Genomic DNA, 69,646 nt, shown 5'->3' on the forward strand with positions numbered 1-69,646 from the left:
GCTTTGAACATTTCACTACAGACGTGGTCAGAGGATATGGAGTGATTCACGCATACTCTCTCTGATGCACACACACACCCCCACACACAGAGGCCCGTAGATTCTGAAAAAATATTCAGCCTAATTTGTAGTCAAAGAAATAGTAATTCAAACAGCCATGGGATATTAGGAGTTTTTTACTTCTTGAATTTACAGATTTCTTTTTCATACGATAAAACCTTCATATTGACAAAAACGTGGGGACTCGGCCCCCCATGACACGCTGCTGGGAGCCCAGACTGGTAGCAGCTTTCTAGAGGGCAGTTTAGCAACGCTTGTCCAAAACATCCCAAGAGCGCAGAACCCTTGAAAACGCGAACAAAAATACGGCTGTGAGAACTTGGCCGTGAACAGCAGAAATCTGAGAACAATCTTAAGGCCTGTGCCATCCTTCTGCCTCTCCTTAACCCCTAACCTCTGGGAGCCCCGGGGGAGGGGGTGGAGACCTGTCTTGGGCCACCCAGGAGCCAGGGCAGAGGCGGGAGCCCCACACCACTCCCAGCCCTTGCTGAGCTTCCAGCCTCCCCTCACTGTCTGCCCCGTGCCCTCTGCCATCTCCCCAGCCCACTTTCAGAAGGGACCCAGACAGTACTGAGCCCCTCGGTGACCTGTGGGCCTACGGGCCTCCTGCTGTGCCGCCCCGTCATCCTCACGGTACCCCACTGTGCTGAAGTCAGCAATGGTGACTGGATCTTCCAGCTCAAGACCCAGGCCCACCAGGGCCACTGGGAGGTGAGGAGCCGAGGCTGGGAGGCCGGGCCCGCTATCTGAACCTGCTCTGGGAAGCCTCCAAAGCTGAGAGAAAGCCCCTTTTCTCTTGGCCCCGCCTGGGTGGACCTCTCCACGGCCGTGACCTGTGTGCTTCACCCTGCAGGAGGTGGTGACTCTGGACGAGGAGACCCTGAACACCCCCTGCTACTGTCAGCTGGAGGCCAGGTCCTGCCACATCCTGTTGGACCAGCTGGGCACCTACGCGTTCACGGGTGAGTCCTACTCCCGCTCGGCTGTCAAGCGGCTCCAGCTGGCCATCTTCGTCCCCGCCCTCTGCACCTCCCTGGAGTACAGCCTCAGGGTCTACTGCCTGGAGGACACGCCCGCGGCCCTGAAGGTAAGGCCGCGCCATCGGTTCCGCGCAGCGCCCCCGGCGCACCAGCTGCCGTGCCTTCCCGTGTCCCCCACCCCAGAATTGTGGTACCCCTCTTCCACCATCAGCCTCATGAATCGGTCATTCATTGCTCCAACACTGAAATGGCATCAGACCCCCAAGATACAGAGAGGAATCAGGCACAGTTCTGCCCTCACCAAGCTCCAGGCTAGAGGAGGGGCAGACAGATAGGGGGCTCCGTGACGGAGGGTGAGGAGCACCCGACTGGGAGGGGGAGGGCCTGAGAAGGCTTCACAGCACAGTTAGCCTTAGACCTAGCTCCGAAAGCCAAGTAGGGGTGCCAGGCCGAGGAGGCCGAAGGGCCTTCCGGTAGGCAGAGCCGCTAACGCAGAGGCAGGTGTGTCGTTCCTGCAGGGAACGAAGCCTGCAGGGGCTGTGTGTATGTGACAGAGGGAGAGAGATGGGGCTGGGGAGGTGGGCAGGGCTCAGCTCCCAGCAGCCTTGGGAGCCATGAGCAGGAATTTGGGATCCATCCAGTGGGCGGCGGCATAGACGCGGTGGACCCCTGTTCACAGGCGCTCTTTTGGAAAGCCCCTGTGCTATGCTGGGGAATGGCTGGACAAGAGGCAGAGAGGCCAGCTGAAAGCTGCAACTGGGCCCTGGACACCAGGCAGGGACAGCCGCGAGGACGGGGGGTTGGCCGTTGTGTTAGCAGAATGGACAGAACCCAGTGCCCGATGGGAGGGGGAGGGGAGGGACGGGGAGGGGAGGCGGGGGGGCTGACGGCCAGGTTCTGAGTATATGCAAAAGGACAGACCGTGCCCCTGCATGAGGGAGGGGTTGTGGCAGGTGCCAGTGGTTTGGGCAGGGAGGGCAGAAAGGTGAAGGTGTCAGATTTGGGCACGTAGAGCCTGATGGTGGCAGTGTGGACCTGTGTTAGCACCCTGCCCGCCCCCGCCCCCACCCCCACCCCCCACCCCCGCCTCCAAGTCCCACCCATTGCCTCCCCAGCCCTCCACTGCATTCCTAGGACCTCAGGCTCATCCTAACACCGGAAGAGCATGGCCCCTTGGCCCCATGTAAACCTCTTCCTTCCTTCCATCCCCCTGTGAAGCCTCTGGTCCCTTTCCTGTAGCTCTAGGCCTCCCCCCACCCATGGTCTGTGGTCTCCTCCAGTTCCTGTCTCCTAGTAGCATGTGACTTGTCCCAAACTCCAAGTCACGGACTGAGGCAGCACAGGTGGAAAGGCCTCATGGGAGAGTGAGTGTCTTCTGCTGGGCTAAGCTGGCCTGAAATTCCAGAAGGCCCAGAATGCGTTGGAGGCTCTGGGAAATGCTCTTGCGGCCTGCATCCCTCGGCACTGGTGCATTGACTAGGGTCCAGCTTTGGTCAGAGAATGGAGTAGAGGTCAGGAGGGGAGCTGCCACATTTTGGCTTGATGGCATTCCTTCCTTATCTCTTCAGTCCCCATCTGTCCGTCCATCCGCTCGTCCATCTATCCATCATCCATCCAGCTTGCTGCCCATCTATTTGTATACTCATTCACTCAGCAGTCCATCTGTCTTTCCAGCCATCACCAAGCATTCATTCATCTTTCCTTCCATCTGTCTTTCTATTTATTACCCATCCATTTGTATATCTGTCTGCACGTCCATCTATCTGTCTATATTTATGCATCCATTTTTCTATCTATCTATCTGTCCAGTCATCTGTAAATCCAGTCATCTATCCATCTGTCCCATTATCTGTCCATTCATCCATCTATTCGCACGGTGTGTCTTCTCTGAGCACTTACCAAATGCCTGGCCCCATGCTCCGATGGATGCCTGCCCTCAGTCCTACAGCCTGGCTGCCACTGCCCGCATGTGTCCCCAGACCCCCAGCTTGCAGCAAGAAGAACCCATTGGCCAAGTGTGATGGGCTCCCCCTCCCCATTGCCTCCTGGCCCTCAGGACGTGCTGGAGCTGGAGCGGACGCTGGGGGGGCTATCTAGTGGAGGAGCCCAAACCCCTGCTGTTTAAAGACAGTTACCACAACCTGCGCCTCTCTCTGCACGACATCCCCCATGCCCACTGGAGAAGCAAGCTGCTGGCCAAGTACCAGGTGAGGGCTGGGGGAGGGGAATGAAGCTGGGGAGGGGGGAACATTTGAGGGGCTGCCCAGGGAAGACCAATGCCCCTGCCCAGGCCTTGGCCCTGCCTCCTTCCTCTAGGCTTGCCCCCGCCCCAGTTTCTGTCTCCCTCCCACCCCACTCTTCACACTCCCAGTCATCCTGAGGCACAGCCCCACGCTCGGTGCCCACCGCATGGCACACTCCCCCACACAAATGTCTATACACATCACCTTCAGAGAGGCCTTACCATCTCTAAGAGTGTTCATGCCTGGCAGACCGTGCAGAGGACTCTCCAGTGGTCACGTTCCTGTGCCTGCACCTATCCGCACAACACCATTGAGTCTGCAAGGCTTCCAGCCCAGACATACATGCACACACACACGCGTACACGCATGCACACCCTTGCACACACACTCACGCATCCAGACTTGTGCCTTCTCCCCCATATGCTCCCTTTCTCAGCTGAAGGGCCCTTGACCAGCTCCTCTTCCTCTGCCTGTCCGGATGGAGAGGCCTGCACTGCCCACTGAGAAGTCCCCGCGCTCCCCGAGGCTGGCCTCATCACCAGCCTCTGAGGGCAGGGCAGGCTCGCCTCCGGTCCTTGACCCTGCCGCCCCTCCCTCAGGAGATCCCCTTCTGTCACATCTGGAGTGGCAGCCAGAAGGCCCTGCACTGCACCTTCACCCTGGAGAGGCACAGCCTGGCCTCCACAGAGCTCACCTGCAAGATCTGTGTGCGGCAGGTAGAAGGGGAAGGCCAGATCTTCCAGCTGCATGCCACGCTGGCAGAGGTGAGGCCAGAGGCCAGACCCTCTGTGGGGCCGGGGGGGACAGCGTTCAGGCCCCCATGCTCCCCCCTCAGCTGGGGGGGAGTGCTGTCTCCTGTAAAGATGTGTTCCCTTCACCTCCCAAGTCTGAGCTGGGACCTGCGCGGTTCTGCTCAGAGCCACCACTTGCTGTGCCTGGCCTGTAGCAACATCTAAGTCAGAGAGTGGGTTTTAGGGAGGACAGAGACCATCACCCTTGGATCCGGTCAGCACTTGGCCCAGGCCTGCGGTTCTCCCCCGCTATGAATCCAGACTGAGGTTTACACACCCAGGCCACGCAGGACAACAGTGCTAGAACCTCCTTGCAGCATGGTGTCAAGAACACTGTCCATGGGCCTAGGCCCCGCTCTGCCCCGACCTTGGCATGCGACCCTGGGCACGTAACCTCCCCTTTCTGACTTCATTTCCACACGTGTAAAAGTGGTCCTGTGTGGACTAGACCGTGGCTGAGGCTCCCTGTGGCTTTGTAATCACGAGAGGGCATCAGCATTAGCCTGGGCCAGTGCGTAAGCATGGTGCGCCCCGAGGGCTGGGGGTTGGGCATGCAGCCCTGGCCCTTGGAAGCTTCCAGGCGAGGAGGTCTTTGACTGGGCAGCTGGAGCCTGCCCAGAGCGTGGGGAATGACCGGAACCTCCGTGAGCTCACAGTCCCCGGGCGGGAAGGCTGGAGGGACAGATGCCAGTGCTGTGCAGGGCGGGGGGGGGGGGGGGGGGGGGCGGGGCGCTTTTCCCCTCTCACCTTGCCCCTGCTTTTCCAGACGCCTGCCAGCTCCCTGGACGCCTTCTGCTCTGCCCCTGGCAACACAGTCACCACCCAGCTGGGGCCCTATGCCTTCAAGATTCCACTGTCCATCCGCCAAAAGATATGCAACAGCCTGGACGCCCCCAACTCGCGGGGCAATGACTGGCGGCTCTTGGCACAGAAGCTCTCCATGGACCGGTGGGTGTTGGGCCGGGCCCGTCCCACCCCAGCCTCCCTTTGTCCCCAAGGGGCAGGTGGGGCAGGCAGCCCGACAGTCCAGGCAGGTCCTTCCATCTGTGGTCGATCAGGAGCTCAGGCTCCGGTGTGCTAAATCCGAGAAGCCCATTCCTTGAGGAGCGCCGTGTTCAGGGTGCTGGCCTGTGAGAATGAGGGGAAGCCAGGACACCAGGTGTGATCACCATCTGCACCCCCATGCCCAGGACAGAGCAGGTGTTCTGGAAACGTTTGTGGGGTGACAGAGTATATTTGCATGTCAAAACCCTTCTGGAGAACTTAAAAAGCTCTTCTGGATAAATATAATGGCAACAATAGTCCTTATTATTACATACTTACTGAGAAACCCTTTAATAAACCTGTGTTGAGCAGATGCCACATACAAGACACCTTACTAGAAACGGATGGGCTTTGCAGAGTGTCTAAGGCTTAGTTCCTGCTCTCGGGGGAGCGTGGGGGCTGAGGCCAAGCAGGGAATGGATGTGGGAGGAGGAGAGAATGAAAGGCTAGGTTTGGACAGTCTCTCCTGGGGCCAGTGTCTTTCAATGGTAGTACTAACAGGGATGATGGATGATGACGAGCAAGACAGTTTCCATTTTAGAGAGGAGGAGACCAAGGCTCAGAGAGGAGCAGGGGCCACACAGCCCCCCAGCAGAGGAGCTAGGGTTCAGAACCAGGATTGTGGGACCGCAGAGTCTTCTCACCTCCCAGTGCTCTCTCCATTTCCAAGCTCCCAGGAGGTGCTGGGTGTTTGGGGAGCCCAATGGCCTTCTCCTTCCCTCTGCCAGGTACCTGAACTACTTTGCCACCAAAGCGAGCCCCACGGGTGTGATCCTGGACCTCTGGGAAGCTCTGCAGCAGGACGACGGGGACCTCAACAGCCTGGCGAGTGCCTTGGAGGAGATGGGCAAGAGTGAGATGCTGGTGGCCATGGCCACTGATGGGGACTGCTGAGCAGCCCCGGAACCGTGGGCTGGGAGGGTGGGCAGGAGGCGGGCACAGGGAGGCCCGGGCAGCCTCATGAGAGGCGGTGCAGCCTCTGCTGTCCCCCAGCTCACAGCCGGAGTCGCTCTCTCCTCCTCCCCTCGCCCCACTCCAGACCACGACCAGCCTTAGCAAATCCATGTACTCCGTTGTCCAGAGGACCCAGTGCTCCTTCTCTACCCCTTGCTGTCCCTCCTGCCATCAGATCTCTGTGGGGAACCACCATGAGGTCTCTGGAGGCAGCCCGGGGGACCAGGAGGTGGCCCTCCCCACTCCTTCCGCACCACCTACCGCGGCCCCGGGAGCTCTGGGTTACGTTTGTCTAAGTTTCGTCCTTCAGTTTCTCCCTCGGTCCTGGTTTCTCCCTCCCCCCCAGCCCCCTTCTCCTTTCACACCATTTTCCTCTTTGAAGAGTCAAGTACAATTCACACAAACTGCTTTCTCCTGTCCAAAGCAAAAAGGAAAAGGAAAGGAAGAAAGAAACTTCAGACCGCTCGTCAGGCTCCAAGAAGAAAAAGAGCAACACCAAAACCACAAGGGAAAAGAAAAACCCAGTTTCTTAGGAAACGCACATGATTTATTATCCAGATATTTGGATAAGTCCTTTTTAAGAAAAAAAAAAAAAAAAAAATGAAAAACAACACACAAAAAAATAGAAAACTCTTTTCTTGAGTGTGGATGAGTGTGGGCTTGCTCATGGCTCTGGCCAGGAGTGAGCGTGTGTGCATGTGTGTGCGTGTGTGAGAGAGAGATTATCAGGGGGAGAGAGAGACAGAACAGAGAACACCTTGCTGCTAAGGATTCCGTCTTAGACTAACTCCTATAAGGCCTCAGTTTTCCCAGTTGTACAGGGTCAAATGGGGTTTTAGCCATGGTACCGTATTTCCTTCTAAAATCATAAGCAGATGCTGAATCTATAAACCCAAGGAGCCCTGAGGTCTGGAGTGGGGTGGGCTCCTCCCACCCACCCGCCTCCCCAGGCAGATGCCCCACAGGCTCCCTGGGCTCCTGGGGAGTCCTGATTAAGAGGCCTTGGGGTAGAAAGTGTGGGCAAGCTGGGCCAGCTGTGAGCCAGGGACAGTGTTTCCAGTGTCCCAGTCTGGTGGCTCTTGGAGAAGGGGGTGGGGCCCAAGCAGAGAAAGAAGTGGGGCGGAGGGAGATAGAGTCTCCTATGGACGTTTCTCTCCTTCACCCCAGGATGGGACCAGCCAGGTCATCCCTCCACCTAGCAACCCGTAGACTAGGTGGGCTGCAGCATATTGGCATTCTGTTAATGCCCAGGAATCCAGAAACTGGTCTTCCCCAGCCTCAGTTCATCTATAAAACAGAAGCGATGGATAAGAGGGCCTCTAACTGCAGAAGCCTGAGCTTCTGGGCCTCGGTGTGCCTTTGAAGAACGTGTCAGCCGTCAGCCTTGCAGTCTGAGAGGTGGGTGCCCAGCTGGGCTCTACACGCCTCCCCCCGCCCCGCAGCAGAGGAGGACCTGGGGAGGGCTGTTTTCCCAGCTCTGACCCCCACCGGCACCTCCCTCAGCTCGGTTCTCAGCCTCCCTCTGCCGTCTGGGAGGTCTTGAAGCGAGCTTAGAACACGCAGGGCTGCCAGAGTGGAGGGGCCGGCACCCCCTTGCCAGCTTGCTCCAGGACGCTCCAAGGAGCCATCAAACAAGGTCCCTTTTTGACTGGCTAACAAGGGCTGGGACCCGGCTCTTAACAACTGGCACAGAGGCCTCTCTCTCCTCCTTGGCACCCAGGGCAAAGCCAGTGCCAGCCCCCCCACCCCCAACAGCTCTGGGCAGGCTCTGACCCCAGGGCTTGCCCCAGCAGGTCCATGAGCAGCTGCTGGGACCAGCCTGGGCATATCCTGGCCTTTGAAAGCCTGGTCTCCTGGAAGGAAAGCAGGTTTGGGAGCTCCAGTCCCAGGTGGTGTCCCCAGCTTACCCTTCCCTGCCATGGACTCTGGGGCTTATGGGGGTTCTCACCACCTACCGACCCCCCTGGGGGGTAGGTTAGCGGCGGGCAGATAGAGGTCTGCTCAGTTTGAGAGAGGATTTCTTCTATCAGGGCTGCTGAAGGGGCCAGGCCTGCATTCGGGGTGGGGCAGCAACAGCTCTTGACCTCAGTGCCTGTGTGGTGTTTTCTCAAAGGCAGCGAGCCTTCCCTGCCCAGGGTGCCCATCCACTGTGGGCTCCGCATCCCCGATGCCTCCTAGCCTGAGCCATGCAGGCCTCTGTGACAGCATGGCCTTGATAGCAGCCTGACCAGTGCCACAGGGGCTTTCCCAGTGCCCTTCCCATCCGTCTCTAAAAGGCCCCCGGGCAGCCTGGAGTCCAAACACCAGCACTCAAGCTCCAGCTGTGCCAGTAAACTGCTGTGTGGCCTCAGGCACAGGACTGCCCTCTCTGGGCCCCATCTCCTTTTCATACCTGCAGCTGTCTGACTCCCTTTGGGTTCTGACACATGGTCGTTCTAGGGTTCTAGTAGGAACCCTAGTGGGGGGAGGTTGGCCGCGGTCTGCCATGCCCAGCACCCAGGATGAGAGCTCCTGCTGGATGAGGACAGGCCAGCCACCCACGTGCCATTTCTCAGTTGATTTCCAGAAAGTGTGTACCAGGGCCTGGAGCACAGAACCAATTGGCTGGAGCCTCCTGGGAGGGTTCAAACTGTCCAGCTTTATAAGAAATGCCTGGAAAGGATTTGCTGGCTCCATCCATCAGTCCTCTGCTGAGGCTGCTGTGGCTGCAGCCCCACACCGCTCACCTTAGGCTAGTATCAGGATTTCTCCTCTTATTCAGGCCTAAGCGGCTGCCGCACATAACCCATGTGCCCCATGGGAGGCAGATCAGGGGCCCCCGAGGGGCTTGCAGGAGCCTCGAGTGGGTGTTTGTGTCTCTCTCATCGCTGGGATGTGCTCGCACGTGCATGCGTGTGTGCGTGCCCTGGGTGTGCGTGCTTTTGTCTGCAGGCACATCAGGTTGCCCCCCCCCCCCCCACCCCAGGAACATGTCCCCACCCGGATGTGCGTGTGTGACCTCCCTGAGTCCACAGGGTCAGTCGGTGTATCTTCTACGTGCCTCTCCTCTGCCTTCTCTCGCAGAGACCAGGGGTCCTCCTAAGGGTGTGGGGGTCTCTCCATCTCCTGGAAGACCCAGGACCCTCTGGTTCCCTTTTCCCAGCAACCAGGCAGCTGGGCCAGGTCCCTCAGTACACCTTCAGAGGGAAGGTGACCAGGAGTTTGGGTGCAGGGAGCAGCTCTGCTAGGGGCAAAGGGCTGGACCCCCTGCCTGGGCCGTGGACATGGTTATGTGTCCCAGGGATGTAGGGCTGCAGGGATGGCCCGATCCCACCGCTGTTTATTCTGTAAACTTCAACCTGTACATAATGTTTAGCATTCCTATTGTAACAAAATTAATTTTTACAAAATAAATTATATTTCCTAGTCTAATAAGAAAATTCCAGTTGTATTCTGTTGTCTTCTTGACTGTCTTTCTATCAGCACCTGGGATGATCTTCCTGCTTTTCTCAGAATTCTGTGGGTTTGGGATTGGATGGTCATTGTCACAGCTCTCTGAGCTCCTGGAAACAATTAAGCTCAACTGCTTCATTTTACAGAAAGGAAAACTGGCCCAGAGAGAGAGAAATACTTCTCTGTGGTCACATAGCAAGGTAGAGCCCGTGCTGGATCTGGATCCCAATCCCTGCTCCCCAGTCGACACCCTCAGGGCATAAAGCATTCATGGGATATGTTCAGGGGTCAGTCATTTGAGCCAGCTGTGAGCTAGGTGATAAGTGGACATGAAGCCCCCAGCATCCCTTTCTGCCTACAAGAAACGCAGAAGGGCGGAGGCCGAGAGGTCAGTTTAGAGCACTCACCTGGAACATAATGGTGCACGTAGAAAGGGATTGGTGGGTGGGCTGGGATCACGTGACTTTGGACTCAGGGCCACTATGCATGGTTGGGCAGGTGACACACTGGACATGAGTATCATTTCTAAATACCTGAAAGGGAGAATGGTGCCATTCTCACAGATTGTAGATTTGTGTATTTACTATGTTTCCAGCAGATGGCAGTAAAGGTCCTATTCTAATAAAATCAACCTATTGGTGTTAATTTTCCCACAGATAGAAGTATCTTGAAGGGGTGTTTTTTCCTACTTTGCACAAAGGGGCCCTATGGCTGGCAGAGGCCCTGTTAGCTGGTCGTCAGGCCTCCCTACGAGCTGAGTCTAGTCCCAGCATTTTCCCGCTCGCAGTGCCTGCTTCATGGTGGATGCTGTGATCTCCGAAGTTTGGAGTGAAAGTACCCTCTGGTCTCATAGAGAGAGACTCACAGTGTCCATCAGCACATGAAAGGCTCTGAGAAGTCCCGCGAGAAGCTGGTCTCTTCATATTAATACAGGGTGCCCCTGGTGTATTTGGCCGTGGACCCCTTTTTAACCTTCCCATGCCCTGAGGTATGAGGTACTTAGAGGCCCCGCCTGTTCTGACTTTCAGGGAGCTGTGGCTCTGGGGTGTGTGCCAGGTGTCGCCTGGCTGTCCCACGACGGGTAGGGAGCACCTGTGGGCTAGGTCCTCTGGGAGTTTATGGCGCAGCGGGGTGGGCCCGAGTGTTAGCGTGCACTCACACGCATGCGCATAGACACACTGCTCAGACTGTCCTCATTCCCCTGGAACCCAGGGTACCCGGAGCATTCACACTCATCTGTGGGGGGGCAGGGGGTAGGAAGAGAAGGGGGTACAGCCTGAGGTGGGGCAGCAGTGCAGGGAAGGGTGGGCAGAGTCAGGTGTGGGATGGTAATTTCCGAGTAGCCCCCATAAGGAGGCAGATTGTCAAGGGTCCCCCCAGAAATCAAGGGTACCCATTTAAAACCCTCACCCTCTGCCCACTACCTAAGCAGGAGGGCCTCTCCTTGCCACCTGCCCCTTGCTAGGTACAAAGAGTTCTGGCCTGGGGAGGAGGGACCTGGGTTCTAGTTCTGAGGCTGTGCGGGTCACTGTCCCTCCCTGGGCCTCTATCCATGAAATGTGGGCCTTAGACCTGCCAGGCTGTAAGTTCCCTCTGGCTGGTGTAGTTCTGTAATTTGGGGTCCTGTTTCTAGGCTGGGGTGTGACAGCCCCACCTGGTGGGCCCTCCTCCATCACATTTCCAGGGGTGGTTGAGGAAAAACCAGAAGCCGACAGAAGATGGGCTGGTTCCGACCCTATAACCAAGCGGCAGCCCGAGGAGGTGCCCTAGAGCAGGGCAGGGATATCACGAAGCTGGTGCAGCCCTCAGGCTTCAGACCACCAGCTGCCCCCTCCGCCACTGGGGGCCATAAGAAAACCCATTCCAACCCCAGCCTCGGGCTCGAGATCACACACAGGAAGACCTCATCCAGTTCCGCTTAGCAAATCTGTCAAAACTCTTGCCCATTTTAATTCAAAATAGGATACAAGCCTATGGCTAAAAAAAAAAAAAAAAAAAGTTTAAAGAACAAAAGAATAGTCTCACGCCCTATCTCACGCCCTCCCCCTACTCCCCTCCCTGTCCCCAGTCTTCCCCACCCAGAGGCAATTGGTTTATTTTTTTTATATATCCTCTCAGGAAGATCTTTGCAAATACAAACATATATTTGTACATGTAAATATTTAAATATAATGGATCTGATCCAAGAGTCTCAACCCCTTGAGGTATAAACATGAAATAGTTTTATTTTTCCAATAACTGCTCAGAAATTCATTTCACCAACACTGTGTTTCCCACAGGATAACAGGCTCCCTTAATGAAGTCCCCATGGAGCTCCCTAACTTTTCCCTCCCTCGCTGTCATTAAGATGGTCTCTATCTCATTTTGGTTGCTAAGGCTCAGCCCATTGATCTTGGAACTCCAGCATCCTGTTTAACTAGAGCCCTCAGAGGGCCTGCTATATAGGCCATTGGGGGCTGTGGGCCCCTGCTCTCCCTGCCCCTTCCTTCACCGCCTCCACCAGCCTCTCTACACTGCCTAGGGCACCATCCTCCCTCCCGGCCTCCTCCCTCCGCCCGACATGGGAAAACCTGCCATCCAACCTGTCACTCTGCACTGGGCACAGGCATCCCACACCAAGAGCCCAGCCTTCCTAGCCCTTGGTCCTGGAGAACTGGGTGACTGTCCTCAACAGGAAGCCGTTTCTACCACAATCCCTGCCCTGGATTCAGCCTTCCAGGGACAGGAGGAGCTCAAGATGAAGAGCTCCCCAGTCCCAACTTTTCCCCAAACACAAGCTGGTGGGGCGGAGGGTGGGGTTCCACGGCTCATCCGGCACACCGTGTCTGTCGGTCAGTCCCGGGCACAGGGTCCAGGAGGCACACACTGCCCTCAGAGCCTGTGGCCTAACCGGGAGACAGAGACACCAGTGGACAAAGTGGCCATGGAAGCTCAGAGAGGCCATTAACTGAGCTGAGCATCAAGAAAGGCTTTCTGGAATAGTGGTATTTTAAAGATTTTATTTATTTATTTGAGAGAGAGAGAGCACAAGCGGGGTGGAGGGCAGGGGGAGAGGGAAAAGCAGACTCCCCGCTGAGCAGGGAGCCCAATGCAGGACTCCATCCCAGGACCCCGGGATCATGACCTGAGCCGAAGGCAGATGCTTAACCTACTGAGCCACCCAGGTGCCCCCGTAGGGGCTAATTTTACCCTCAGCAATCACTAGGAATATGTCTAAGTCATATTCCCTGACAGCTTTTCAAAGATTTGGAAACCGATCTCATGTTCCACCCTAGAGCCATTCCTTCTCCATCCAAATGCTGCCAGGTCTTCAGGAGGCACAGCTCAGCGTCCACAAGCCCTTTTGTGCTCCCTCCGGTTCCTGGTGGCCTGCCTCCATCCCTTCGACTCCCACAGGGGAATTATGGTGGGATGACCTCACAGGATGGGGGAGGCATAGAGCCACCAACAATTGGGAGGTCTGATCCCCTCTGGCTCCAGATCCCATCCCCTTCCTAGGATGGAGACATGCTGCAGGCCTGCTGGAGTCTGGAGGCCCATCTCAGGTTGGTAACCGTGAATTCAGAGTGGAGTCGCTTGCCAGCTGGGGACTTTCTCCAGCGAGGCTCGTCTGCTCAGATGTAGGTGGGTGCATCCAGGGTCAGCCAGCGGGACCACTAGGAGACAGGGGCATGGGAATTTGGGGCATTGCTAAGATGCTACTGCAATAATGGGCCATGGGATCTAAGCTGAGTCAGGGTGGAGGGCAAGATGGCCGATGCATGGAGGGGAGACAGAGGGGTCAGGGGCTGGAATCTCCAGGAGGCACAGAACTTTCCCAAAGGGAGCCGTGGGACACAGAAGGAGAGGTGGTTAGAGTCGGAGGGTGGACTTGAACTGGTAATGTGAGAGCAGACAATTAGCTCAGCAGTTATGAATGAGTCCTTGTCTCCCCAGACCCACGTGCCCTGCTGGGGGGCCCGGTAAGCCCCAGACGGCAGGAGTGCAGCCTCACCCAGCCAGCCAGCCCACACCCGCTGCAGTGACAGAGCGTCGTCGCAAGATGGCCTGCCAACCCCGTGCCTTGGAGGCCTCGGCAGCCGCCTGGCTGACTTCTTCGGCAGCTAGCTGTGTGAATATGCAGGTTCTGCCTTTTGCTGAATTGCCTACAGGTCAGCAGGCTTTGGGTTAGGAGCTTGTGTGACTTGGATAATGTTCCCAGCTGGGCTCTGGAGGCAGAAAGGTGTCAACTTAAGTCTTGGCCACTTAGTAGCTGTGTGACTCTGAGCAAGATACCAACCTCTCTGAACCCCAGGGTCCTCATATGCAAAATGAAGCTAACTAGCGTACCTACCTCATGGAGTTGTACGTTGGACTCCAGTGGGTGTCCCTGTAGGAGAGAGGTGGGGGGAAGCCAGCGCAGAGCTCTTTGAAGACCCCCCTTCCTTGACAGGCAGCAGTCCTGCTTAATAGACACCTACTCTCTGCTGGAATTGCTCCACGTCGAGTTCTGGGTCCCTTGAAAACATCTGCCCAGCCCTGGGAGGCCAAGTGCAGCAAGAGGGACGCCTGACCGCCCCCCTCCCCATCAGGGACAGCATCTGGGAAGGTCTTCAGCCTTCTGGTTTTTGTCATTTCACCGTGGACAGTGCCTATTTTGTCGGCTGTAGTTAAAGCGTACAGGATCGGAGCGTCTAGGGGAAATCCGGCTGCTCGACCCGATCTGCACATCACCCAAGCTAAATGGAACAGAGAGCTTGCTGAGCAAACAGAGATTCAAGACAAGTCTTCTGCCTTCCCCCCAGTAACCACACAGGGGCTCACAATCCTCCAAAACAGTGTCCCAGGGCCCCCCCACAGCTCCCTCTTCCTGCCCGCCCCTTCCCCACCTTTCAGGTAGGGTCCAAGTGTCCTGGGCTGGATATTTCAAACTGCACTGACTTGGGTTAGGGAGGCAGGGATGGGAGCCAGGATGGTTCAAGGCCTGGAAGGCGTAAGAGGCCAAATTATTAAAACCTTGCAAATATGGATGTTTTTTTTAGGCTGGATAAATCAGTCAGATACTGAAGCCAAGGGGCCCCAGCCTGTAGTCCACTGCCCTGCCTGTGATCAGCGATCACCACGGTCACCTCTCTACCCCTGGTGGCACCTGTTCTCCTCTCCTGCAAAATCCTTATGGAATGCTGTGCCATGGAATGGAAGGCTGTGGCCAGCAGGGTGACGACCACACCCCAGGCTGGCTCTCAGGGCCATCCCAGTCCCGAACTTCCACAGCCTTGTATCCCTCCCTCCACCGACATGTCACAGCTCTCCCCTCTGCCTTCACTTTAGCCTTCTGCTCCTTCTGGAAGGTCCTCCCTGCTGTCCTCCATGGGCCACAAGCATGCTGAAGATTCAGCTCCAAGGTCACCTCTCCCCAGAGACCCTTTGTAGAGGCCACTTCTAGGTCACAGGCTTAAACAATGGAAACCTGAGTGGGATAAAAGGGCCTACAGTGACCCCCCCCAGCGGACTGCAAACAGGCTCATTAGGCGACCCACCTGGAAATAGCCAGAGGAGGGCGCCTGGGTGGCTCAGTTGGTTAAGCGACTGCCTTCGGCTCAGGTCATGATCCTGGAGTCCCGGGATCGAGTCCCGCATCGGGCTCCCTGCTCGGCGGGGAGTCTGCTTCTCCCTCTGACCCTCCCCCCTCTCATGTGCTCTCTCTCTCATTCTCTCTGTCTCAAATAAATAAATAAAATCTTAAAAAAAAAAAAAGAAAAAGAAATAGCCAGAGGCCCTGGCTGACCCATGGGCTACTTAAAATCGGGCACAGGTACCATAAAGGGGAAAACTCCATACGTTCCACACCTCCTCATTTGCCCCCTTAACTGCAGCTCCTCACCACTGCCTCCTAGCAGACAGTCTCTTCTCTACTGTCCCGCCTGCTTCTTCCTGGCAGTGTAGTCAATAAACTTCTACCTCCTTCGTTCTGCCTTGCTGAGTTCTTTTACCACCCATGCCTCTGGCCTCCACCAGATCGGGAAGCCCCATACCCTTTTCCTTCCATCCCACTTCTTACCCTACCCACCCCCAGGCCCTTAGGAGGGGCACGTGGTAGAGCAGAAAACAGGTGCCCCCTTCAGAATCAGACACACCTGCCAGGGCGGTGCCAAATACAGGCTCCACCGTCCTGTGACCTTGGGCCAGCTACTTAATTTTACGAGCCTGGGACTTGCGCCCTGTGAAATAGGGTGGGGTGCCCAGTCCTTGCTGACTCCCGGCACCTGCCCACCGATGTCCCCACCGCACCTTGCACACCCCTGCAGGGCTTCCAATGCTGGCCTGCCTCCCCGGGGAGGGTGCAAGCTCCTCCAAAGCAAGACCCCAGCCCTCCCTACCTTTGGGCCTCTGCACAGTTTTCACTCTCAACACTTCTGACACCAAACATGTGGGGTTTTTCCCCACCAGCAACCAATCCTCCCTCTCTCCAGTGTCCTGCAATTCGGTTCAGTTCTGACACAACCACTGGGAGCTGGCATCAGTCCCATAAGACTGTCACCACCTCAGACACCAGTCGAACATATGGGCTGCCCAGGGTATCCAGACTTCTGTCCGACTTGGCTACGAAGTCGGGGGTTCCTACAACACCCCACCTTCAGTTTCAATAGTTTGCTAGAAGGGCTTACAGAACTCAGAAAAACACTTAACTTACTATCCTCGGTTCATTATAAAGGATACAGATGAACAGGGTCCAAGGTCCCCAGCAAAGGAGCTTCTGTCCCCATGGAGTTGCCAAGCCCCACCCTCCCAACAAGTGGATGTGTTCCCCAACTCAGAAGCTCTCTGAACCCCATCATTTAGGGGTTTCTATGGAGGCACATAGGCATGATTAATGAACTCCGTGGTCATTGTGATTAAATCAGTCTCCAGCTCCTCTTCTCCCCTGGGGTCGGGGGTGGTATGGTACAGAAAATCCCAACCCCTAAATTTGTGGTTGCTTCCTCTGGCACAACCCTCCCCCATCCTGAAGCTATCTAGGGGCCCAGCAAGAGTCACCTGATTAGCATAAACCCTGGCGTGGTCAAAAGGGGCTTATTATAAACAAACAAAGAAAACTCTCCTAGTGATGAGGGAGCAGAAGGCTAGCTGAAGACAGAGCATAAGCTGACACCCTGCAACCCATGTGTGTGACATTCTTCCAGGGATCTCCCAACTATCTTAATGTTAATACCGTGCTAGAAGGGAAAACAACCTTAACTTGACCGTGGCCTGACCTCTGGTATCTTGTAGGTATCCTGTAGGTTGGTCCTCTTTAGCATATGAAAGTTCTTTTGAAACCTCCCTTTTCCTTATGTCCCCCAGCTCCGGAGTATATAATCAGCCACTCCTCAAGACCCAGGTGCAGCAGCTCTTTCTGCCCATGGGTCCTGTCCCTGCGCTTTAATAAACCACCATTTTGCACCAAAGATGTCTCAAGAATTCTTTCTTGGTCGTCGGCTCCAGACCTCACCCCACCGAACCTCACCTGAATTCCAAAACCACATCACTATCAACTCTATTACCCAGAAAATTCCAAGGGTTTCAGAAGCTCTCATGTCCAGAACTGGACATAGACCGATGTTAATAACAAAATCCAACCAAGTGAATTTGAGGATCTAATTGACTATTAAATGACTCATGGACCAGACGGCACCCCATCTAGCAAGCAGAGAGGCACTCGAGGCATTGTACAAAATGGGAGGTTTTTATAAAGGGAGGGTGGGGGCAAAAAGTTTTTAGGAAAAAAAAAAGATCTCTCCCGTGGAGGTTGTTTGCTAGGGGGAAAAGCAAGATATCTTATCATGCGGATTGCCTTATCTTCCGTTGGGGGTGGGGTGGGATAGAGAGGACCCCCCAGGTGACAGATTCGTTGGTGCTGCTGGAAAGAAATATTTCCTGACTGACCAGTTAAGGCCACATTTCTGGGGGAGGTTGAAACTGCATTTAGTTTGGGTATTAAGCCCCGGTTTGGGAACTCAGTCATTTGGGGCCTGCAGTTTTCTTTCTTTAACACCAAATATATATACGTGTGTATATATATATATCTTTTAAATATTCTTATTTGTTTTAGAGAGAGCGAGCATGCGGGAAGCAGGGGAGGAGGAGAGGGAGGGGACAAGAATCTCAAGCAGACTTCCCGCGGTGTGCAGAGGCTGGGGCCTGCCTGGGCCCCAGGACCCTGAGATCACACCTGAGCTGAAACCAAGAGTCCCACGCTTAACCAACTGAGGCACCCGGGCGCCCCCCCCAAATATATATTTATATCACGGTATCACAGGTCCTCATTGCAGTAGGTCTGTCGAATGAAGGCAACTGTCCTGAGCCTCACCTTGCCCCAAGAGCACCCAGCACTGGGCGCACCCTTGTGGCGGAGGCCATCACAGGCGGGCGGGGGTTTTAGAACCCCATCTCCATCTCGGCTTCCCCTAAGCGCAGCCTTCTCCTGTCGGTGAAAGGGGCATACTTGCACCCCTGGCCCTCAGGCTTGCGAGGGGTAAAGGGCATGGCAGAGAGAGGAAGAGGGGCGGGTAAAGGTGGCCCCCTTGGCCTGCCGTTGGGACACGAACACGAATGTGCGGGGGCTGGTGGGAGGGCCTGGAGGGATGGTCCTGAGGACCGGTAGCCGCCGCACCCCCCCCACCCCCTGCGCCCCCGGCCCAGCTTCCCCTCCGCCTCAGCCAGACAATGGGCCTCCGGAAGGCGGTGACAAGGAAAAGCGTCATGGCGCTGGCCTGGCACACAGGAGGCCTGACACTAGGCGCCAAAGCTGGGTGGCTGGGCCAGCAGGGGCATGGGCGCTGCAGTTAGAGGGGGCTCTCTGCAGGAGTCTGGGGGCGAGCGGGAGCTCTTCCGGGTCCCGGACGCAGGCTCTGGGGACCGCAGGGGCCGGCTCCCGGGGAGCGGGGGGAAGGAGCGCGCGCAGCAGCCGGGAGGCCGAGTGGCGCGCGCTCCAGGGCCCGCGCGGGCGGTGCACGGGGCTGCCGGCGCCTCGCTCGCTCCGCCCGTGCAATGGGCGCGGGGACGCCGGGCCGCCGCGCCGGGGAAGGGTTTGCAAACCGGGAAGGGCGGGCGTCGGCGGCCCGGCCGAGGTGGGGCGGGGCCGGGAGGCGGAGCTCGGCCTGCGGCCCCTCGGAGCCCCGACTCGCAGTGGCCGCGGCGGCCGGGGAGGCGGCGGCGGCGGCGGCGGCGCGGCGGCGCGGCGGCGACAGTAAGTGCGGGCCGGAGGTCGGGCGTGGACCTGACCCCCGGCCGGCTCTTCAGGCTCCCGGCCGCCCCCTGGGCTCGCGCTTCGGCGGCCTCCCCCGAGGAGCCCTCCTGGGGGCTGCTCCGCGGGAACCTCGGGAGGGGGGGCCCACCCAGCCCCAGCCCCAGCCCCCCCGCTGCGGCGCCTCTCACCTCTCGCTGTATCCCTCCCCGTCGTGCCCCCTCTGACTCCTGCCCCCTCCCCCCACGCCCTGCTAATTTTTCCCTTTCTGGGTCGCTATGCTCTTTCTCCCCTGGATTCTCTCCCCTCCTCTTCCTCCTCCTCATGGATTTCCTGACACGGGACCTCACCGCCTGGTTGTGGGGGGCCTGGGTATGGATGAGTCAGCCCAAAGTATCCAGAAGGTGGCTGACTCTTAGTTCAAACTAGGGGAGTCTGAGGCTGGGGGTGCCTCCAACCCCAAAGCCGATTCTACCATGGTGTCTAGGTGGCACCCTGTGTTCCCCAGTAGTGCTTTCCCATGGGTTAGCATCACCAGCTCCCCTACCCTCATTTCACAGATGAGGAAATCGAGGCACAGTGGGGAGATTGACTGAGCCAGAGTCAGAAACCTCCTGGGAACCAGGCCCCCAGTTCCAGATGGTGGTCTGCAGCAGCCTGGGCACCACACACTTCTGCTTCTTTGTGGGGGTGCTGACCCATCCCCCAAGTCACCCAGGAAAGGAGCCCCACCAAGCCTGGCCAACTCCTGCAGGTGACTTGAGTACAGGGCAGGCCACAGCCAGCCCATGCTGGGGACACCAGGGCTCTTTCTTAGCTTTCTTTTTCCTTTCTTTCTTTTTAATCCAAAAGCCAGCAGCTAGCTTTTATAAAGAGTAATAAGACTTTGCTCACTTCAGTGCCCTGGCCTGTGACCCAGGTTAGAGAAAATTTCTGGTTCCTTCTTCAGGAGCTCAGTCAAGGCTGAATGGCCCTGGACAAATAGATGGGTGGAGATGAGAGTGGGCCGGAGTAAGCCGGGCGCGGGCCCCTGCCCCCACCCCGTAGCTGGAGCATCTGGAAAGAACCACTTGTCCTTCGTCTGTTGTCCTACATGGGTCATAGTTTTTACATTTCTAAACACTAATTGAGAAATGCGTGTGTGTCTGCACCTGGGCACGCACACTGCATGTGTGCTCACACTGGTTAGTTTGTCAGAGCAGGGCTTCCTGTGGAACAAGGCTAGGGAAGGGTGCTGCTCAGCCAGGGGAGTGGAAAATAGACTTGCTGGCTTGCATGCTCGGGCATCTGGCAGCCTCTTGCCTGCCCGCTCCAGGGTACATGCTGCCCCCGTAGGAGGGAATATTCTGACCACCCAGACAGAGCCCATTCATTCAGCAAACACTGGTGAGGGTGCCCTGCATCCTCTTCACCTCCGCTCACAGCTCACTGCCCGTGAGGCCTTCTAGAAGGAGGTCTGTGCTTGGAGCCAGCAGACATGGGTTCACATTGCCAGCCAGCCTCCTCTCCCGGGTGGGCCTCGGACTGCTTGGCTATGTAACCTCGTCCTTGCCATTTGGCAGCTGTGTGACCATGGCCAAATGACTGAACCTTCTGGAGCCTCACTCTGCATCTGTGAAATGAGCCTTAGAGTGGTACCTGTCATGTTGTGCTGTTGTCAGGCTCAGGTGCGAGGTGCAGACCTTGACATTGCATGAGCACCGGATTTCATTTTAGCTACTGGGAATTCTTACTATTTGAATGGGGGGCAAATCAACTGCCTTCAAGGCTTCATTCTTTGCCTCTGAAAAAAGGGAGGCACGAATTCCTGTCCTGCTTAATTCCAAGGAATGTTGTGAGGCTCTCCTGAGATACCAGAGAAGGCTGTGTGCCCGTGTGACAGGGCATTCCCGTCTCCCCAGGGCAGGAGGGCCCGGCTGGATGCTGTGAGTCTAAGGTTCAGCCTCCGAGGGGGCTGAGCCGAGTTCATTTCTTGATGTACTGGGGTGAGTGGGGGGAGCTACTGCAGGAGAGACTACAATGTCCCATCCTCAGCTCTGTGGAAGTACTGCCCATTTATCAAGCTGCCGCCATGTGCTAGGTGCTATATAGAGCATGGAAGCAGGCAGACTACTTTGCAGCCATTCAGCAGCCAGCCAGCCAGGGGACAAGCCCAGGATGGCGGGGAAGATGCTCACGTTCCTGCAGCAGCTGCTACCACGGGCCAGGCACTGGCAGCCAGTTGCAGTTATATAAGCATCGTAAAAAAGGCCTCCCTCGGTTTACAGATAGGGAAATTGAGGCTCAGAAGCATGGTGACTTGCCCAAGGTCATGTAGGCATCCCAGAATTTCAGTTAAGTTTTAGGTGCTGTCACAGATTGGGAGTGGCTGTCTCCTGATGGGATGCGAGGGACAGAGGTGGGGACCTGGGCAGGAGCTACAAATCCAGGCTTGGCCATGGACCTGGTCTGTGACCTTCTGCTCTTCAGACCTTGGTTTCCCAAAAATTAAATGAGGGAGTGGACTATTAGATCTCTCAAACTGGCTTCTCCAGGCAGCTCTAGACACCATGGTTTTAGTTTTTTGTTTTAAATGTTATTTTATTTGAATGCCTCTATTTTTATTTATAATTTTATTTCTGAATACATAATCCCTTCACATAGTTCAGAATTCCAAAGGCACAAAAGAGGAGGCAGTGAAGACCCCTCCCTCCCCAGGGGCAACCACTCTGAAATTTCCCGTGGGTTCTTCCACAGGATATTCTCCTCCCCACCCAGCCCAGCCCTGTCTGCTTTTTTGCACAAATAATAACATATTCTATGCACTTTCCTGCTCCTTACTTTTCTCACATAAAGTTGAAAAGAGTTTGGAGAACATGCCTTGCCTATCAAGGGTCCTAATCCCTTTTTTTAAATGGCTGCATAGACAGTTGAAGGCCTTGAGCTCAGGTTTGCCCTTCTGGATCGATTGCCGTAGGTCCCACTGCATCACATGGCCTTACTCCCGGCCAGCCCACAGCTTGTTGGCTACCTATGTTGTCCTGCACGGGGACGGGGGTGATGCTTTGGTCACTTATAGTTCAAGCATCTTGTCGTTCTCCCCGATCCTTAAACCTGAAGCTCTCTAACCATGCTGTGGTGACCCAGGGTCCGGGCAGAGTCAGCTTTGCGGGACGGGTGAGTCCCTAGCCGGACCCAGCCTAAGCTTCTGATCTCCTGCCCTGTCTCTGTGTCTCTGCTCCAGCCGTGGCCATGGCCTCCGAGGATGACTTTCATCACAGTTCAAACTCCACCTACAGAACGGCAAGCAGCTCCCTCTGCACTGACCAGGAAACACTGCTTGAGAAGCTGCTCGACCACCCACCGCCTGGCCTGCAGAGGCCCGAGGACCGCTTCCATGGGACCTACATCATCTTCTTCAGCTTGGGCATTGGCGGCCTACTGCCGTGGAACTTCTTTATCACTGCCAAGGAGTACTGGGTATTCAAACTCCGCAACTGCTCCAAGCCAGCCTCGGGGGAGGAACCCGTGGGTTCGGACATCCTGGTAAGGGAGCGTTCGTCCTGGGAGCCGGGGAGCGGGCGGGGGCCGTGGGAGCAAGCAGCCTGGATGGGGCGAGTATACTTGGGTGTACCGTTCCAGGAAGGTTTGCAGCCTGCTGAGAATATGGATGCAAACCAGTGTGTTGTGTGGAGCACGGTAGAAAGACCTCAGTCCTCAGACATGCTTTGTGTGGTGGGTGAAGCCTCATGCTTCATGTGGTGGGGAAGACACGATTGCAGCCTCCAGCCTGCTTACTATCTAACTTGGGCAGAAGATGCAAGTGGTGATTCTCTGCACTGTCCTGTGGTGAGCCCAAGAACCCAGAGGTCATGACTCCAGGGATTTGAAAAGGTGGCTCTGATAGCAGTAAGTTCAGCTATTACAGAAAATTCCAAAAAAAAAGCAGTGGTAAAACGAGATGGAAGCGAATTTTTCTCTCCTGTTCAAGTCTGGAGGGGCCAGCCCAACGCTGGTACGATGTCCCATGTGGTCAGGAACCTCGTTGCTCCACCATGTAGAGCTTCCATGGTCAAGGTCATTTTGCAGTCCAAGATGGCTGTTGGAGCTCCAGCGATCACGGCAAGAGGAGAAGGAGAGGCATAAGAACATTCCTGGAAGTAACACACATTGCTTCTGCTTCCATGCCATTGGGCAGAACTCAGTCACATGACCACATGAGCTGCAAAGGAGGCTGCAAAATGTAGCCTTTATTTATTTATTTTTTTAAAGATTTTATTTATTTATTTGAGAGAGAGAGAATGAGAGCGAGCACATGCGAGGGGGGAGGGTCAGAGGGAGAAGCAGACTCCCCGCCGAGCAGGGAGCCCGATGCGGGACTCGATCCCGGGACTCCAGGATCATGACCCGAGCCGAAGGCAGTCGCTCAACCAACTGAGCCACCCAGGCGCCCAAAATGTAGCCTTTAGATGTAGTCGTTATCCCAGAGAACTGTGTGCCCAGCTAAAATGGGAGGTTGTACAGCTGTGGGAGACAGGGGAAATGAAGACTGGGGGATCAGTAGTCTTGTCACCAGGGGAGGGATCACTGTGACTCAGAGCATGTGGACTAGAAGGGAGGGGATCTTCCAGGTGGGAGGGAAAGCCTGAGCAGAGGCAGGATGGGGGGGACGCTCAGGTGTGTGAGGGGCAGTAAGGCACTGAGTTTTCCTGTATGGGGGGTACACGTAAGGGGAAAATAAGGCTTGAGATCATTGCCTGGGCCCTGAAGTCATTGCTTGGGCCTTGAATGCCAAGGTGAGGCGTGGACATTTTAGTGTTTAGTGACAACAAGCCCCCTCCCGCCACCGGGGCTGCTCACTCTGTGGCGTGACTTCTCCCTTGGTCAGCGGCAGTGTTAAAGACGGGAATTACTCTGCCGCTTGTTAAAACGTAAGGAAGGCTTAACTCAAGATTGTTGCAATAAGAAAGAGAGATCGGGCTCAACCCCAGATACCACAAGACATGTGGGAATTTATAGCCAAGGAGCAGGGTGAGAGCTCAGTGGATGGAAAATTAGAGGAATTAGTGGATGGAAAAAAGAGGAGCCATCAAGGGCAGGGGGATTCTTTTTTTTTTTTTTTTCCTAAAGACTTTACCTATCTACCTGAGAGAGGGAACACAAGCAGGGGAAGTGGGAGAGGGAGAAGCAGGCCCCCCGCCGAGCAGGGAGCCCGATGTGGGGCTCGATCCCAGGACCCCGGGACCATGACCCGAGCCGAAGGCAGATGCTTAACGACTGAGCCACCCAGGCGCCCCGGGCAGGGGGATTCTTGCTAAAGGCAGGCCAAGGGCATTGCACACCAGGGGTGGGGGATGAGGAGCTTGCTCAGATATCGAGGGTGGCTGGATATCAAGGGTGGGGGGGCTTCTCCATAAATGGACTTAGCAGGATTCTTGCTAGGACTGGGCTGGGCAGGTAGAAGACAGGATGGAGGCCAAGGGCAAGGCCGAGTGGAGAAGAGAGCTCAGAGGTTTGGGTAATCTCTATCAGGAGCCTCAGAGTCCACAGCTGATCTAGGCTGGTGTCTGCTCTCTTGGAAGCTCATGGATGGGGATACTGTGGGCATCTCTGAAAGCATGCCAGGCTGGAGGGTTGCCAGCTGCCCCCTCCTCTAGGGGACAAGAAGAGGGAACCCTAGCACACCCTAGCCATAGCCAGGCTATGAAATCCCTGACCTAACCCCAAAGAACTTTCCCCAGTTCTGTAGGGATAAATCTAACACAATGACTGGAGCAGCCCTGTTGTCTGTCTCTGAGACTGCATATGGCCACACATTGAAATCACACAGGGAGTTTAAAAAAATCCCAGTCTGAGCCCCACCGCAGTGCCTGGGATTGAATTAGCCTGAGGTGTGGAAGGGACAGAGGTATTCTAAGACTTCACACCCCCTCCCCTGGCCTCAGTCCCTTGGTTCTGACACCCTGCCAAGGCCTGTTTGTGTCAACTGAGGGACTCATAGACGCCCCCAGGGCCAGAGCAGCGCGGAGTAAACCCATTTCCACAGCTGAAGAGGTGTCCTGGGAAGGTGGTCCGGGACTTGAGAGCCTCCCACTCAAGGTGTGGTCCCTGGCCCAGGCGTCACCTGGGAGCTTGTTAATGATGCAGGCCCCACCCCAGGCCAGCTGAGTCAGGAGCTGCAGGCTACCAAGCTCCCAAGGTGACTGACCGGCCCCTTCGAGTTTGAGAAACACTCCCTAGGGCGTGGCTTCCAGAAGCCTACCGCTCAGGCTCAAACCCTGCCTTTGCTCTGGTGCCTGGCTCTCTGGCCTCTGGGCTGCGTCGGCTTCCTGGCCCAGAGCAGGAAGATGCTACTAACCACCGGCTCGGCTCTGTAAGGTTGTGAGGGTTTGGTAAATTAATATGCACACAAAGCACTGAGCACAGGCTCTGGCGCCCCCACTCCTAAGTGCTGTGCGAACATTATTATCATTATCATCACTTGGGGGGATGGGGCACCCAGTGCCGAGCTGCATGTGGCCCTGGTGTATTTCCAGACGTCTGGCTTAGCTGGGGTGCTTCATGATCCACTTTTATATACCCGTGACTCAAGCATCCCAGTTCCTGCCAGCCTCGGTAAATTACCCAGCCCACTTGGGCTTCTTCCAGAAGATCTCTGTCTGTCTCGGCCAGCACCCGGCCATGGCGGCCCCCAGGGCTAGACTGAGTGTGCACCTGTCCTGTCCCCTCCTCCGTCCATTTCCTCGGCCCCTGGGGCCGGAGAGGAAGCCGCGGCTGGTGCCTGGGAGCGGGGCCTCGAGCAGTGGATGTCTGCTGCAAGGCAGCCCCTTCCCAGCTGCAGGCACTTAGTATTCCAGGCCCTGCTAGGATGCTTTATTGCCTCTTTCCAAGTGCTGGCAGGTGCGGCTGCCCGGAGCTCCTGGCTCTTGGCATCAGAGATGAGAGACCTGTCACCCCTCGATTCATGGGCTGGGTCTGGGAAGCAAGCATGCTGGGGCATCTCTGCATTTTGCAGGCCATTTTTCTTTGCCTAATTCCTCATTCCTGCCACCCACCTCCCCAGTTCGTTCCCACTCTCTTCCTGATTTCCCTGCAAGAGGTGGCTGGTCTGCTCTGTCACCTGAGGGCCACTTTGGGGAAAGGAGGGGGAAGAGTCAAATGGGTCTGTCTCCAGCCACCACCTGCAGCTCAATTAGCTCTGGATGTTGGGTTTTTTTTCTGTACTTGCCTTTTAATATTTCCCGGGGACGGATACCATTGACTGGGGAGTTTGGCTGCGTAGGAGTGTTGGTACAGACCCCCTTCCCTCCAATTTAGGTGACTTTCAAGGTCACCTCCCTTCCCAGGCTCATTCCCTTCTGCCTAGGACGGTTTTGGGGATGGTTTAGAAAGCATCCTGCTCACCTGCCCCCTCGTCTCTAGTCCCTGGAATCAAAACTTTTGAATAACTCCCCCACAGGCCTTTGGGCCCAGAGTCCAGAAAATTCGAGGATAAACAAGGAAGAATTTCTCTGAAGAGGTGGCGCCGTGGGGCGTCATGGTGGCCACCATCTTCTGAGCCTGACTCTGGGCCCACCATGCTGGCAGGGATGTTAAACTCGCCTCTCATTAACTGTTTAGTCAAAAAGCCACGCTCAGAGATTTTCAGTAACCTGCCTCCAGTCACATAGTGAGCAAGGGTGGTAGAGAATGTCACAGAGAATTCAGATGGACAGATGATTGCAAAATTGGTCAAGCTCAGAGAGTGGAATAGAGGGGACTGCCCTGGAGACGGGACGGCCCCACGCCCTGTCTCCGCCAAATGGAGAGTCTGCCCTTGGTCTGGCCTCCTTTTCCACCCTGGGAGAACAGGTGCCTCCGCTCTACCCCTGGATTCTGGACCCAACTTCCAAGCTGTCAGTGTCCCTGATCCCTTCCCTACCCCTGCCCCCAGGTCCTCCTTTGGCTCTGGGCTCTGTAAGCTGTCCCTGATCCTATGGGGCACTTCTCGCCCTCCACTTGGCCTCTCCTGCAAGCCGGTCTGGGCTGCCCCTGGGCCAGGGAGTATAAGCCAGACCCGCCCCTCTTTCTACCTCTGAGAGGAGAGGGAGCACGCCTTCTCTTAGTCATTCCCTGCCACGAGCCCTCCGTGGCCCCCTCCTCACACATTCTTCTGATGCATCTTGGCCTGTCCAGGGCTCCTCTCTGAGGGGACTGCAGGACATGACCAGGTCATGGGTGGGACCTACAGTCTGACTCGGTATCAACAGGGCCAGGACCCAGGCCTGGAGATCTGCTGCTGCCCCATCCATCCGCCAACCGGAGGGAGCCCCACTAGCCCAGTCTGAGGGAGTGGAATCTCTCCTGCTGCCACCCTTCTGAGTTAGGGGGATCCTCGTCTGGGTCCCCAGAGCCCACTTCCCCCTCTGGCACTTGCCACACAATTCATGGTATTGAGTGTCTGTCATGAGGGGGTCACTGCTCAGGACTCTGCCGGCCTTAGCTCATTTAACCGCACGGCACCTGTGTGAGGCAGGGGTACTAATATCCGTGATGAGAGTACCCAGTTCCCAGATGGGCCTGCCTCCCCCGCTAAACTGTGACCTCTTTGCAGTAGAGAATGCAGCTCTCCTGCTGTACATCCCTGTGCCCTGGGTACAGCTGACACAGTGCCCAGCACATAATAGCAACAAGAAAAATCTGTTGCATTAGTTCCTGTATGGCTGGGCAGGAAACCCCATCACCTCAATCCAAGATAGGGATGGCATGGGTCTGCAAAGGAGCAGAAGAAGATCTGGGGGTCATAGTGGCCACCACCGTAGTGGCCACTTTCATGTGGGTTGGCATAGACATGAAGTGAGATCTCTTTTTTTTTAATTTTTAATTTTAATTCAATTAATTGACATATAAAGTATTATTGGTTTCAGAGGTACAGGTCTGTGATTCATCAGTCTTGTATAACACCCAGTGCTCATTACATCACATGCCCTCCTTAATGTCCATCCCCTGGTTACCCCATCCCTCCACCCCCCTCCCTGAGGTGAGATTTCTTCTATAGGGAAGGGACCCAGGCTGGCCTGGTTCAGCGTGGCTTTGGGGGGGGGGGGTCCTAGGACATCCCCTCATTATAGCACCTTAGTCCTGGCCCAACCCCTCAGCACCCCCCAAAAAGGCAGGAGAGCATGAGTTATGAAGTCTATCCTTACTAACAAGGGCAGACATCCCAATTCAGAGAGGTGGGGTTAAGAGGAACCAGGATGAACTAGTTCGGAGAAGAGGAAACTGGAAGACAGATTATCAGAGGTCTTGGCAATGACCTGCTGACTTCACAAAGTCCCTGCCATGAAGCCCATGCCTACCCGCCTTTGGACCTACCATCTTTATCTGCAGGATAACCTGGTGAGTTAGGGACTATCTTCCCCAGTTTCCTGATGGAGAAACTGAGGCTCACTGACCCATGGCCATTTGCTAGCAAGCGACAGAACTGGGCTCGGGAGCAGTCTGGAGGTGAGCAGAGCCTGTGTTGCTAACCAGCATGCTCTCTGGCCTCTCCAGCTACCCTGGTGGAATAGACTAGAATCCTCTGGGGAGCTTTTAAAGCCCACCCGCCTGCCCCAACCACCCACCCGCTTCTGGTGCAGTTGAAGGAGGGGCCTGGGCACAAGCACTTTTAAGTTCCCAGGTGAGGCCAACATGCAGCCACGTGATCCAAGGGAAATGTTACCTCATGGGGGTAATGAGGAGCTGTTCTCTGCCCCTCACCAGAGCACCCACCCTATGGACTTACATGATGAGAGTTCTCTGGAAGAACTTCCTCCAGGGCAGGTTGTCAAAGCTCCCCTCCAGACCCAGATATCACTGGGAGGGAAGCTCTCACCATGTGCTAAGGGCGCTGGTTCGTTCAGGATTTATTCAACAACCGGCCGTGTGCCAGAGGCTTTATTTTCATTATCCCTTTCCTTACTATAGCCGCAAGGGATAGGTATTATACCCATTTTACAGAGAAGGAAACCAAGGCTCAAAAAATGTAATTTGTTCCCAAGCAGAAAGGAAGTGATAGCTGGGACTCAAACTGGGCTGTCTGAACCCAGACTGTCACATGCTCTCAACCCTGTGCTCCAGGCCAGTGCTTTCGAATGTTTCCAGACTGGTTTTGCCCCGTGCGTACCTCACCGGCAAGACTTCCACGTCTGTAACAGAAATGGCAGCATCCACATGCAAGAACAGTCTCTGGCTGGAGTTTTCAAGGAGGAGCCAGTGATCATCCGTGATGACCTTATAAGTGGCTAAAGCCAGCTGGGCTGAGGATGGAGAGCTGCCTTTGGATTTAACCTCTAACCTTGTGTAGGTCTGCGGTGGCCCTGGGGAGCAGTGCTGAGGGGGAGGGGCAGACGCTGGACCTTGCTGGGGGATGGGGGAGGGACCTGGAGGCAGCTTTCTAACTCATGTGAGAGGAACAAGACGGGAGTTCCAGGGAAGTGTGGTCAAGATACGGGATGGATTTTCTGGTTTGGTTTTCTTTTTCCTTCAGGAGAAGTGGCAGCCAGCTTGTGTGCTCGGCGAGTGAGGTCCGTGAGCAGAGGGCATGGGCTCCGGGGCACAGGGAGGGGGGCCCAGAAAAGAATGCAGGTGAGGGGCGCCTGGGTGGCTCAGTCGGTTAAGCATCTGCCTTCGGCTCAGGTCCCGATCTCAGGTCCTTGGGATGGAGCGCTGCATCGGCGGGGAGTCTGCTTCTCCCTCTGCAAACCCCCCACTTGTGCTCGTTCACTCTCTCTCAAATAAATAGAATCTTTAAAGAAAAAAAGAATGCAGGTGATTCATCCTTAGGAACAGGAGAGAAGGCAGCCAAAGATAAAAGGAAACAAAGCTGTAGTCATGACCCATTAGGTGGATTTCATATTCTTTAGCAACTGTAATTTGAAAAACCCTGCTCTGCCTGTTTGCCTCCAGCCGGCCACGGGGATGCATTTTTGCCCGCATTTGACAGGGGAGGAGAGCAGAAGCAATAAGTAACTTGCTGATGGCCCGGGGCTGTGAAGCCGAGAGCGGGGCTGTGACCCAGGGGTATCTGAGTCTGCATCATGTTTCCTGGCACACTTGGCAGATGCCCAGATTCCCAGATCCCGCCGTGCTGCCTCCTGCCCCCCACAGTGGGCCTGGGCTACTGTTGCCAGGTGCTCCTGGTCCTTCGGGGAACCACTCCTCCGTTCTACCTGCTGTTCCTTGAGAAGCTTGCACCATTGTGGAACGTGATGCTCCTGCAGACCAATCCCAGAGCCATTCAGGTCCCTCCAAATGGAAAAACATGCACGGTGGACTCCACTTGGCAATCCACTTTTTAAGAGCAGAATTCCAAAGCATGGTGCTAAACCCAAATCAAGGTAGGATTTGGTCTGAGCCCTGTCATCCAAGAAGAGGAGATGGCAGAGACAGTCCAGGGCTCAGCAGGAGGGGCCAGGGCTCCAGGCTTCCTGCCCAGGGCACGGGTGCTACCATGGGGCAGAGAGGGTGGGCCCCTCCCCCGCAGCTGCGCAGTGGCTTGGGCTAGCGGGATGGCTGCTCTCAAACCATTTTTAAAAATTAGAACCAAAACGGACTCATTTTTTTTATTCCCTTGTCCACCCTCTGATTCTAACTGCAGACCCAGCCAGCATGCTGTTCCCAATAAATATACCTGTGATGGCTTTTTCTTCTGTGTTTAACTCTTGCTGCATCCTGCAGAGGGAGAGAAAAAGCCCGACTTGAAATGCTGTCAGTCATGCCTTCGGTGGCCTCGACTTCTCAAATTCTCTTTGTATTTTCTCTCTGCATGCTCACGGCCTCAGCTCCCTACCTGCACCTTGCTCCCTGGCCCCCCCCAGGCTATCAGTCGCTCCCCAACCACACATCCCCCCGCCCCGCCTTCGATTTTATTTTCTCCCACACTTGTCCTTGGAATCCAGAGGCGATTTCCTCGACAAATTAGAACATGGCCTGGGCCTTAAGTGCTCAAGTGTCTCCTTAACGTGATTGATCGTCAAGTGTATTCAGAGAGCAGAGCCAGATCAGTCTTTGCCCGGTGCCTTCCTTATCGGGATCATCCTCTGGGAGGGGTCTGCGGTGGTGGCGGGGGCTGGGGAGGGGTCCTAGCAGGCCTCTTGGGGGTCCTCTCTGTGCACACATGCACTCACCTGAGGCCTGTAGCAGCCTGTGAGCCTGGGGCTTTGGCCTCCCTGCAGGCATGTTGGGTAAGCAAGTCCTGTCTGGGTCTTCTCAGGACTTCCCCCTCTTCCTGGTGGTTCTCCTGGGTTTCCTTCTATGGAGACTAGCTGGAGCACCCCCAGACCACCTCCTCTTTACCCACATGCCATATCCCTGGGCCCTGTCCCCCGCTCTCAACCCTGGGACACCAAAGCATGTCGGCCCTCTGGGGGGTGCAGAAGCCACCCCTTCTGGCGAGGGCTGTGTGGGTAAGCGGGGAGTCTCCTTGGAAGGCCTCCTCTTCCTCCTCGCCCTGGCCACATGGTCAGGCTGCAGAAGAGGAAGGACAGCCTGGCCTGAGCATCAGCAGTGACCAAGCCCCGAATCAGCAGTCACGCCTCAGAGGTCGGGATCACTTGCGTGTGGACTGACTAGGCTCCCTGTTGCTCTGACCCCTGCCTCGAACTGGTTCTGAGCCATTTCTCTGCCTGCTGAGGTTTCGGCCTGAAGAGTGGGTAGGGGAACAAAAAGGCTGAAAATCAAAGAGCAGCTTGCCTTGTCGGGGAGGGGTTTGGTGGAGGGGTGGGGCGGAAGGGTTGGCAGGAGTCATGTTTCCAATTTCTGTGCTCACCTCCAGTGGTAGAAAGACCTGAGGTTCGGGAGAGCTGGTTCTGTTTCTCACTGTGTTTCAAATTTGCTGGGTGACTGAGGGCTCTATTTCCTTATCTAAGAAACTAGGTGGAGGTTGGCAGACTTTTTCTGCAAACGGCCAGATGGCACGTGATCTCTTTCACAGCTTCTCTGCTCTGCACCACAGATAATCCATCAGCAAATGGGCCTGACCAGTTTCTAGTATTTACAAACATGGAGGCGGGCAGATTTGGCCCCAGGGGCAGTCGGCTGCCCACCCCTGGACCAGACACTCCCTTTCAGGTCTTTCCGCACTAGTGTTCTGAGATCTGTTATAGAGGGACCTACCGTGCTGAATTTCTGTTTGGAACTCGGATCGCTGCCTGACATGTCGTTCATTTATTTGTGTATGCATTTGCCGACGGTCTCCTTGACCAGACCATCCATTCCATAAAAGCGGGAACTTGGGGCCTAGACTATCTATTGAGTTCAGCAAATACGTGCGGAATGGTGAATTAATCTGTAAGTGTTTGTGAAAGACCTGTCTGGTGCTGGACTGGCGAGGAGAGGGAACAGGAGGAGGACCCTGCTCCCGGGGTGGTGCGCCATGGTGCCACGCTCAGGGGTTTGGAATCCTGGTGGGGTTGTTGTTTGGGCACACTTAGGTGACACTGGAGCAGACGCCCTCCACTGCCCCGTTAGTTATACATGCTGCTGATAACAGGTCGGTCATGCCTGAAACTTTGGGGTCCCCTTTGTGTTGCTCTGTCCTCCACCCCCACGCTCAGTCTGTCAGCAAATTTTTTTTTTTTTTTTTGTTTTTTTTTTTTAAATATTTATTTATTTATTAGAGAGCAAGAATGAGAGAGAGTACATGAGAGGCGAAGGGTTAGAGGGAGAAGCAGGCTCCTTGCTGAGCTGGGAGCCCAATGCGGGACTCGATCCCGGGACTCCAGGATCATGACCTGAGCCGAAGGCAGTCGCTTAACCAACTGAGCCACCCAGGCGCCCCAGCAAGTTTTGTTAACCCCACCTTCGCAAACGTCTCAAGTGCCTCTGGTTCTCTTCTCCACGGCCAGCACCCCAGCCTCAGCCTTGCTGGCCGCTGGCTCCCAGGGCCCCCCCTGCAAACCATTCTCCATTAGCTACAGAGGTGGTCCTTTAAGATGTAAAATGAAGAGGCTATCTACTGCGCCAGGGAAAGGGACAAGCTCTGCAGACAGAGAGCTGGGTTTGAGCTGCGTGACTTTGGGCGAGTGCCTGACCTCTCTGAGCCTCAGTTTCCTCATCTGCAATAGGACTCATCCCTGGGAGGGGTGCTATAAGCATCAACGGAGTGAATACATGAAAAGCACTCAGAACAGCAGAGTGTGGGGAGGGCTCCATGACTGTGCACCAGCACCAAGTTTCCCAGCCACTTAGGATCCGGCAGTGGCTTCCCATTGTACTTAGAATAAGGTCCAAACTCTGACCCCAGCCTGTTCACCCCAGCCTGCCCCTGCCTCCAGCCTGGTCTCCCCACTCTCTCCCTTACTCCCTGAATCCAGGATCAGCCTGGTTTGCCAAGTGCTCAAACACACCAAACTCACTCCTGCCTTGGGGCCAACCACATGCTGTTCCCTCTGCCCAGAATGCTTTTCCCCTCACCCCTTGCATAGCTTATCCTCAGGTCCAAACATCAGCTCCTTTAAGAGGCAGTTGCTCACCACCCTCGCCAACATCAGCCCCCCCCTCCCCCCCCCACTGCCCTGGCTATATTATAGCTCCTTACTTGGTTTTCCTGTTCATTGCATTTAATGTGACATGCAGTCTTTTTGTTTCTGAACTTGCTATTTACTCCTTTTCCTGCCTCCCTCACTAGAGCCCCATGGCCTCCCAGGCTCTAGCACATGTCGGCACTTACAAGGTGCTCAGCTGTGACTGTTGAATAAGTGCGTGGCCTCTAGCAAATCAGCTGTCTTTACTGTGTCTTAAAGTGAAGAAATGAATGGATCCATCCGTGGCCACTACTACCTGCTCCTCCCCCTCGGTTCCTTCCACCCTCCCTGGCCAGGGGACCCCTCTGTGCCCAGCACTGAGCATGTCCGTGCTGTTCAGAAGCCTTCTTCCATGGATCCCCAGTTCCTTCTGAGACAAGCACCCCTCTTCAGCCTGCTACTTGACACCATCCGTAATCTCCCCTCCGGGCCTCTCTTACCTCACAGGCGCCCTCATTTAACCAAACTGGAGCCCCTGGGGTGTCCCGGAAGGGGGCCAAAGAAGGGGGACCATGCACCGAGGAGACTGAGGAGGGCCGAGGGGCGAGGCTGCGTAGAGAAGCAGGGGATGCAGCGGGACCCTGCGAGGCAGACAAGGACCAGACCCGTGTGCATGGCTTGGGGTCAGGGAGGCAGAGGGTGGCCAGGCCCGAGGAGACGCTTGAGTGGTGGGAACCTGGGGAGGGGCTAGAGCCCGGGGTGGGCAGGGGAGGCGTCCCGGGAGTGGGGGTGGGAGCACGAGCCACTCTCCTTTCCTAGGGATATGGGGACCGGCAAGTGACCGACCTGGGATGAGGGTGAAGGAAAGCAGAGAAACTTGGAGCAGGAGCACTGAGGAAAGGGAGGGCAGACCATGGAGCCTGGGGACAGGTGGCTGGGGGTACTCTCGAAGGCCTTTGATTAGGGAGCTTGGAGCTGGGGTTCAGCAGGCCACCTGGGTGGCAGGCGGTGAAAATTGTTCTGGAGGCAGGGACAGATTCAGGTACGGGGCTCATGGAAGCCAGGGGAGATGAGCCTCCCAAGGCAGGAGTATGGTGCAGGAACGGAGGAGACTCAGGGTGGGGCTCAGAGGCATCTCTGGTGGCAGAGTGCAGAGGTGGACCAAGCTGCCCTGGAGGAGGAGGAGGGGGAGAAGGGGGAGGAGGAGGAGGGGGAAGAAGAGGAGGGGTGGCGTGGGAGTTCAGGCGCGGAGCGCTGGAGGGCAGGTGTGGCCGGCTCCTGTGGCTGCCGTGTTGAGGCGCCCAGACCTGGGTGGTCATGTGAGAATAAAATGCTCACATTCTGGCGGCCAGAAGCCGCAAACAAAGAGGCCAGCAGGGCCATGCCTGCCCCGAAGGCTCTAGGAAAACTCTTGCTTGCCTCTTCCAGGTTCCTGGGGCTCCCATCAGTCCTTGGCATTCCTTGGCTCCTGGCGTGTAATTCCGGTCTCTGCCTCTGTTCGCATGGCTCTCTCCCGGCCTCCATCTGCGTGCCCTCTCCTGCTTCTGAGGACGCTAGTCCTTGCATTTGGGGCTCACCCTGATCCAGTATGACCTCATCTTAACTGGTGATATCGGCCAGGACTCTATTTCCAAATCAGGTTACATTCAGAGGTTCTGGGGAGACATGAATTTGGGGGAATACTGTTCAGCCCGCTACAACCGGGCGGCCGGGGGTGCAGTGGTGTCAGGAGCCTGACCAGGCCTTAGTAACGGCTGCAAAGAAGCCCCTTGGAAGGAGTCTTTCCCACAGCAACCCGGGAGGGGATAAGGTGTTAGCATTGAGGGCATGGGCTGCCTGTCTAGGGGGTTTGGGGCAAAGGGAAGGAGGGGCCTTGTGGCTGGAGGCCATGAAGTCAGAGAGGTTTTTCTTACCTTTCCGAGAAGGTAGGCCCAGCAGTGAAGGAGAGAGAAAATGCAGGCAGGGAGGGTGAGCATTCATGGTGCAAGTCTCCTGGAAGTCAGCATAGGCTGGGGGAGACAAGGTGTGCTCCAGAGGGCTCTACACAGAGGCAGGGGAAGGTAGGGAGGCTCATTCCAGAAAATCTCAGCAACTCTGCTTATCTTCTGGCAGGGATTCCAGGGAGATGTGAAAAAGGATTGCAGACTAAGGAGGGCCTCTGGGCCACTAAAGAGCAAGATTTTAGTGGCCTCAAGGAGCCGGGGCCTGGAGATGGCCCATGAGGCCGAGCATCAGTGGGCTACTGTTAGAGCCTGGAAGCCGTGCACACAGGTCTGAAGGGGGGCCCGTCCTTAGAGTGGCTGGGTCTATCTGGCCGGCATCCTTCAGGGCCTTACCTGTCTGACTCTGACCCGGCTTTGCTCTGCCCTTGGGCCCCTGGCCACCTATCACACCTGGGTGGATCGGGTCTCCTGTGTCCCTCACCTGTCTGGACCCTGGAACAGGTATTGTCCAGCTAGCCCTCCCAGCTCATCCATGACCCCCTTAGCTTTCCTGGGCCAGTGTCCCTGAACACGGGGCCTTGGAACCCACAGGCAGGACGCCAGCTGCACCCCTGGGGGCCACCTGCCCTCTGGTCCCTTCCTGGCCGATGCCAGGGCGAGGGTGCCTCTCCACCACATCCCAGGCTCAAGAGCTTGGCGATCAGAAGGCAGCAAGTTTGCAGCAGCAGACTATTCTTGGCTCCAGCCCGCTCGCTGCTGCTAATTTCATGCCCCTGTGATCCAGGTAACGCTTTGCTGCCTCGAGTTGCCACCCCCGGGCCTGAATAGCTTTTTCTCGCCCCGCAGGAGCCAGCTGCCTCTGCTGCCGTGCTCTTGAGGTGGGGGCTGCACGAGGCTGCCGCCGAGCCTCCCGGTGGCCGGGCTCCGGGTTAGCCTGCCGCAGCTCGTAGCTAATTGGCTGCACTTATTTCAAAGTGCCCAAATAGCATTCAGGGGAGAAGCAGCTTACCCGGGGCCTGCCAGAGATAAATGGGCTCATTTTGGGGCCTCCCTGCCCGAAGAAACCTCTTTACCTGGACGCTGAGCCTGGAATTAAATTCTTCCAGAAGAGACGCTTAGCACGGAGCCGCTCAGCGTGGCGGAGGAGGGGAAACGTTCCCCCTCGTAAAATGGGCCTCACATCTGGCCAGCTGGCTCTGGTGGGTTTTTAAATTTTGTTTGAAGAGCAGCTCTCCCCTTTGCTGGTGTTCGCAAGCGGGGCCAGAGTGTAACAGATGATCATGACTTTCCCATCTCCATCACCAGGGGATCAGGCGCCCCACACCCAGGCCAGAGCGGGGCTCCCCTACACCTGCCAGGCACCCCGGGTCTGGGTTTTGAGCCCTGCCTCCACTGGGCCTGGGAGGCGGGGCTCTGCGGGAGTCCACACAGGTCAGGGGGGAAGCTGGAAGCCTGCCCGGCTCTTCCCAATTCTCATGTCCTCTGGACCGTGCTCTGTGCTCGTCAGTGGGCCGTGTCCATCCATTTCGGGTGGCTGACAGAAATGAGGGCTCTTCTCCAAATCCTTTTTCCTTTAACTCTACTCAGAATCACCGCCCTGTGGAAATGCCCTGGGGAATGGACCGTGGGTTTTAAGGAGCAGAGAGTTAACTGCAAAGGGGAGAGAAATCAAACCCTGTTGTTTGCTGGCTTGGGCTGAGCCATGTGTAAGGGCTGGGGCAGAGAGAAGACGCTGCCCTGATGGGACCTCGGAGTCTGCAAGCCGATTCCTACTCACTGCTGGGAAAGCACATGGACTGCCAGTGCCGGCCACTGGGGCGTCCTGGTGACGTGGTACCATCCCAGGGACAGCGTTTGGGCCTGTGCATCTGTGAGGCAGGCCACCTCAGCTAGAGCCGCTAAATGTCCCCCCACCCCACCCCACCCCTGTCCTACATCAGAAGATCTGCCACCAGCATGTGCCAGGTAGGCGCCTCTGTGCAGCTCATCCACCTGTTAGCCTCAGGCTCCTTATCTATAAAATGGGAGCAAACTCAGCTCTGCCTTGGGCTGCATTAAGAGCAAAGGGACTGGGGTCTGTGCAAGCCACATGTGAGCGGTTTTCCTCACTGGCAGTTACCTGGTACTCGGCGGGGCTTCTGTGCCCCCATGTGGCTTACCTGCCCCATGCCAGGATTGACTCTGGTGTTACCACTTCCAGCGTGCTGAGCCCCCAGTGATTGCAGCAGGCAGGGAGAAGGTTGAGGGCAGGGAGCTTAGAGGAGAAACACGAGGAACAGAAGTTTTCCTCTTTCTTCCTCATCTGGGCCTCGCCTCCCATCGGGTTGGCGAATTCAGAACGGTGACCGATGGGGCTACTGTCTCCCATCAGCACCCTGAAAGAGAGGGGTGGGTGCCGTGGCTCCATGACCGCCTCTCCCGGGATGTCTGGGCGGGATGCACAGCACAGTGCAGTTGATTCCTGTCAATGCCGAGGAGGGCCTCAGGGAGTCTGTTCCAACAAAGGGACTTGGGTCCGAGCCATAAGTGGCAAAGAAGCATCCCCCGGGCCTTTGCATGTGCTGTTCCTGCCTCCTGGAGTGTGGTCTCTCTCCCTGCCAGCACCGCCACCTCCCCATATCCTTCTGGCAAACTTCCCCTGGCCTTTCGGGCTGCAGTCCAAGAGGGCCTCCTGCAGGAAGCCCCCCTGGGCCCCTCCTTCCCTCCTCCCACCATGCCTTGTGTCCCCTGTACTCCAGCTGCAGGACGGTGCCAGGCTACATGCTCCCAGAGGGTAAACACCAAGCCACCAGCACAGTGCAGGGCACACAGGGGTGGCCACAGCTTCAGGGAACAAAGGAGTGGGTTGCTGGTTGGATGGGCAGCGGCCGCCGGCCAGGCGGAGGGCCGTGGGATTACCAGCCTCTGGGGCTCCCGACCTCTGAGGCAGAGAACCCTGTTCCGAGAGGCCCTGTCATCCCATCATGTCCTGCCCTGCTGCTCCCAGCCGTCTTCCAGCCCTGCCTGCTTGCTGAGTCACACAGTCTCCTACCTACAGGAATGACTCCCCAAGACGTAGGTTTTCCGCGGACTGTATAAGCAGGCCTGCCATGTGGCACAGCCGTGAGGGGCTTCATTCATCTCGTCGCTTCAGGATTGGTGCTCCCTGTGGGTGTGCAAAGCACAGACTCTGCTGTCCCCCGAGGTGGCCCAGTGCCACTGCCCGGGGGCTCTCCTCCTCCCTCCACTCCTGCCTGGCCGGCGCTGGCCTTTGGGGTCTTTGGGTTCACCTCTGGAGGTGGAGGCCATGTTCATCAATCATGTTGTGGGGCACCTGGTGTGGTAAATAACAACGGAGCCTCTTGAGGGAGCTCCTAGGAACCAGACCCAAGCGCAGGTGAACTGTGGCATGAATCATCCCCACACATTGCATGACATAAGATCACCCTATGGGATGGAGAGGACGGATTGCTTTGGAGGGGGCAGGACAGTTGCCAATGTGCTTGAACCAATATTCAATTGTTCTTACATTGCCTGGACTAAAATGGGAGAAGGGGGCCCCAACATCCCTTGCAGGCAAATGAGACAAACCCAGGAAGGAAATGCCCGCTGCAGGTCTGCAAAGGGCGTAATCCAGGGTGGACAGTAGGGCCTTCACTGCTGGATGTTTCTTAGAAAGGAGCCCGAGGCCACCTGTTATGTGTGAACCCCATCTCAGGGTGCGCCGTCCTAGGGAAGCAAGAGTAGGGGAAAAGGGAAGTGAGGCGGGGGTGGGAGAGAGCAAACGCAGGCTGGCCCCAGCTTTGCAACCAAACATAGCTGCTGGCTGCTCAGGCACCCAGCATGAATCCAGAGAAGCCACATGGGGCCACCACATTTTAGACCAGGTGGTTGGGGGAGAAGAAAGTCAAGAAGTTTATCTCTTGTCTCCTTCCCACTTCCTGCCTCTCATTGGTCAAAGTCTATGTCATGGGGCTTTTCCTCTCCCTGACTTCAGAGAGTGTCACCTGACCCTTCCCACCGTCACCCAGGGAGCGAGAGCCTCGAGGGTGCGGTCTGGCAGTGTGCAGCACAGGGCTCTGTCCCTCGCAGTCGGCTCCTTCTCTGGGGGCAGTGGCTTTATGTCCGTGGGACTGAGTAGCAAGGCAAATGGCCCGCAGGGCGGGCAAGGTGAGCAGACTGGGGTGGCATGTAAGCTAAGTCCTGTTTCTTGGAATCGGCACAAAATGAACCTAATTTCAGCAAAGGAGTTGATGAGGAAAGGCTAAGGGGACTGATGTCAGCAAGCATAACCTTTGTTTCCCTCACGGGCAGATACATTGGTCTTCATGTCTAGCAAGATCAGGGTCAGCTGTCCCTGTTTTCATCGAGAAACTGAATGTAAACTACAAGAAGGCAGCAAGATGCAGAAAAACCCTGGATAGTAGGAACTCAGCTGTCCAAAGCCCTTGTTCATGAGGAATGTATTGCTGTGTAACAAAAAGCTGCACGCTTTAGCGGCTTAACACGACACACGTTTATTTTCTCACAGTGCCCGTGGGCCAGGAGTCGGGGCATGGCTTGACGGAGTCCTCAGCTCTGGGTCTTACACGGCCACAGTCAAGGGCTTAGCCAGGGCTGCGGTCTCCCTGGAGGCTCGACTGGAGAAGGATCACTTGCAGGCTATTTGGGTTGTTGGCAGAATCCAGGTCCTTGCAGTCGTAGGACTGAGAGCTTCAGTTTCTTGCTGGGTGTTGGCCAGAAACCTCTCTGAGCAACTAGGGGTCACCTGCAGTTCTTGCCACTTGGGGTTCCCCAGGATGCCGCTTGCATCCTCTAAGCCATCAAGGGAGGAAAAAAAAGAGTCCAGGAAGACAGGGTGCTACCATCTCACGTAACATTATCCCATACACATTATCCTGTATGTCTGCCCCTTTGCCGTATTCTCTTGGTTAGAAGCAAGTCACGGGTCCCACCCACACTTAGCAGAGGGTGTCACATACAAGGGCGTGAGCACAGGAGGCTGGGACTATGGGGGCCACCTAGAGAGTCTGCCCACCACGTTTTGCTAGAACTCTACTTACAGGCAAAAGCATCAAATAAGTAACCTCCCTCCCCCCCCCACCAATATGTTTATATCAGGAACTAAGTTAAAAAAAAAACAAAAAAAACTCCATGGGGTGTGCTGAGTCAGCCTACGCAACCTTCTACAGTCCCCAATATGTATCAGTAGGAAAATGGTCCAGGATCCAGTCCATTCCGCCCCTCCTGCCTGCTCTTTGAAAAGCCAAGAAAATGGGCTCCATCCACAGAAAGGGAGGCAGAGCCTTACTCCGTTGTCAATATTTTAAAACGCTTTCCAACATTAAAAGGACAATTTTCTGCTTAAATATCAACAAACCAGAACATGCAATTACCTAGGAAATCCCCATTCTTAAAATGTTCAGGGAACCTGAGCCTGCTTGAAAAACAAAGGCAGAGATTCTGCATCCCATGCAATGGTCGTTTGTAGACTTGCCATGGAATGAGCAGCCACTGAATGAAGGGAGCCCCGTTAGGGGGCTCGGATTTGGGGCCGTCTTGGTTGGCCCCCCACCTGCGGCTGTCTCTTCCTCGGGGCCTTTCTCCGTGGCTCCTGCCTGCCGCCTGCCTGGCCTCACGTAGGCTCAGCCACTGTGTCAAGACGTAATTGACTGAGTGCCTCGGACCAGTCCAGGCTCTACTGAGCCCATCAGGGCAGGAACAATGAGGTGGCACCTCAAAGGAGGAAGGCTATTTCTAAGGCTCATGGTTGATGGACCGCACTCACTGTGATTAGCATTTTAATTGCAAGGCCACCACCACCTTATATTCAGGGTGCAGATTTCAAAGACCACAAAGCACTCTGCAGGCTTTAAAAAGAGACCCTGGAACAATCGGTTTCAGACCAGAAGGAGTGCATTATGCTATCTTTCTCTTTTGGGCTCCACGTTGCAATCAGACTGTCCCAGAAAGAACAGCTCTGACCCTCTGTGTCAAGGTCTGACTCAGATCCCACCTCCTCTGGGACCTTTCCCCAAACCCATATTCACTCCCATTCTCTCCTGTGATCCTCCTCCCTGGTCCCACTCCCCCACCCAGAACCCCTTCTAGAACTCACCGCTCCTACCTCTGATTTGGCAAAAATAAAAAACAAAAAAACCCCACAGAATTCTGACATCTCTTCCCGTGGTGTTTTGAGATGAAAATACCTTCACACTCTATATTATACTCCCAGTGGGATGCTTCCTTCTTAGCGGGCAGGAAGCGTGTCTCGTTCTCTGTCGTGATCCCCACAACTGCCACCATGCTCTCACATTGGCGAAGTTTTTGCACGCATTGTCCCTTGCGCTTGGCACATTTGTAACTCAAAATATCGCCTCAGTTAAGTCCAATTTTGTGAGCTTTCCAGAGTAGAATGCTCACAGCTTCTCTTTTATTTTTCAGATTAAACAACATACTTAATATAAAGCTCTTGTATCGGGCACACAGGAAATGCTTCATACGTGTGATCTATTCTCACGGCTTAACACCCATGATCATTACCAACCTGGGGTTCATGGTTTGACATACAATGACCAAAGCCAAGATATGTCAGCCCTTTTTGATGTTTTTTTTTAAGACAGGTATATTGAGGAATAACGGATACGCAGTAAAATCTATCCTAATGAGTGGACAGTTCTCTGAGTTTGGAGAACCAGGTGCAATTGCCATACAGTTTCTTTAGCTGTAAATTCCGGCACGTTATAATCTGGTGCTCTTCCTCGTGTGGTCTCATGCACGCTTCATCTAGAATACCCTGCAACTGCTTCCAGAAAAATACCCTTTTCCCTCCTCTTGGCTAGTCTAGGAGCCATTTCCCAAAGTGGACTTGACCTTGGGTAGCATCTCTCCGAGGAAGCAAATCCAGAGTCAGAACAAAGTTTCCCCACAGTCATCAGGGTTGGTGTATTTCTAAGAGGCCCCACTTGGTTGCAAGAACACGAGAATGTGGTTGGGTTATAACAAAGCGCATTTGGATAATTGAAATTTGGCGGGAGGCAAAGCAGGCTGGTAGGGCACAGTTTCTCTGTGTGCACACGCTCACAGTTGAGTCCTGTCCCCATTGGCTCATCTGTGGGTGGGACAGGTAGAGTCGGGGGGAGCACGGGCTGCAGAGCATTCGGGGCCTCTCTGAGGGCAGGGATAATGTCTTATCCTAACTTATGTCCCCAGCAGTTCGCACAGCTCATATTGGTATCTGTTGAGTGACCTTGTAAGTGGTCGTAGGTCGCCATGGGGTGGGACCATGCCGTCTTGGAGCAGACCTGTCCATCACTCATTGGTTTCTGAAGACAGTGGGGAGAAGCCCCCCAGGAGGGGCCCTGTCTCCGCTCTCCAGGGGGCCCTCCCGTCCACCCCCGGTGACATCAGCAGCCCCCTCACTTCTGTGCTTGCAGAACTACTTTGAGAGCTACCTGACCGTCGCCTCCACCGTCTCCTCCGTGCTGTGCCTCATGGCGAACTTCCTGCTCGTCAACAGGTAGGCCACGTTCCTTCCTCCGCCAGCCCCCGCCCTTCGCCTCCAGCCATCTCCACGCGCCTCTTGCTCCCAGCTGCTGCTTTTCTGCCTGCTCCAGGGGCAGCCCCCCAAGTAGGAGGCCTACAGGGAAGACTGAGAGGTCAGCCCAGCGACCTGGGGCCCCGCCGAGGGAAGCCGGGGCAGGGAGCTGGACTTTCACTTCCCAGCCACACACTAGGACACTGGGTCAGCAGCCAGCGGGAGGCATGTGGGGACCCGGCTCTTCCTCCTTTCCCATCTGGGGTGCCTGTCTGTCACCAGCTGCCTGGGCTGCAGACGGGGTGGCCCAAGGCCAGCATGTGGATGGCGGGGTAGGCCCGGGGGGACAAGGCTTGTGGAAGCTGGTCTTCCAAGCATTTTTTTTTTTTAATTTTTAAAGTGTATTTATTTTAGAGATAGAGATGGGGAGAGCCGGTGAGGCGGGGAGGAGCAGAGGGAGAGGGACAAGCAGATTCTGCACTGAGTGCAGAGCCTGACGCAGGACTCGATCCCACGACCCTGAGATCATGACCTGAGCTGAAACCAATAGTCAGACACTTAACCGACTGAGCCACCCAGGCACCCCTCCAAGCATTCCTGAGAGTGTGGGAAGTTAAGAGCCTGGCACCCCACAATTCTGGCTCTCTCTCCATGGAATGGCTCGTGTTGACTGCTCACAGAGGCTCAGTGGGGACCTCCTGACACTGTGTTAGAGCAGGGGCTGGGAGAGAGCCCCAGGGCTGCGCTGTGGAAGAAGGAATGATGTAGGAGACAGCCGGGGAGGTTGGCATGGCCCTTAGAACCCACCGGGGAACTCTTGCCATCCATTCTCAATTTAGGTTTGCAGGAGCACCAGCCCTAGCTACTTTGCCCACATTTCCCCTAAGCTACCGCCAGGAACCTTCTCTGGGCACAGCTGCCTGAAACCTTAGATCCCTGATGGCAAATCAGTTCAACTCCACTAACTTCGCAGTGCCGGCCTGGATCTCTGGTGGAACAGAACTCCAAGGCAGGTCTGGCCTCAGGGAGTGTGCTGCGATTGAATGGTGGTGTCTGCTCTGAGCATAGGAGGAGAGAGGACAGCATGTGGGCTAAGCCTGGATAGACCGGTCCTTCCAAACATTATGCTATGGGGCTATTGCAATTATCTGTCGTGGCAGTCAATGATCCCCAAGCGTGGTCGTGGGTTAAAACACTAACAGTAATGAGTACGTCTCATGCTCTGGGCATCATCAGGCTCAGTTGGAAGCTCTGACTTGCTGTCTCTGATGTGGTTGCAGAAAGCTGGGCTGGGCTGGAGCTGCTGGCCCTTCTCCAGCACCCATCTCCTTCTCTTCTCTTCTACTCTCCCCTCCCCTCCCTGTGGTCTCTGGTACATTGGTCTCAGGTAGTAGGACTTTTCGTCTTGTGGCTGAAGAGCACGTGCTCAAGAGAGCAAGGCAGAAGCTACGTGGTTTTTGTAACCTAATCTCTGCAGCCACATGGCGTCACTTATGCCGGACTCAGCTGGGCAAGCACTCCCCAAGCCCACTTGGTTTCAAGGGGACATAGACCCACCTATCAATGGAAGGAGAGGCAAAGAATTTGCACCCATTTTAAAACCAAAGTGCAGGCCGTAAGGATGAAGAGCAGAATGGGGCCTAGATGGCCTGAGGGCCTTGTGACCCCAATCATAAACCAGCTGACCCTAAACCCGCCTCTTCGTGCCTTCCTCTGGCACACAGGACTACCCTCAGTGTCCTTGAAGGTGGGGCGCAGAGCAGGGCCAAGTGTTCTTTCAGCACTGCCGGTCCCTGGAGAGAAGAGCTGCAGGAAAGAAGGCAGGAAGAAGGGAAGGGGACACAAGGGGAGGAGGATGAGGAAGAGGCGGTGACAGCTGAGGTGGTGGAGGGCCCCTTGGTCTCTCACCACCCCCTCCTTTCCAGGACTCTCCCATGATCCTCTCTGTCCACTCACCTGGCTGGCCCTGGGGACACGGGTTTGTCCAGCAGGGACAGCCCAGCCTCGTATAAGTGAGAGCCCCCACCCCTTCTAGATCTGGCGTCATTGTCTGAGCTATAACAAGGGGTGATGCCTGGTGACACACAGTAACCTGAGAGGGAAGCCGTGAAAGTCAGGACTACACCCAAGACCACAGGACCAGTGAGGGGAGGCCCAGGCGACGTTGTACGTCCTCTGTGGTCCTGAGATCCTGCAGCTCAGAAGCCAGCCTGGGACAGTGGTCAGCAGGGGCAGGGAAGGTCGACCCTCAGGACACTGGAGTAGCGCTTCCGAGCGCTCGTACCCCTTAGAGCTTTGTTTCCTTTAATCCTCCCAACAGCCGGAGAGCAGGCGACTCGGTACCTGTTTTACGGATGGGGAGATAGGCTCACCGAGGTCACGTGGCCACTAACAGGGTGAAGCCAGATGGGAACTGGGACCCTTCTCACCCCACACTTGTACTTGGAAACTCTGGGTCCCCCAGCTGCTCCCTGCGTCCAGAGCCACATCTCAGAGCCTTCTGGTGAGGGCCTCTGCCCTGTCTTCAGGCAGCTGGAAGGAAGGAGGTAGTAAAGGAGGTCTAGGTCTGTGGACCGCCCAGGCAGCCACCCTCCCAAGGTCAGGCAGGCTGCTGGCTCTGAAGGCTCAGCATTATAGGGTATCTTCCAGAAGGTTCAGCCCACCCCAGGGCCTACCCTTGCCCTCTCCTGCCTATAGGAGAGGGGTGAAGGCAGTGTGGGGAACGCTTGTGGGCCTCCGTCTGTTTCTGGGTTGTGGGAAGATGGTTTGGGGCTAAGCTGTTTTTTATTTAATGTGCGAGATTGAAATGTCTCCCTTTTTCCCCTCCTGGAGAACCCTGGCTTTCTCTGACTGGCTCATCCATAATCTCCAAGTGTTTTATTATGTTAAATCTGTAGCATCATAAATACTTATGAGGAGGATTTACATTTGAGAGACTTATGAAGAAATCAGCCCCCTGGGGTCCTGAGCCCTCTCTAGGAAGGGGGTGGGGAGCCGGCAGCCCTCTCCCAGAATCTCACATTCGTGTGGCCTGCCCCAGGGTCCCAGGGGCTGAAGCAGAGTGAGGCCAGCATGCCCCCATTACTGCGTGTGGGGTGGGCTTCGTGTGGCATGTTTCATAAACCCTCGTGGGCATTGAAGAGAGCCCCACGCAAGATCCCTGAGGACCTGGGGCCCAGAGATGAGGCTCAGGCGCAGAATGGGTCACGTGGCAGGTAATTTGCGGGCAAGGAGGAGGCCTGAGCAGGCAAGGGACCTGTGGGGCCTGTGTTGCTCCTGTCCTGCCTTTGGCACTTACCTCCTCACCTCCCACCACCCTGGGGGTGCTGGGCGAGAAGTCCCCCAGCTCTCTCCAGAGCAACCTTCCTATAGGGACAACTAATTACCTTGTTGTGACAGGCCCCAGAGAGCTCCTGGGATGCCATCAGCATTCCTGGCGTGGACTTCGTCTTCACCAGGGCTGAGAGGAGGTAAGGTTAGAGGCAGAGGCTACTCCTAAGGCTGGCTGGAAAGAGCAAATGTTCCCAGTGGTCTCCCTGCCATGCTTGGGGGGGTCAAGAAGCAGAGAGTCTCCCTGCATTGCTAATAGCCCTTGCCTGTCAGTTTGTGCATCCAGCGGATACTCATCAGGTCCCTCCCAGGCCCTGTGTCCGCCCTGGGGCAGGGGGAGAACAAGACAGGAGAGCACTGTCCTGGCAGTACTCCTCATGTCTCCCAGTCTGCCCTGGGCTGCCTTCTTGCCCCAGGGGTCTGGTAAAGCTTTTTGGCCTTGGTCCCCACCCTCTCTCTCCACTTGATTGTCTTAATATTTATAATTGTAAATGGGAACGTTATGTTGACCCAGGCTCTGGGCCCTTGCTGGCTCTTATCTTTGGGGTATCGGGCAGCTCCAGCTGCTGGGAGAGGGTGGAGGGCACTGTGTGACACGGTTGAGTGTGTAGAACTACCCAGAACGTCAGAGGTAGGCCTGACCACCAGCCTCCAGGGCTCCTGGTGTGCATTTACACCGGATCCTCTGGGCCCCCAGGGGTCCAGGTGATCTACCTGGCTGCCCACCAGCTCCTGCCCAGGATGAGGCCCCTGCAGACCCTGGGAAGATGCATCGTAGTGTGGGGTTCCCCAGAAACAGCCCCTGGAACAGGGATTTTAAGTGCGAGCAGTTTATTTGGGAGGTGAGGGTAGGAGAACGGAGAGGGGGAAACGAGAGGGGAAGGCAGCCAATAAAGGATGGCTTACCAAACCAGCTCCCACAGAGAGAGACCCAGCTTGACCTGCCTGGGGTCTCTGGGACCCAGTGTGGAACACACACCTGAGAGGGAGGGAGCTGGAGTATTTATCCACCCACGCCCCCATCACTGGTTGAAGCCTGCTCTTGGGAGTGTTAATTACCTGTCACTTGCAGCCTGCTTCCTGGTAGAGGGAGGGTGCATGGAAGGGTCACCCACCAGCTAGAAACCTTGATGTGCCTCTTTGTGTTAACTTGCACTCTTGTAACAGACAATAGAGACACAAAAAGGATTTTCTCATTCTTTACGTGGAAAATTAAAGTCAGGGCTGCCTCCACACATTGCTGGATCTAAGGGATTACATATGTCCCCAGGGCTGTCCTTCTCTTGCACTGTCCCTGGGCTCCGTGTGTGTCTGCCTGGCTTCATCCCAAATGTGGTCTCTCTCCATGCAGCCGGCCAGGTGGCAACCAGCAGCCCCCAACACGGTCGTGGCAGAGAGGGCACTTCTCTCCACCTTTCAGCCCTGGAGAGCCCTCCCTGGCCCTGCCTGGCTCACATGCTAATCCCTGACCTAATCCAGCGACCCGCCGCATGGCATGGGACTCTCCAGTCACCCCAGACCCAGTCATCATGTGTCCATCATCTGTGGCTGGGTCAGGGGTGGACAATGTGGCCGGTCACCTCTCCAGAACAACTTGGCGTGGAAGAAAGAGTGTTCCTCAGGGAAGGGATGCTGGCAGGCGAAGCCCACACGCCCACCCTGGACCCTACTCTGAGGGTCAAGCCTTGGCACTTAGCAGGTGGACCAGGCCCTCCAGGGTAGGGCTCTGATTCCCTCCAGCTTCTGCTCTCAATCTCACCTGCAGCCCGAGGCTAGCCTCGTTCCCTCTCACCAGACGCGTGCACTCACATCCCAACACACCTTACACTCCAGCTTAGGTGCCACCTCCAGAAAGACTGTGCGACCCCCGGGCTGGGTTCTGTGCCCCCTCGGATGCCCTGAGGCCCTCCCATTGCAGCACTGTGCACACTAAAGCAAAATGCCTGGCCCTCGTCTGGCCGGGGGCCAGGTCATCCCACACAGTGCTTGACACACAGGAGCTGCCCAACACACGCTTGTGGAACAGGCGCCGGAGAGAATGCATGTTGGCAGACAGCCCTGGGCGGAGGTTCAGCAGACCTGGGTTCTCCTCCCTGCTCCCCACGAACTCACGCTGCGACCTTGAACTGCCTCCTCACATCCTCAGGCTTCCGTCTGCCCCTCACACAGCAGAGGCTGACCCCTGCTCTCCCTCCAGCAAGGATCAGAATGAAGATCAGAGAAAACTCAAGGTAGCCTGGAGCCACAAAAGCACTTTGGAAAATCCTTGCTTCTCCTGCTCATCATTTCACACCTATTTATGTACATATATATGTAGATACTTTTTTTTTTGCCTTTCAGGTCTTTCTTTTTTATCAAAAAAAAAAATTTTTTTTTTTTGCGTCTATAACTAATCTGGCTTTTCTCCCAGCCCCCACCCTCTGGTTAGCAGGAAAATTAACCAAACATCCAATCCGGCTTAAAGCTTAGTCTAATCTGATGATTTAAACAGCCCCTTTCAATGATATTCTCTCTCCCTGGAATAAAAATGTGCTGTTTGCAGGAGAGCCAGCCTTCTCGCTCCTCCCTTCAGGGCAGTGTCTGGGCGGTTGGGGGCTGGGAGGGGCGTATGGTTTGTGCTGCTGGTGTGGGGCTGGGGCCGGCCCTGGGCTGCGCCAGCATCAGCAGCTGCCCATGGCGACTGAGACCATCACAGGAGAATCCTTCTGCCCTGGCCTGTTCTGGACCACCCATATTCCCTTCCTTGGGGTATCGGGCAGCTCCAGCTGCTGGGAGAGGGTGGAGGGCACTCAAGGAAGCAGAGTGTCCTTCTGAGAACACAGACTGGAGCCAGCCCTCTCGGGGTCACAGGGAGTGACCTTGAGCAAGTTCTTTAGCATCTCTGACCTCAGTTTCCTTCCCTGTATGTGCGGGACAGGTAAGAGGGCCTGTCTTACAGGGCTGGTGCGAGAATGCAACAAGTCAGCATGTAGAAACATTCCGAAGAGTACTTAGCACAAATTAAGTACTATCTGGGTAATTGCTATATCATGATGATGATGATGATGATGATTTTCTGCTCGTCTCCCTCCTCCCCCCACTGCTAAGTTTTGGGAGAAGGAAGCCCCGAGGGTGGTTGCTTCGTTGAAACACTAGGCAAAGCCAGTGGGAGCTCAGCCCTGTGGTGGGGGAGCAGGGGCTTGAGAGCCCTCCTGTCCTGTCCTTGAACCTCACAGCAAGATGAAAAGAAGCAATATCCGCCAAGCATTTGCCCTGAGCTGATATTGCCCCCTGCACTCTGCACACTCCCCTGCAGAGACCCTTACAACCACCCTGCAGGTGGATCCATTCTCCTCCCTGCTATACAGATGCAGAAGCTGAAACCAGAGAGATTGAGTCACTGACCCAGGGTCACACAGCTAGTGAGCTAGGAAGGCAGGATTCAGGCACAGGCCTCCCGGCTGCAGAGTGTCCCTTAAGATCCTTCACCACCCGGGGCCCGGCGTGGGAGGCCCAAGGGGATCTCTGACCGCTTCTGGCGTCCCTCCCTCCCCGCACAGGGTTCCGATTCGTGTCCGTGTGCTGGCCTCACTGACTGTCATGCTGGCCATCTTCTTGGTGATGACTGTGCTAGTGAAGGTGGACACCTCTTCCTGGACCTCTGGCTTCTTTGCTGTCACCATTATCTGCATGGCGATCCTCAGCGGCACCTCCACCATCTTCAACAGCAGTGTCTTCGGCATGACCGGCTCCTTCCCCATGAGGAATTCTCAGGCGCTGATATCAGGTGAGAGCCGGACTCCAGACGGCCCACCAGGTCAGGCTACCTGGGGGTCATGCGGAGGAATCAGAGGTGAGAATGCAGCGACCCTTCCAGAAAAGGCAACAAGTGTTAGCTGTATTTCCACTATCTATTATTGGGTAGCAAAGCACCCCAAAACTTAGTGGCTTCGAACAATAGCAGTCAGTTCTTTGGCTCACAAATCTGCAGTCTGGGCAGGAGTCGGCAGGGACAGCTCTCCTCTGCTCCGCACGGCATCAGCCGATGGAGCTCAACAGGGCTGGAGACCCGCTCCCGAGAAACTCAGCCAGGCTGGGTCTGGGGCCAGGGTGCTCCACTCTGCCGGGGTCTCGGCACGGCTTGGTGGGCTTCCCTGAGGCATGGTGCCTGGGTCACCAGAGCAAGCATCCCAGGAGACCCAGGGGAGAGAACACAGACCCACACGCATCAGCGGGAGAACATGAAAACCATCCTGTAGGAAGAGCAGGTGGGAGGGAAGCCAGTTGCGGCCACTTTCGGCACACACATCTGTCTACCAAGTGCATCTCCTAAAGCAGCATTCCTTTCTTCCCTTTCTCCTCGTCCCCACACCTTCTCCTGTCCCCTCCCTTCTCTTTCCTTTTCCTTCCTCTTAGCTTCTCCCCCCCCTTTTCCCTTTCTCATTTTATAGAAGTCCTACTATGTGCCAGGGATACAAAGATGAACAAGACCCAGCCTCTCAGGAGCTGATAGCCTAGCAAATAAACACCTCCATGACCCTGAACTTTGGCATTCTCTGGAAACACAGATGCACGACTTGGGCCAACCCCTTTGGCTGAAGTTTGATGCTGATCCTGAGCCCGTGGTCCAGGCCTTTAGCAGCTCTGTTCCCTCGCTCAGATGTCCCAACAAGATAAAAAGGAGGTGGGTCAGTAAGAATCTGTGCTTTTGCAGAAGACCACCATCCCTTAACGCCAGACTGGGGACTCAGCTGCTGTGTTCGGCGTCTGGGCACATCCCTGTTGCATGAAGGAGTGCTGTAAGCATTTGTCCACTTGAGAAGAATTTCACTAGGAATCTCTTCTGTGTCCATGAATTAATAACACCAGGCCGTATGTGGCAGGGATGACAAATACCTGGACAAGTGTGCATACCCGCCCCACGCCCGCACCAGTGCCAGACATCACTACTAGATCCGTACCTTTCCTCCTGAGCCTCCTGCCCCTTCTCAACTCAGCCCTGGAGCTGTTCCTACCTGCAGATCAGAGTTCAGATGTGAGCTCAATCTGCCATTTTGGACATAAGATTAGGCTTCTGGCTCTACCCGGGGAAATCCTTGGGTCTAAAGTAAAATAAAAGTGGACCCATTGCTAAGTTTCTTGAGTACAATCAATATGCCCCTAGCAGGGCTTTGAGAAGGACTTGCCTAGCCTGAGGGAAATGGCCCGCGAGCATTGGATGTAATCTCTTCTGTCACCTGAGTCTGAGAGAAGCTCTTGTCCCCTCAACTCCCTCCATCCTGCCAAAGGATGTATTTTTCATTACAACCACATTGCTGGCTACGTGTCTAGGAGCCAGGGACCAAACACCATTTGTGCTGGCAGGGGGCCCTTCGGGTTCATCTGGCCACCTGTGAATCTTCTCGAAAAGGGGACTCTCCTGTGAATGTTTCAGAAAGTCCATTTTTTAAAAAGTTGAAAAGTCCGGCTCTTGCACTTCGGTATTGATTACCCCGGGGTCCTAAGTCAGTGTCCTCACTCTGCGGGGGCCGGGGGGAGGGTTGGGCGCCCCTCACCCTGGAAAATCCGAGGTGGCCCCGGCTCCCAGAGGCCCCACCGCCACCTCCCCAGCCCCCGTTCTCGTCCAGAGGAGCCCATCTGTGAATTCTGCACGTGTAGGCATGGGAGGAACAATTCATTTGTTTTGTGCTGGTGTTTTTTTAAACCCCTCATTTGCATGTATTTCCATAACTGATGAGATAAAAGTAGGGAGTCATGAAAGATGAGCTCCCGGAGGCCTGGTTTGTTGTTGATGATAATATTGTAAATTCCCTACAAGTTGAGGAGAGAGAGAGGGAAATCAATAGGCAGTGATGTTAAGATCTGTTCCTCAGGGTAGCCGGCAAGTGTCTTTACTCTAAAGTTGAGCTCCCGTTCTTACAGAACACCCAGGTGGGATTACAGCGTCTCCGAAGTTGGCACCCTCTTGGCGAGGAGTTTACCCTGTCGTTGCTGCTTTGATGTAGGAAGGACAGAAATAGCCGAACACCTAATTGGGGATCTGAGAGGATTCATAGGCCCTTCTGTGTGCTGGGCACCTTTCTGAAGGCTTTCCGGCTCAGAATCCTTATCTTTGTAAGAGCCCTTTGATGTGGGTATTACTAATATCCCCACTTTACAGATGAAGACATGGAGGCACAGAGAGGTTCAGTGACTTGCTGAAGGCCGCACAGCTGGAAGCGGTCGAACCAGGATTGGATTCAGATGTTCTGGTTCCAGAGTCTGTGCTAACTTTGATCTCTCTGCCATCCTTTCAAATCCTGATGCCGGGCCCTGCCCAGGCAAATGAAGCTCAGCCACAGCGCTGTCGGGCAAGGTGCGGGCGAGGCCCTCAACCGTTGCTCTCCACTACTGCTCGTGCAACACCAGGCAGAAGGTGCCGCCTGGTCAGAGCTGCATGACAATGACAGGGCCGTCCCTGCCCACACAGACCAGTTTGCTGTTTGCTGTCTGCAGTGAACCACCTCCTTGTCTCCCTGAGAATCAGTATCCTGGTCCTCGAATGCGGGCAGACGCATTCATTCAGCCCAGCAGTGCAACATACTCACCAGGCCTCGGGGGACGGAGAGGACAAGTATTAGCCCCATTTTCCAGGCAAAGAAACAGAGGCGGAGAGGAGTAAGTGATCTGGGGGCATGCACAACATGTCTGACCTCTTCGTCTTGCCCAGCACAGGTTGACTAGCCACGGGTGTGAGGGTTCAACAGAAAAGTAAGGCACATCCCCACCCCACCCCCCACCACCCCCCCGCCTCCCAGAAGTGACGGTGTGATTGTGGCAAAGAAGGGGACTGGTACTTGTTGAAAGGCGACTGTGTGTTGGGCCCTTTCCGGACATTCAGTCCTCAGAGCAGCTATGCAAGGCAGGGCTTGTTAGCCCCATTTTATAGACCAGCAAACTGGGGCTCCAAGGAGTCACATTAGCCCCCAAGTCTCAGCTAGTGAGCTGCAGGGTCAAGGGTCAGATGTACATCTGTTTGGCGCCCAGAGCCATGGATCCACTAAGTTGTGCCGCCTCCTCTGTTGGTAGCAGTGAATGGTGGTGGCACGGAGTCACATGGATCACGTGGCAAAGCCCTTGGCGAGAGAGAACATTCCATGTGGGAGGGCGGTTGCATGCATGTGCGTGTGTGTCTGTGTGATAGCACAGCAGTGTGTGTGTGTGTGTGTGTGTGAGAGTGTATATGAGAAAGCGTGAGCGCGTGTGTGTTGTGCGCACACCCGCGTTCACGTGTGTATGTGCCACACCTCCCGTGGGGTACAAGGTCAGTTCCGTGAGCTCGCCGGTGGGCCACATGGCGGTTCTGTAAGTGACGAGGACTCCTTGGATGGGATAGTGTTGCTCCGAGCCACAGGAGGGCCCGTGCTAGAACATTCCCTGAACGTCTGGCCCGCTTCGGTTGGTGGTGCTTTGGGCTGAGGGCCCAGGAGAGGAGCTCTCTGAGAAGTCCCGGCCCTGAATCTGAAACTGCTGACTCCACCAGAAGGGCAGTCAAGAGAAAGGGAGGGTCCAGGGTCAGAGGTGAAGGAAGGTGGGCCCACTGCCCATCTCGGTGACGGGCCTGTGCTCTCGGCAGGAGGAGCCATGGGGGGCACCATCAGTGCCGTGGCCCTGCTGGTGGACCTGGCGGCGTCCAGCGACGTGACGGACAGCACCCTGGCCTTCTTCCTGACGGCGGACGTCTTCCTGGGCCTCTGCGTCGGCCTCTACCTGCTGCTGTCGCGGCTGGAGTACGCCAGGTGAGGCCCGCCTTGCCGTCGGGCGGCCCCCCAGCTCTGCTTCTACCGGCCGGACCTGCTTGCGATCTTCCCTTATCTGACTGGGTGGCCAGGTTGCTTTCTCGCTTACTGCGCATCTCCCCACCGGGGAGAGAGCCGCTCCCCCCCCCCCCCCGCCCCCCGCCCACCACCACCACCACCACCAGGGCAGAAATGGTGTGGATTTTGTTCACTGCCGGGCCCCAGAGCCTCAGGCTATAGCTGGCTCGGTGTAGCTGCTCCGTGAATTGGCCGGGCCTGCAGATCCGAGAAGCCGGCTTTGTGCTGCAGCCCCCGCACGCCCCCCAGCAGCTGGAGTATGTCAGGTTTTGCACAGGTGGCGGGGGGCAGGCGCCCGAAGTGGGACTGAGGAATAATAGTGATGAAGAACAGCTCCATTCGCGGAGCGCCTCTGCCGCTTCTGCACTGTGCTCAGCCCAGCCTGATGGGCCATCTCTCATCCGGGGCTCAGGCACCTGTTCCTCGTGGGGTGCGGCACTAAGGTGCATCACGGCCGGCCCCGTGCACACACGAGGACCCCAGCTTGGCTCCACGAGGTCGAACGACGTGCCTGAGTGCCTCCCTGACCCCAGAGCTGCGTTGTACCCACTGTCTCCCCAGGCCTCCCTTCCCCAGGGGACCTTTTCTCTCACTTCAGTCTCTCTCATGCTTTCTCTCTCTCATCCCTCCTTTTTCTTTCATGCTTCTTGCTTCTCTTTTAACAATAGCCCCTAACTTTGTCTTGCATTTTATTCTTTACAAGGCATTTTCCGATCCACGTCGTATTTGATGTAGGAGAGGGAGGAATTATTTGCCCTGTTCTACAGGTGAAGAAGCGGAGCTAGAGAAGGCTGCCCAGTGGGCAAGCCGGCTGAGCTGGGGAGGCGCAGGCCCTGGCTCTGCCCTTTCCCACAGGGACCCATGTTGTATGGTGGCGCTGAGCTCAGCGGTTTATGCCTGGGTGTCTTTTCTTCACTTCTCACAACTGTGTGCAGTTGTTACCGTCCTTCCCCATTTTACAGATGAGGAAACCGAGGCTTTGTAGGTTAATAGACGTGCCCAGGCTGCTCCCCTGGTGAGTCGCAGACCGGGGTTTGAACCCTGATTTGTTTCCACAGCTGTGCCCTTTACACCATGCTTGAGTCATGGAACGGACAGAAGGTGGGGTGGGGGGGGTGTCCCAGCTCTCCTGCTGTTTCCCTGTGTCCTGTTTCACGGGGCTTCACATGGGTCTGTCTCCTGTGTGTGGCCAACCTTCCCCGTTCGCCTGGGACTGAGGGGGTTCCCAGGATGAGGGGCTTTTGGTGCTAAAACCAGGACAGTGTCAGCAAATGGGGACAGTTGGTCACCTTAGTTTCCAGTCTCACTTTCCAACTGAAATCCTCACAAAATCCTTCCCAGCTGAGCCAGGGGCTATGCTGTCCCATGGAAGCTTCTCCTTCTTTGCTGATTAACACTTTGGTCAAGACTTCTGGGTTTACAGAAACGCATCTGAGGAAGGAGCTTTGGAGACAGCCGTGCTCCTGGGGCTGCTCAGACTAAATCGTAGTTAAAAGGGAAGCCCATGGGGGCTGCCCCCAGGAGGAATGGAGCCCCAGGCCATGTGGGGGGCTGCTGGCTCAGGGAGGGTGACATGAGACAGATGTGGAAGAGCTTGATGAGGAAGAGCTTTGACCAGGGCACCTTGGGGCGGAGCCCTCTCAGAGCTGGGTGTCTCAAACATGGTGCAAAGGGCACAGCTGTGGAAACAAATCCAGGTTCAAACCCCGGCCTGCGACTCACCAGGGGAGCAGCCTGGGCACGTCTATTAACTTACAAACTGGGACCTGCCACTGAGTAGTGGGGGAAGTAAGAATACTCCTTTCCCTAAATAGTGGTTGTGGAACAAGACAGAGTTCAAGGCTGCAGTGCCCAGCTCAGCATCACACGGAAAAGTGGCTCGGAGGAGGAGCCGTCCCACCAACTCACTTATTACCCATAGGCGCTTAGGATGGGTGGCTTGGCAGGGGGCTCAGAAGCTCACAGCTGCAGCACCCCTCCATCTTACAGAGGAGGAGACTGAGCCCAGAGAAGGGCGTCCCTGGCCTACGGTCACATGGGGAGACAGAACGGGGGCTGAGACCAGAAGCCAGCCATCACCGAGCTACTGTTCTCCTAACCCCACACCAAGCCTTCTGTGTGAGGTGTGGTCATGCAGTCAGCCTATGTCTCCTGGCTTTCAGCATCTGAGGCCCAGAGAGGTTGAGTGACTCAGGCGAGGTCACACAGCAAGACAGTGAGGCCAAGTGACCCAAGCGTCTTCTACTGTGGTCAGAGTAGCAGAAATGGAAAATATTGATAATATTCAGTGTTGAGGATATGGGGGGAAAGACACCTTTATAGACATATTAGTTATAATTATGTTTTGGAGGGTTACTCTGTGCCTGGAGATTTAGCTGGAAACAGGCAAACATGGTCCTTCTATTGAAGGAGCCAGATGATAAACCAGAAACTAACTCAATGGTTATAATTTGGGGTCAGTGTTTTTGAAGAAACCAGCGACCGTGTAGAGATTAACAGGGCAGGTGACTGGAGATGGGGCAGGTGAGTGGTACAGAGCAGAGACAAATTGGTCCGACCTATTTAGAGAGCAATTTACTTGACAGCTATCAAAATTTTAAGGATACAAACGTTTTGCCCCAGAAGTTCCTCCTCTAAAAATCTGCTCTACTGAAGTACATACAGGTGCAAGGTTGTATGTGGGGGACTACTCATCGCACCATTATTTGTAGTAGAGAGAAATTGGAGCTAACCTTAATGTCCGTCAGTAAGGGAATGGTTAAATTGCATATGCATACAATGGATATTAAATCATATGCATACGATGAAATACGCTACACAACAGAGGGGCATTGAGTCATGTGTCTCCACGTTAAAGGTTGGCCACGAGATACTGTTCTAGACGCGATTATGTGCATGCATGTGTATGCCATCGTTAAGGATGTTATTTGGGCTGTTAGGTAATGCATTTATATACTGTATTTAGGAATTGTCCTGTTGCAGAAAGTTTTACAATGTGTATAGTTTGATCCCACTTTTGCTTAAGAAACAGAACTAGGAAGGACATGTGGTGGGGGAGGGGGGTGTGTGCACATCGGTAGAGCCACAGCCACCAGATTTTTAACCATCAGGACCCCTAAGGAGTGAGACCGAACAGAGGGGGCAGTTAGTGCTGCTTCCCTCTGTCTCTGCTTGTGGCCAGCCTTTCAGGCAGCACCAGGATGGGCAGGCCAGGGACCGTGGGGGCCTCCCCGTGGCCGCCCCGAGACACGCATGTCTGAGGGCTTCCTGAGGCTTTATGCACCAGGCCTGTAGGTCCCCTGCCGTGTCCCTGGAAATCCCAGGTGAGCCTGCTTTCCGGGGCCCTCTGACCACGAGCCCTCTCCACCCACAGGTTCTACCTGAGGCCTGCTTGGCCAGCCCACGTGTTTTCTGGGGAAGATCAGGCACCCCAGGACTCGCCCAGCGCCCCTTTGGCAGCCCCTGGGTCCCATGACCCCTCCATACCACCCCTCCGCCCCATCCTGAAGAGGACAGCTGGTCTGGGCTTCTGTGTCGTCTACCTCTTCTTCATCACCAGCCTCGTCTTCCCCGCCATCTCCACCAACATCGAGTCCCTCGACAAGGGCTCGGGCTCGCCGTGGACCACCAAGTTCTTCGTCCCCCTCACCACCTTCCTCCTGTTTAACTTTGCCGACCTGTGTGGCCGGCAGGTCACAGCCTGGATTCAGGTGCCAGGGCCCAGGAGCAAGGTGCTCCCTGGGCTCGTGCTCCTCCGGACCTGTCTCCTCCCCCTCTTCATGTTCTGCAACTATCAGCCCCGCAGCCGCCTGCACATGGTCCTCTTCCGGTCTGACCTCTACCCGGTGCTCTTCACCTGCCTGCTGGGACTCAGCAACGGCTACCTCAGCACCCTGGCCCTCATGTACGGGCCGAAGATCGTGCCCCGCGAGCTGGCTGAGGCCACCGGGGTGGTGATGTCCTTCTACCTGTGCTTGGGCCTGGTCCTGGGCTCGGCCTGCTCTGCCCTTCTCGTGCACCTCATCTAGAAGGGGGGTGATGGCAAGAACCTCGGTGCCGTGCGACAGACACTTGCGAGCCCTGGTGAGATGGGGAGTGAGTGCCGGGAGCGCTGGGGCAGCGTGCAGAAGGGAGCTGCAGCTGGGCCGGGTGCAGAGCCGAGCACACCCGGGCCTCCCCACTCCCCGGGGAGCAGGAGCTGTGCCAAGCACACATTCCACGTGCAAGAGCTCTCCTGAGACCGTTGAAGGAGACCAAAAGACATCTGAATGGGGCACAGTGACCACAGTTACTCAGGGGACAGTGGGCGTGCCTATCACTTTTCTAGCTGCTGGTTACATTCTGCCTTGTTTTATAGCTTCTTGTGAACTTCTTCACCAGTGTTGACTCCAAGCTGTTACAAGGCCAGTGCCAAAACCCAACCACAGGCCCTTTGCCTCTCCCGGTCTTGCTCCCTCCAGGGGACAGCGTGATGTGACAGTTCCCAGCCCTCCCTCTCCAGGGGGTTCCCCTAGAATGGAAATCCCCTGGAGGGACACCTGGCGGCTCAGTCAGTTAAGCGTCAGACTCTTGATTTCAGCTCAGGTCTTGATCTCAGGGCCCTCTTGTGAGTTCGGGCCCCAATTAGACTCCACACTGGGTGTGTGGAGCCTGCTTAACCCCCGCCCCCCAAAAAAGGAAATCCACTGGAATGGCCAATTGTCAGGCCCAAGACCCAAGGCTGTGTCAGACCCCTGCTTTCTGTCGTAAGAGAGTACCTGCCAACCAGACGGGTGACCCCAGAAAGACGGGCCTTCTAGGAATCCTCCATTCCCTAAACTTGGGCTCCAGAAGATTCCCCTGTCCTAGAGACTGAGGGGGTCAGGCCTGGGTGTTCAGACAGGGATCCTCGAAGTGGTCTATGGCTTGTGCCAGGGTGGAAGTCTTTTCATGTCCATGTTTACAATATGTCAAGCACATTGGTTCCAGGGCATAATGAATACCTGGATATTTAATGAGAGCCTGATTGGTGGCTGGATTAGTCAGGGTCTTGGCAGGAAATGGCATACTCCAATTGGATAATATGAGGATATTTGAAGACAGGGTGTAGGAATCCTATGGGGTTGTGCTTTATATTCTCAGAAATAGTAAGGCCCTTCTACCCCTAACCAGGGCTAGGGGCAGGGGGCATCTCCAGCCTGCTGTGACCCACAGGAGGTAGACCCCCTTCATCCTTCCCTCCCTCCCATCTCCTCGAAGCCCCTGTGGACTGAACCACAGCCAAGGAGCAGGCAGAGAGGTGGAGCCGAGACTTGGAGGGGCAGCAGGTGTCCCGAAAGGGGCCACCAGCCTCCCGGTCCCATATGCACATTAGGATAGCTCTGAAGCTTTGGCCAGCAGTACTGGGTGGTGTTCTGTCCTGGTTTGTCCTGGATTAGCTGTGTATTTTGAAGCTGATGTTGCAGCAGGCAACCCTCAGATTGTGTGCTCCCCCCAACAATGGTCTGACACGAGTAGTAATTTACATTTCTTCAGGTTCCTTGAAGGCTTCTGCAGCGCTGTTCCTTGGGGGAACAGGCTGGCTTGGGAATCCAAGAGAAAGGAGCTAGATCAGACCCAGGAGTTCTTTTTCGAGAGTCATGCAGAAAGAACAGAGCTTGCCCCCCAAGAAGCAGCAACCCCGAGAGCCGTAAATCCACCCGCTCCTTCTCGGAAGAGCTCGGGCACCCCGGTATCCTGCAGACATCCGATCAGCCAGGGAAGTAATCCACCCAGTGGGAGCAGCTTACGTTCCCCACCATTTCAGGCTAGGATACACTCCCTCTCTCCGGCCACAGAATTAAAAAAGACACCCTTGAAAGGTTTTCTGAAACTTGATATCTAGAAGAAAAAAAAAATTTTTAACTAAAAATAAATTCTCCTGTCTCCCCTCCCCTTGCAGGAGCCTGAAATCTCTCCCTTGGTTTTTCCACCAACTCCAATGCTGGTGATCATTTGGTGGCAGTGGTCTGGGTGGTGACTCATCCCAACCTCAGGTGTTTTACAAACAGGGGGCATGTCTGTTTGAAAGTAAAGTCATCACTGTACTTAGAGATGGGGACCACCTCGGAGCAGAGTAGAGGGGGCCTCACACGCTCGGTTGAAGGAAGATAGTGTTCAGAAGTAGAAGAGGTGTCCCTGTGAGTGAAATGATTTGAAATGAGTGCGGAGTGAAGGGGCAAGAGGGTGGCCAGCCGTGAGGATGCAGCCCTGGGGGGTGGGGGGCAGGGGGAACAGGCCAGCTTCCTGGAGGAGGAGACATCGGCTGCTTGGCTGGTGGGAGTTATCCAGACTTTTGCTCACCTTCGTGAGCATTTCACAAAGGATCATTCCTTCCTGGGGAGGCAGGAAGGAAAGTAAAAACGCATCTTCCAGCAGAAGGACAGACAGTGGTTCAGACATGGCTGTTCCCACGCACTGGACTCACTCATGGGGTTTGTCTCACGTGACGCCGGCAGGCTTGTGGAACTAGCTCATGTGCTTCGGGGAGTGAACAAAACTTGCTGAAGAGAAGGATATTTTTCAGTGTGAGGGTGGGGGAGTCCCCAAGAAGCTAGCTTTGCCTCATAGTCTCTGATTCAATCCCAAGGGCCAGTTTTCAGTACATGCCCTTGTATATCTTCTAGACCATACACATCTTCATTCTCCTCCTGTTATTCAACAAAGAAAGCCAGAGGCGGCCACCGGAGCTGACTCTTCAACTAGCGGGTGACAGGTCCTTCTAAGAAAATGCTTGTTCCTACAAGAGGGGCTGTCATTAGCCGAAGACTCCTCGTTCTGCTATCTTCGGCCCAGTGCTCCTTAGAGAAGAATCGGGGCCCCCGCATCAGCTTGGACATGATGTGGGGGAAGGTCACTGCAGGACCCCGGCTTCTGAGACCATGTAATGCTTTCACAGAGAACTCCAAGTAGAAGAGAGAGGGCCAAAAATCAGCTGAGAGATTTCATTCCATGGGCAGTTACGTGTACAGCCCAGGCTTACCTTTGTGGGCTTTCTGAGCAAAGCTTCTAGTATCTGTTACCATCCTCACTTCCTTGGTGGCAGCATTGTCGGGGCCTGAGTCAGTGCGGCCCTCCACCCAGTGGCTGAGGTTAGCCCACTTCCCTGTTCAGCTTGGACCCTGGCAGGATCCCAGAAGGAATTTCGGCCCCACAGCAGGTGGAGGCTGGGAGTAGTCAGCGGGCCAAGACCCAGGGTCCAGCCTTTCCATCAGCCTCCCAGAACCCCAGCCCGGTGCTGTCCTACGCCAGGTCTTCACCCCAATTATTTCCCCATCTGTAGATGAACACAAGGAGGCTCAGAAAGGTTAAGTAACGTACCTAAGGTCACTTAGCTACCAAGTAGCCTAGACAAGAGTCAAATCTAGCTCTCCCTAAACTCAAGAGGTCCTTGCTCACCCTGCCCGCTTGCTCCCCTGGTTGAACCTTGGCTTTCTCCTTGGCTCTTGACACCTGTCCCCCCAACTCCTCACTCCATGGCCTGGTGGGAGTGTTGTGCCAATTAGATGGATTGCCCAGAACACTGGCCCTGGCCTAACTGATCAGACCAGTGCGGCTGACCAGTGCCCGCTGGACTGGGTCCTCATGGGCCCTGGCACAGGACTTGGGCTGCTTCCAGGCCTTGCCCTGTCCAGTCCGATCCCCAGCCCCTGCCCTCCTGGTCCCCTCAGCCCTTCTTCTGCCACACCAGCCCCTGCCGCTGAGGTCGTCCCAGCGTGGGTGCTGCTGGGCCCGTCTTTGGACACAGGGTGTAGGGCGCAGCACATGGTTTGGGAGTCAGGAAGCCTTGGCCCCAGCTCCACCAGGCACTGGCCCTGAGTGACATCGCCTTTAGAACCTTACTTCCTCATCTCTAAAGGGGCTGACAAGTTCTGTAATGTGACTGTCCAGGGTGCCAGTGAGCCAACCCGGCACACCCAGTCCCCCCCACACACCCAGCCCACGTAGGCTGAGCTGCACCAGGCCTCATGTTGCGTGTGGCAGGCTGACCGAAGGGCACAGCGCCCAGCCTCAGCCTGACAGATGACCTCAACTTTAGGCTGCCGTAGGCTTGAACGCAAAGGAGAGTGACGGAGACGGTCACACTCTCTGTGCTCACCAGACTCCAGCCAGCTAATGCACTGGCCCTGTGCACCCCCCTGAGAACAGTTCCTGCCCTTGCCTGCCAGTGGGAGGGAGCTCCAGGCCTGCAGCGTATGAGGGGAGGGAGGCTTTGGGCACCCAGCTCCACGTGGGAGTTCTGGTTCTGCTGCCTCCTAGTTGGGTGCTTTGGCCCAGTCTTGCTGTTAACCTCTCACATCTGAACTGAGAAGCCTTTCAGGGCTGCTATGAGAGGTAAATAAGCCCCCGGGTTGTAGGTAGAAGTACCTAGCAGATAGCAGATCCTCAACAAACGTGCTTCCTCCCACTTTCCCCTGCTGCCCACAGCAGACCCCGCGCCCAGTACCCATCCCAGCCCGGCCTGATGCCTGCTCTTTATGGCCTTGCTGGGACCAGTCTAGACACGCCTGACCTGGGGGCGGGATATGTGAGGAGGAAAGCTGGGGATCCAAGGCCCCAGACCCCACTCTGCCCCTCACTTTGACTTCTGGGCTAGCCACATCACTTTGTTGGTAAGCCTCAGTTGGAAAAGTGGCCACCTCCGCACCTGTCTTGCCTCCCTCATCAACAGGTGGCCAGCTACACAGATGCCCTGTAGACACTGGTCGTGTCTCAAACTGGTTCTGAGCTCTGGAGGCCACCAGCCCAGGTTTGAGTCTCACCGCCTCCTTGTCCTTGCACCACGGGCAAGTTCAACCTGACTGGCCGTGGTTGTTCCAGCCGTGCATCTGGCTGTTGTGTGTGGTAAGTGGCATGGTGGTAACTCATAGAAAACCTTGAGACTTGAGCTGGGTGTAATCAGCACTCATTACCGGCTTCTGGAAGGCTGTGTCTTCACACCTTCCCGATTTACCTAACGTATCAGGACGAACTCATTGACCTGGTCTCTTTCCCTCACTAGATTCTGGGCCTGTCCCCTGTACCAGCTGCTCAGCCCCTCCCCTGCCCACCTCTCAAAGCCACATCTCCCAGTGCGGCCCACAGTCGGGGCCAACGGAGTCGGCTTGGACGAGCTTCCCCGGGAATGTGGCTTGATGGTGCTGCTCACCCGGTGATTGTTTTACAAGTCGGGGTGGGGGGGAGAAGAGAAAAGACAGGAGGGGAAGTATGGAAGGGAGGAAGGAGGAAGGAAGCGAAAAGAGAGGAGATGAGGGTGGGCTGGGAGTCGGGTCTCCCCCCAGCTCCGGGAGGCAGGTGGTTCGGTGAACGGAAGTGAGAGGATATCCTATAAAGATTCCAGCGTGGCCACTGGCTCTGTCTTTAAGGCACAGCTGCTTTCCTTCCCTCCCCTCCTCATCTGCCCACCTGGGGATGGAGGCAGCTGGAAAGGTGTTTCTTGACACCGCATGACACTTCTGCCTTGTTACGCCCAGGCAAGGTTTGGTGACTTTAACCTTGGAAGAACACTCGTGGACGAGGGGTGTCTCTGCTTCCACGCTGGGCTGCGATGCAGAGATTACGATTGTAGCAGGGCTCTGCGAGGGCTGACGGGGCTGGGAGCCTCAGCACAGGCCCAGCTCCTGGCATCCCAGTAAAGGAGGGGCCGATGGCTGAGTCCCTGCCACTGTGCCCACGTACGACAGCCCTGACAGGTGGGGTGGCCCCATCTCACAGAGGAGGAAACTGAGACTCAGAGAGGTTAAGTCAGCAAGAGGTCAAATTGGAATTCAGCCTGGGGCTGTGAGATTCCAAAGCCTGGCTTCCCTCCGGGCCACCCCACTGCCTAGAAGGCTTCCTGATGGGAGGCGCCCTGGGCCACATGCTGGGTGGGCGGTGTACGCTGTGGAGCATCCGGCCTTCCTGCGGCCGGACTGACCTGTCCTGGGCGAGGCATAGCAGCCACCCGGCCTGCCCTCAGGGCCTCTGTGGTGTCTGATGCAGTCACTGGCCCTTGGTTACCAGGGCAGCAGGCTTTATAGGCACCTGAACGTAAAGCGCACCGAGCCAAGGGCCAGGTTTGCGGAGCGTGTGGTTCCCGGGCAGGGAGCCTCGCTGCCTACACCTTACATGGCAGATGCCTCGCGTGAGTCTTCTCCAGGGTGCCAAGGAACCGGGGGCAGGGGGGGCACCCACCTTCCCGGACACTGAGCAGGCTGAAGTGTGAAGTCCTCAGATGCCCACACCTCCTGTCCCTGACTTAAACACACCTAGAGCTGGGAGGGGTCTTGAGGTCACCAAGTCCCCCTGCCTCTTGGCGGGATGACACTTGAGTGGCTCTAGACAGGCACCCGGCCTGTGCTGATCAGCAGATTCTTCCAGACTGAGTTCCCAGAGGCCCAAGGAAATGGAGCATCTCAGTCCTGCTCTTCTGCAAACAGCCCCGTGTTCCCAGCCCACTTCTCACACACTTCACCCTCCAGACAGAAGGACTTGAAACCTCCCTGCCACCGCCACAGTCTCCCCCCACAGCCCCACCCCTGCTGCTCCAGCCCCAGGCCCACCCTGTGGAGCGTAATGAGGGCAGAGCATGCTAGTGACCCTGGACTTCTTCTGTCCTTCCTATTTCCTTCCAAGAGCCCTACGCAGGTGTTGCTTAGGCCCCTGGGTGCAGGGAGAGGCTCAGGGAGCCTGAGAGCGTGTGCAGAAGTTCGTGTGCTCCTGGGCAGAGGGGCCACATACATCTGTCAGGTTAGCAGAGGAGTCCGTGTCCTAAGGTTTCGGATCCCCTGGATGCCAGTGGCCTGCCCTGTTTAGATGGTGTCCCTGTAGACAGCACAGTGCTGAAGGGTGGGACTCTGGAGCTGGCCTGCCCGATTCTGCATCCCGACTGGGGGCAAGTTTCTTAACCTGTCTGTCTCAGTTTCCTTATCTGGGAAAGTGGTTGACAGAGCACCTACAGTCCCCCGAGGAGGTCTGTGCGCTGCCCTCAAAGGTGGGAGAGTTTCCTTTAGAGAAGTTGGAAATCAAGCAATCTACCAACATTGTCAGTCCTGGTCCAGTACTAAGAAGCAGGCACAGAATCACAGGGTGCTGGAGGTGGCTTTAGGCATGAGTCAGAAGCCACACGTCTGAAAGGGCCTGCCATGTGGCCTGCAAGCATGACCAAGGAGGCCTTCCTGGGGTTACCCTGTCTCATCTGACTTCCAGAGAAACAGAAGAGCGACCGCCCATGGAGCCCTATAAGCAAGCATGTCTATGCATAATCTTAATCTGTTCAGCTCACCCTGAGGAAGTCATAGTATGCCCATTTTATAGGTGCCAAAACTAAGACTCAGACACACAGCTGCTAAGGGGCAGAGCTGAGATTCAAAGCAGGTCTGTCTGACTCCAGGACACCAGGGCCTGAAGGTGACGTCCCCCAGTAGACTCACCTGAATCGCTTAACAACATGCAGATTGCTGTACCCACCCCCAGAGTTTCTGATTCCCGGGGTCTGGGGTAGGCCATGAGAATTTGCATTTTTTAACAAGTCCCCAGGTGGTGCTGATGTTGCTGGCCCGGGAATCCCACTTCAGGAGCCACTCTGCGAGACCACCGATGAGGGCTCTTCAGGAGCTCACACCTGGCCCATGGAGAGAGAGCAAGGCCTCCGTCTGCTCCTGTTCCAGTTGAGGGCTCAAGACTGGAAAGCCTTTAGAGAAGTGAACGCATTGTTGACACTCAATCATCGTTCTTTAAAAGTGATCACAGATCCAGGGCAGAGCCTGTGCCCGTTAAGAGCCAAACTCACGCTCTCTGCCCCGGGGGTTGGCATCCCGAGACTTTACTCCTCGCTGCCTCTTTCCCACCTGCTCCCTCCACCATAAATATTCGGGAGGGAGGAGGGAGAAAGGGGGAAGCCTGATGGGCGAGGCGTCCTGCCCACAGCTTGGAGTTGACAAGTCAGAACGAGCTGTGGCCTCCCTCCCTCCCCTGTGTTCTGTAATTGGGGAGCAGCAGCGTGGGGGTGTAGAGCTGCCTCCTGCCAAGGGCAGGGTCACACTTCCTACCTGTTCTCTGGGCTCATTAGCTGCTGAGGTGGTGTTAACTGTTTTTAATTTTGCTGAGTCTTTGCTGAGACTCAAAAAGGGAAATGAGCCATTACCAAACAGCGACGCTTTTTGCAACAGAAACTGAAGGGGCTGCACTGTCTCATAACATTTTGTGAGCTAAGAATGCAGAAGTCTGGCCTTGCTTTATCTAAGTTGTCTTTCAGAAGAGAGCAGTCTGTGGCTTACCTTCTGCCCACAAAACTCCGTGGGAACAGGAGGGGTCAGATGCCAAAATGCGCTGGGCCTGCTAACGCCATACCAGTTGGCCTCTTGTGACGCCATCAGGAAATGTCCCTTTACCTTGCTTTGTGCTGCCTAAGACATTCGGCTTCTGCCATGTTGGGTAAGGACTAGCCACCTGAATTCTTCAAATAGGGAAGAGCTCAGGGACAGGAATTACAATCAGGGGACGCTGGGCAAGTCCCTAACCCCTGTCAGCCTCCGCGTTCTCACCTGTATAATGGGGAACTAATCTTGCGTACCTCGAGTTCTGATCAGCTCGGGGTGCCTTGTAAACTGCAGAAGGTATCAAACAGTAGCTCTTGTTATTACTGCCAAACTAACTGCAGGCCCACCTGTAACCCATCCCACGGGGGCCAGGAGGCTGTAGGTTCAAGGGGACTTGGTAGGGGGGAGCTCACACCTCCCTCCCCCTTCTGAACCATGCTCCAGGTACCCAGGACTCCCAAATCCCTTGCCTAAATGTGCTTAAACTTGCCAACAGGGCCGGGTGGGCTCTTTCCTGCTCTGTCCTCCCAGGGGCAGATGGCTCAAGGTGCTTCTAGACCCAGGGGACGGCTGCGTGCAAGCAGTGCTGCATTGGGACATACGGGTTCGGCATCCAGTTTGTGCACAGGAGACCCCTCTACGGGTGGGGGTGAACCATCCCATTCCACAGCAGAACTCTAAGAAGTCAGAGAATTCCAGATGCAGACCTGAGCTTCCAGAAGGAAGAACATATTTAAGTTTGCTACTTGACTTCTAACTCATATATGGAGACACGTGGTATACGGGCCTCGATTTGTACTCTTGCGCCGGGGCCACACATGTTCCTTTTTATTATTAGAAGGTTAAATTCCACTTCCTTTGAGCCAGACAGACCTCTTATTTTCCTCTTTCTCTGTGCCTCCTATTTCCTCTCCTCTGTCTTCCTAAATATTCAAAGCCTTGCCTTATTTGGAAATGTAGCCGGGACTCAGAGATGTTTATTGAGATTTCAGGGGCTCTCTTCTCTTCCTCACACCACTGCTCACCCCCCTAGTGACACACAGGACAGGGATCCCTGGGTCCTCCCTGGTCGGTGGCTGCCTCCCGGCCCCCTAAGCAGTTTGCAGACAGTGGACGTCTCTGCTGCTTCAGGGGAAGACAGAGCTCCATGCTGCTGGTGCTATGGCAGCCCCGAGGCCACAGGAACTAGCTGATACCAAGAAAAGCCATGGGCTCCATCCTGGGGCTGGAGGAGGCCCTAGAAGCCTAGACTTTCGTATAGGGGGCAACAATAGGAAGAGTGGTCCTGCCCAATGCTCCCCCACCTCCATCCTGGAGGGTGCAGGCCCTCAGCTGGTAGAGGGGGTACATCAGTTGGTGAGAGGTGGCAGCCAACGACTCTCCACCAGGAGTTGGGGCCCCCTCTGGGTTCCCCTAACTCTCCCTCGCCTGCTGACGAAGATGTCACTGTCCACATTCTGCTCCACAGAAAACCCTTTCTCAGCGTCCCCTTCCTGTTCAGATACCCTTTGGCAGTGCAGGGACCCTGATCCGAAGTGGAGTTGCTTGCCTCTGTGAGTTACGTGTTCCCACCCCCAGAAGGTTAGACAGGAAGAGCGGCCCCTCCCCCTTGCCTCCTGTGGTCCTGGGAAGGTGGAGCAGGTGGGTGAAGACTTGGGTGCACACCAAATTCTGCTGAACGGCTTCACCTCCCCTGTGCCTGAGGGGGCGAGACGCAGAGAAGGAAGGGCATGAGGGATAGGCTCACAGCGCCTCATTGTGGAGTATCTCCTGCTCCCCACCTGCCCCGCACACCCGAAGAGAATCAGAGCGAAGACTGGATGTTAGTGACGTTTAAACTCCACACAGTGTCCTGGCCACTGTGTCTTCAAGGGCGAAAGTGAGCTACTGATACTCTGCTAGGAGGTTGGCGGGGTCAAGAGGCAACATCTCAGCCTGTGGGAGTTCTTCCCTTTTCAATTCTTTCAACCTGATTACCCGCAGGAGCCACTTTCAGTTTAGTGCTTGAAAGTCTTCAACGCCTCCCTAAAACTCGCCATTCTCCCTTTTTAACAAAATGAGATCTGTCCTCAGCTCAAGGTCTTGCCTGCTAGTATTGGGATTGTTTTGTTTTCATTTGTACTTCCTTATATGCTTTCTTGCCTTTTCTATTTATGACAGGGGATACTGGTTTTCTATTAAATAGTGATAATATAGTTTGCTTTTTTGCTTGTTTTTATTTTTTAAGTAAACTCTACACCCAAAGTGGGGCTTGCACCCATGACCCCAAGATCAAGAGTGACATGCTGTACTGACTGAGCCAGCCAGGAGCCCCCTATAGTTTCCTTTTTATTTATTTTTAAAGATTTATTTATTTATTTTGACAGAGAGAGACACAGCGAGAGAGGGAACATAAGCAGGGGGAGCAGGAGAGGGAGAAGCAGACTCCCCGCTGAGCAAGGAGCCTGATGCGGGACTTGATCCCAGGACCCTGAGATCATGACCTGAGCCGAAGGTAGATGCTTAACCGACTGAGTCACCCAGGTGTCCCTATAGTTTGTTTTTTAAAGTAAATGTAAGTAAAGAAACTGAGTTAAAGAATATTAAATTAAAAAGATACAGGTGACATTCGCATATGGCAAATATTCAAGTTTATCTTTTTTTTTTTTTAAAGATTTTATTTATTTATTTGAGAGAGAGTGAAGGAGAGAGAGAGAACACATGAGAGGGGATAGGGTCGGAGGGCGAAGCAGACTTCCCGCCGAGCAGGGAGCCCGATGCGGGACTCGATCCAGGGACACCAGGATCATGACCTGAGCCAAAGGCAGTCGCTTAACCAACTGAGCCACCCAGGCGCCCCAAGTTTATCATTTTCAAGGCAGGTAAACTGACATCCAGGCAGGAGTCCCTAGATTCCACAATGAGTGTCTTGGACATTTAAGAAGAATACAGACATCTGTGTGCCCTGAGAACCACAGTGTTCTACTTGGAGGTCAAGGGCTAGGTAAGGCCCCCTTTTAACTTTAGGCCTCATTAACTCTCCTCTTGTGGCTGTTTTCATATTAGCCCATAGAAGTGAGAACTTCTGAAGTTATTCATTGTTCCCTTTAAACTCAGGGCAAACGGGGCCACTTTCAGAGGCAAAGGGCTTCAGCCCTGAAGCTAGCAGTAACTGGTAAGAAGGAGAGGAAGGGGTAAAAATAGAAGTGGAGAGAAATGTAAGTAGGAAGTAGAAGACACAGCAGCTTCAACATTTTTAAGGACTTGAAACTGGGCTGGGGCAGTTTCGTTTTCCAGACTGTCCCTGTCCCAAGTGGACAAAGCAATATGTCTCTGACAAACTCTGGCCACAGTCACTCTTCAGTGCTGATACGACTGTCATTACTTGTTACTATGAATCTGATGATCTGCCCACTAACCTTGCCTGAGCACTTAGCAGATGCCTGGCACTTGGCTAAGACTTGACATCCTCTCATCAATCCTCACAAGAAGCTTTTAAGTTAAAAATCTTGGGCTCTGGAGTTGCACTACCTGGGGCTGGAAACCTGGCCC

At 55.5% G+C, this 69,646-nt stretch overlaps 2 protein-coding genes across 2 annotated transcripts in view; both read left to right on the forward strand.

Annotated features, from left to right (window-relative positions):
• Nucleotides 1-6,680, forward strand: part of UNC5B (unc-5 netrin receptor B) — a 77,907-nt gene extending 71,227 nt beyond the window's left edge. Inside the window, 7 exon segments of the mRNA XM_021699568.2 lie at nt 603-771; nt 914-1,147; nt 3,097-3,123; nt 3,125-3,247; nt 3,883-4,047; nt 4,841-5,022; nt 5,847-6,680. Of these exon segments, the coding sequence (XP_021555243.1) occupies nt 603-771; nt 914-1,147; nt 3,097-3,123; nt 3,125-3,247; nt 3,883-4,047; nt 4,841-5,022; nt 5,847-6,012 (1,066 nt within the window). The 3' untranslated portion in view covers nt 6,013-6,680.
• Nucleotides 6,681-18,513: 11,833 nt separating this feature from the next.
• SLC29A3 (solute carrier family 29 member 3) lies at nt 18,514-58,402 on the forward strand. Its single transcript, XM_044916212.1, has 6 exons — nt 18,514-18,712; nt 21,933-22,234; nt 42,533-42,615; nt 49,503-49,729; nt 53,558-53,720; nt 57,172-58,402. The coding sequence occupies exons 1-6, from the start codon at nt 18,514-18,516 to the stop codon at nt 57,824-57,826; spliced, it is 1,629 nt and encodes a 542-aa protein (XP_044772147.1). The 3' UTR covers nt 57,827-58,402.
• The last annotated feature ends 11,244 nt before the right edge of the window (nt 58,403-69,646 follow it).

The sequence above is a fragment of the Neomonachus schauinslandi genome, chromosome 6 (genome assembly GCF_002201575.2).
Source record: "Neomonachus schauinslandi chromosome 6, ASM220157v2, whole genome shotgun sequence".
NCBI lineage: Eukaryota > Metazoa > Chordata > Mammalia > Carnivora > Phocidae > Neomonachus > Neomonachus schauinslandi.

Coding starts and splice junctions, on each gene's coding strand:
- SLC29A3 (XM_044916212.1), top strand. CDS start 18,514: ATGGGCGCGGGGACGCCGGGCCGCCGCGCCGGGGAAGGGTTTGCAAAC. Junction 49,730..53,557: donor TTCTCAGGCGCTGATATCAG/GTGAGAGCCGGA, acceptor TGCTCTCGGCAG/GAGGAGCCATGGGGGGCACC. Junction 53,721..57,171: donor TCGCGGCTGGAGTACGCCAG/GTGAGGCCCGCC, acceptor CTCCACCCACAG/GTTCTACCTGAGGCCTGCTT.